General features: G+C 38.1%; 2 protein-coding genes across 3 annotated transcripts; both read left to right on the top strand.

Moving 5' to 3' along the window:
- The first annotated feature begins 15,965 nt into the window (after positions 1–15,965).
- On the top strand, positions 15,966–17,796 carry SMIM30 (small integral membrane protein 30). Of its 2 annotated transcripts, none has more exons than XM_070369566.1 (3): positions 15,966–16,012; positions 16,378–16,462; positions 16,924–17,796. In XM_070369566.1, the coding sequence occupies exon 3, from the start codon at positions 16,952–16,954 to the stop codon at positions 17,129–17,131; it is 180 nt and encodes a 59-aa protein (XP_070225667.1). In that variant the 5' UTR covers positions 15,966–16,012; positions 16,378–16,462; positions 16,924–16,951; the 3' UTR covers positions 17,132–17,796. The 2 variants fall into 2 exon arrangements, with proteins under 2 accessions (XP_070225667.1, XP_070225668.1); XM_070369567.1 differs by having other exon boundaries at positions 15,991–16,012; positions 16,381–16,462.
- A 27,446-nt stretch (positions 17,797–45,242) lies between these two features.
- GPR85 (G protein-coupled receptor 85) lies at positions 45,243–49,406 on the top strand. Its single transcript, XM_005887435.2, has 2 exons — positions 45,243–45,360; positions 46,471–49,406. Exon 2 carries the CDS (start codon positions 46,641–46,643, stop codon positions 47,751–47,753), a length of 1,113 nt encoding a protein of 370 aa, XP_005887497.1. The 5' UTR covers positions 45,243–45,360; positions 46,471–46,640; the 3' UTR covers positions 47,754–49,406.
- The last annotated feature ends 22,683 nt before the right edge of the window (positions 49,407–72,089 follow it).

Raw genomic sequence — 72,089 nt, 5'->3', positions numbered from 1 at the left:
CTTTCACTCCACTTTGTTGTTGCTCAGTTGTTAGACGAATCTGACTCTTTGTAGCCTCACGGACTGCAGCATGCCAGGCTTCCCTGTCCTTCACTATCTCCTGGAATTTGCTCACATTTACGTTCATTGAGTTGGTGATGCTCTCTAACCATCTCATTCTCTGTCGCCCCCTTCTCTTCCTGCCCTCAATCTTTCCCAGCATCAGGATCTTTTCCAAAGAGTTGGCTCTTCACATCAGGCGGCCAAAGTGTTGAAGCTTCAGCATCAGTCCTTCCAATGAATATTCAGGATTGATTTCCTTTAGGATTGACTGGTTTGATCTCCTTTCAGTCCAAGGGACTCTCAAGAGTCTTCTCTACCACCACAATTGGAAAGCATCAGTTCTTCGGCTATCAGCCTTCTTTATGATCCAACTCTCACATCTGTACATGACTACTGGAAAAATCATAGCTTTGGCTGTAGGGGCCTTTGTCAGCATAGTGATGTGTCTGCTTTTTAATATGCTGTCAAGTTTGTTATGAATTTCTTTCCAAGGAGCAAGCATCTTTTAATTTCGTGGCTGCAATCACCATCCACAGTGATTTTGCAGCCCAAGAAAAGAAAATCTGTCACTGCTCCCACTTTTTCCCCTTCTATTTGCCATGAAGTGGTGGGACTGGATGCCATAATCCTAGTTTTCTGAATGTTGAGTTTCAAGACAACTTTTTCACTCTTTCACCCTCATCAAGAGGCTTTCTAGTTCCTCTTTGCTTTCACCATTAGAGTGGTATCATCCTCATATCCACATCCAGTTGTTGATATTTCTCCCAGCAATCTTGATTCCAGCTTGTGATTCATCCAGCCCTGTATTTCACAGGATGTACTCTGCACAGAACTTAAATAAGCAGGGTGCCAATATACAGCCTTGTTGTACTCCTTTCCCAGTTTTGAACTAGTCAGTTGTTCCATATATGGTACTAATTGTTGCTTCCTAACTCATATATAGGTTTGGAGAAACAGGTAAGGTGGTCTGGTACTCCCGTATCTTTATAAGCATTTTCCACAGTTAGTTGTGATCCACAGAGTCAAAGGCTTTTGAATAGTCAATGAAACAGAAGTAGATGTTTTTCTGGAATTCCTTTGCTTTCTCCATGATCCAACAAATGTTGGTAATTTCACCTCTGGCTCCTTTGCCTTTTCTAAACCCTGTTTTGTACATCTGGAAGTTCTCAGTTCATGTACTGCTAAAGCCTAGAAATCTGCATCTTTACATTTGTTTACATTTCTCTCCACTGCAAATGGTGCCATATATGGTCTGTAAGTGTATGTGTAATTTTTTATAAATTTTAAATCTTTATAATAGATTTGTGTATATTTTATGGTATTAAATGATAAAAGAGACTTGTATCTACATGTATTCTATGCATTCATTACATTTTTCTCTTAATTTTTTCTATATTTCTGGGCCATACAGTTCCTCTGAGTTTCATCAGATTGTTGAAAATCTCCACAAAATTTTCCAATATATTTATCGAGACGAATTCAAGTGGACCCCCACAGTTCAAACCCATATTGCTCAAGGGTTAACTGTACTTTGATATCCAGTGTTTAAGGGATTTACTCACTCAGAAACTAAATCAAAACAGTTAATTTCCCAGGAAAGCACAATTTGAAATTTAGAATAAAAAGAAATATGAAAACTTACTTTGGTCCAAGATTTAATCATCCAGCAAAATACAAATGTACAGTAAAATGACTTGTTAGTCACAAATCTGTTGAGAACATCTGACTAATGGCAGGAAGCATTTTGTAGGTATTCCACAGTAAATCTATTTTTAAGACATATCACATTCAAAAAAGCTTGATTAAGCTTTTATCCTAATCTTCAGATTATAAACTTTTGCTGGTCTACATAAAATATACAGAATCTTCCATTCATCTGTTCACTTTAGCATTACGTATGAAATAGTATCAGTCGAACAAAGCTAGTGGAGGTGATGGAATTCCAGTTGAGCTATTTCAAATCCTGAAAGATGATGCTGTGAAAGTGCTGCCCTCAATATGCTAGCAAATTTGTAAAACTCAGCAGTGGCCACAGGACTGGAAAAGGTCAGTTTTCATTCCAATCCCAAAGAAAGGCAATGCCAAAGAATGCTCAAACTACCGCACAATTGCACTCATCTCACAGGCTAGTAAAGTAATGCTCAAAATTCTCCAAGCCAGGCTTCAGCAATATGTAAACCATGAACTTCCAGATGTTCAAGCTGGTTTTAGAAAAGGCAGAGGAACCAGAGATCAAATTGCCAACATCTGCTGGATCATCAAAAAAGCAAAAGAGTTCCAGAAAAACATCTATTTCTGCTTTATTGACTATGCCAAAGCCTTTGACTATGTGGATCACAATCAACTGTGGAAAATTCTGAAAGAGATGGGAATACCAGACCACCTGACCTGCCTCTTGAGAAACCTGTATGCAGGTCAGGAAGCAACAGTTAGAACTGGACATGGAACAACAGATTGGTTCCAAATAGGAAAAGGAGTACGTCAAGGCTGTATATTGTCACCCTGCTTATTTAACTTCTATGCAGAGTACATCATGAGAAACACTAGACTGGAAGAAACACAAGCTGGAATCAAGATTTCTGGGAGAAATATCAATAACCTCAGATATGCAGATGACACCACCCTTATGGCAGAAAGTGAAGAGGAACTCAAAAGCCTCTTGATGAAAGTGAAAGAGGAGAGTGAAAAAGTTGGCTTAAAGCTCAACATTCAGAAAACTAAGATCATGGCATCCAGTCCCATCACTTCATGGGAAATAGATGGGGAAACAGTGGAAACAGTGTCAGACTTTATTTTGGGGGGCTCCAAAATCACTGCAGATGGTGACTGCAGCCATGAAATTAAAAGACGCTTACTCCTTGGAAGGAAAGTTATGACCAACCTAGGTAGCATATTCAAAAGCAGAGACATTACTTTGCCAACAAAGGTCCATCTAGTCAAGGCTATGGTTTTTCCTGTGGTCATGTATGGATGTGAGAATTGGACCGTGAAGAAGGCTGAGTGCCCAAGAATTGATGCTTTTGAACTGTGGTGTTGGAGAAGACTCTTGAGAGTCCCTTGGACTGCAAGGAGATCCAACCAGTCCATTCTGAAGGAGATCAGCCCTGGGATTTCTTTGGAAGGAATGATGCTAAAGCTGAAACTCCAGTACTTCGGCCACCTTATACAAAGAGTTGACTCATTGGAAAAGACTCTGATGCTGGGAGGGATTGGAGGCAGGAGGAGAAGGGGACGACAGAGGATGAGATGGCTGGATGCCATCACTGACTCGATGGACGTGAGTCTGGGTGAACTCCGGGAGTTGGTGATGGACAGGGAGGCCTGGCATGCTGCAATTCATGGGGTCGCAAAGAGTCGGACACGACTGAGCGACTGAACTGACTGAACTAACACTTACTGGTGATAAAATATAAGTAATAAATAATATATCATATTCTTATGTATTTACAAATATTGAGAAATCATTAACAAAGTTTTCTCTTCAGAAATAGAAGTCCAGTTTGCTCCCAACTTTAAATAAAGAAATACTAAAAATAAAGCCTTTGAAAAGATAAATAGCAGGGTCTCGGAGATTTCTTAAACAAACTCTTGTATTGAGCACTAGACAACTAGCATAAGACTTGGGGGTGGTAGGAGGAGATAAGAGAACAAGAGAATGTCAGGTTCATATGGAACCTTCAAGGACATCGAAGCTGATCATCCTTTTGAAGCATGGATTCTTTCTGTAACACCATGCAAAGTGTTCATTAAGCCAACCTACTGACTGATCAAGCGTTCACTGCTCACCAACGCAGCCACTTCTCTCTTAAAACATGAGAAAGCTTTCCATACATGAAAAGCTAATGAGCTAATACATGCCTCTCTCTCTCTGTCACCCACAGGCATCCAGAACAACTCCAACTCCTTCCCTCTAGGACCTCTCCTAAGGGATAGCTATCAAAAATACTAGTTAGTCTCAACGAATCTTTTTATTTACATTCCATTATTTTTCAACTACATTTTTCAATTAAAAATTGTAGTCTTATCATATCACACTATTAGTTAATATCCAGTTTATTAATGTTTCTCTGAAAGTGTGAAAATGCTCAGTTTCTCAGTCGTGTCCAACTCTTTGTGACACCTGGACTGTAGCCCACCAGGTTCCTCTGTCCATGGAATTTTCCAGGTAAGAATAATGGAGTGGATTGCCATTTTCTACTCCAGGGGAATCTTTCCAACCCAGGGATTGAATCTGCTGCATCAGCTGCATTGGCAGTCAGATTATTTACCATTGAGCCACCTGTGGGACCTATAAAAGAATACTATATTGCTAGACATGCCCCAAATTGGAAAGAGCAAAGTAATACTTACCCTCTCCATTCTAGATACTACACATCTATTCTTGAAGCCCAAGATTATACTCACTGTTTCCATGGCTATGTCACATATATTGATTCAAACTGAGCTTTATGCTGACTAAAACTTTAGCCTTATTTTGTCAACTAAAAATTGTCACTCATCATCTGCCTCTACAAGGATGAAGTCACTAGCCACTGCAGTTGCTGACCTCCAACATGCCCTGAAAGGAGTTTAGGGTGGAAATCAGGTATGAGGCATTCTGTGATCTGGGAAAACTGGCAGAACAGGCCTTCAGATAAAAGATTTTATGAGCCCAATTTCTTGCATCTTCTCATATCCAGAAAAGCACTAAAATCATTAAAAGAGACACCTGATCTTCATAACTAGCAGCCACCTTCTTCCAAATGTGTGATTGGTTACTTCTATCCCTCTTCACCAGAATCACATATATATTGATGTCCCCTCCTCCACTTCTATGGAGCAGTTCTGAAAGGCCACATCCCAGGCTATAGTCATAATTTTGCTCCAAATAACTCTTAACTCACAATTCTCACATAGTGCATTTTTTTAAGTCGACAAATTATTCATTTACTCAACAAATATTTATGTAATGCTCAGAGGTAAAGAATCTGCCTGCAATGCAGGAGACCTGGGTTTGATTGCTGGGTGGGGAAGATCCCCTGGAGAAGGAGATGGCAACCCACTCCAGTGTTCTTGCCTGGAAAATCCCATGGACAGAGTTGCCTGGCAGACTTCAGTCCATGGGGTCACAAAAGAGTCAGACTCCACTTAGCAACTAAATAATAAAAAAACTGCTACTAAAAGTATATTACAATACTAGGAACAGTATGAAAAATCAGTGAGCTATAACTGAAAGAGGTTAAGACCTGGGCCCAAGCCCCACTTTATCCAGCTATACCTGGGAGAGAACACTTGTTCAGTTCACTTCAGTTGCTCAGTCGTGTCCGACTCTTTGTGACCCCATGAATTGCAGCACGCCAGGCCTCCCTGTCTATCACCAACTCCCGGAGTTCACCCAAACCCATGTCCATCGAGTCAGTGATGCCATCCAGCCATCTCATCCTCTGTCGTCCCCTTCTCCTCCTGCCCCCAATCCCTCCAAGCATCAGAGTCTTTTCCAATGAGTCAGCTCTTTGTATAAGGTGGCCAAAGTACTGGAGTTTCAGCTTTAGCATCAGTCCTTTAGCATTAGTCCTTTAGCATCAGTCCAATGAACACCCAGGACTGATCTCCTTTAGAATTGACTGGTTGGATCTCCTTGCAGTCCAAGGGACTCTCAAGACTCTTCTCCAACACCATAGTCCAAAAGCATCAATTCTTCAGCACTCAGCTTTCTTCACAGTCTTTGTTAGAGCTACTCAATTTTCATAACAGGATAACTATCTTGCTACATCCTGGTCAGAGTTCCAAAACATATGACTAGGCCTTCAGCCAGAAATTTAGAATACCAGCACTCCAGGTTATCCAGTTCCCTTCCAAATACCTACTGAGAGAAGAAACGTTTAAAGAAGATAGGTCCAAGGCTTTAAAAAGTCAATCCTTGGTTAATGTTGAATTACCAGAAAGCTACATGTTAGGAACCAACCACATACCATTCTGATCATCTTCAGTGAGTTGCATTTAATACTTTGTCCTAACCTTTAACAGATTATTGTAAGAAGTACTATGTGAAAGTCACAACTGCATTATGTTTTAAAGCTGCTAATACTATCCATTTTGCTAATGAGTTCCTTTTACTGATAGAAAAGGTTTTGTTTCTCTGAGGAATGAGATGTTTCTACAGTTCTAACAATGAAAATCATCAGCATGTTTTATACATTTTTTTTAAATAAGTTTTAGAGAGATAAAAGTAAGTTTATAAGAAATAATGAGAAAAAAATGCCATTTAATACATGAACAAATATCAAGAAATATTTGTATTTCCTGCTTCATCAGCAACCGGAAAAGGGTACATGAGAGCAGGATGGATAATTCAAATTGGGTCTTATTAAATTTATTATTAATTAAGTGAAAGATCATTATTCAGTTTCCTCTATATTTCCTCTTTCCAAATAATCAGGCCCAATAACTTACTTTCCCCAATGACAAAGGTTCTAAGATCTCATGAACCTAAGAACTATCTAGAGAATTTCTTTAAGAAATTTACATTTTTAAATAAACTCCCCACGTCATTTGGGAAGCAAGTGAGCCACATAATACATTTTGAGAACCCTCTTCCAGGACTAACTTTCGGATCACTTGAATCAACTCTTGTCCCTCATCTCTGGGCTCTCTGTTGTCTCTCTTGGTCCCTCTAAAAACCTGGTGACCAATGGTATAATGAGTATTCTTATGAAGGGTCCTACTAAAGCAGAGAATATAAAAGGATTACGTCCCTACTCCTATGCACCACAACCACATTCGCTTTAATACATCCTAGTGTTGATAGGCATGTTCACAAAGGCAATGCTTCACTTTGACTGTCTGATAGAGGTCACTTACTTTGACTCTCTTGAGAAATGGGAGCTAAAAATGAATTAAAGTAGGTCCAAATCACAATCAAATGAAACTGTGAAGAGCATTGTATCGGACCTTTTTCTCAATTAAACCAGTTGCAATCTTTTTTTAAAATATAATCTATTCTACTTTTAAAATTAAGAATTTTGCTTTGAACAGAAAATCTGGCAACCTCCTTGAGTAAAATTATTCTTCCTGAAAGTAACACCTTTTTGTTATAATTTTTTAATTATTTATGATGATTTTAAATTCAAACAATACCACTTTAAGAATATCTACAGGCAAGTAACCTGTTGTCATAAAGGACTCAGGGAATAGATTTATAAACAATCAAAACATTACAGGCAAGAGTAAAGAAACTTTATTGTTGCTCTCCAGCTCACCATTTCATGGATGAACAAATCATTCCATGACAGAAACTGATGTTATACCATAAAGTTCTCTACCTGGACCATCTATATGATTTATCAAAAGAAACATTTGAAAAACTAAACATGACAAATCGCTTACAGTATGCCAACTGAAAATTCACAGTAAATGTCTACATAAAAGGTTCAGGTACTCATTTAAGTTACCAAGATCAATCTAAAAGTTAATGCTTTCAAGCTATTTCTTACTTATAAAAACTCTAACCCTACACACATTCTATCATGACTAAATTAACTTTAGATAAAAAACATTTTCAAAGAACAAGTTGAGATATCCAAAGCACAAACTCAGAGTCTGAAAAATGAGTGATTTTACTCAGAAAATGACCAGATAGAAATTCTTTAAGTCTTTAGATTTGAGAGAAATCAAGCTAAGACCAGTTGGGGCATGATTCACTCTCCTATGCTACTTGCATTTTCTACCTGGTATGTTTTTAATTTTATAAATTTCATGCTGTCTCCATGGTTACCAGTGCTTAATCATAACAAGCACCTGGTCTATACACAGGAATTAATATTTCCCTATGAACTGCACATACTAACTTGCGCAAAACCTCTCTACACTTTCTCAATGACTAAGTTTTTCACTTCTAAGCAAAGATTTTCAAAAGGTTCTTTTTATTTTCTTTTTTTCCTTTTTAAATTTTGCACATTATATGGAATTCAGTAATTTCATGATAATTAAGATTTGCCAACACATCACAATCTGTTATTTTACATATGATGTCAGTACCCATCAGTAGGTACTCTTCTGAGATTAAGTCAGACATACCTTAATTTTTAAAAACTATATTTTGTATATACTTATAAAAGTCAAAATCAATTAACAAATTAGGTGAATACCGGTATTCATTCATTCACCAGACAAGAGCCTAGAGGGAAGTATATAAACACCAACAACTCCTCAGTGACTCACCACAGTTATGTTTCCTAAGCAACACTGGAACACTTTATTTCTAAGAAAATTAAAATGCAGTTTGATGTTGTGGACATTTTCCACATGAAAGCATGTGGGCAATGATTAAGAGGTAGACTTTGTCAAACTTCCTAGGTTCATATCCTAACTCACTCATGTGACCTTAGACAAATTATTTAACCATGCCTCAGTTTCCGCATCTGTATCAGGGGATAATAATAGTATCTGCCTCAGAAGATTATTTTAGGGACTAAAGGGATCTACATTGATTAATGTGTAGAATAGCTCCTGACACACATTAGTTACTATATAAGCATTTATTAAATATAAATCAATCAAAGTCTTACCCCATGTATCATGAAAACATGCTTTCTAAGAAAATCTTTTTTTTCCATGAGAAATATTTTTTTTACCCTCCCATAAGGCAAGATAGTCCTGACTTTAAATTTTCTTATGCAATACTTAAATGTTATCTGATCAGCTAATCCCATATCTATGAGAGTTCTAGACACTGACCATATGGAGCATTTTATATATCACCTCATTTAATCAACAATGGAAATCCTACAAAAGACTGGTGATTTCCCTATTACAAATGAGAAAACTCAGGTTTAATGAAGTTAGATTAATTTGCACAAATTCACTGAGTTGGTAAGTGGCAGAGATGGGTCAGCAGATGACATCTCCAAAGTCAATGTTTTTAATCAGTCCATTACCATCAACAAAATACTACATTAAAAGATAATTTCACAGGACTTGCCTGGTGGTACAGTGGCTAAGATTTCACACTCTCAATGCTGGGGGCCCCAGTTCAATCTCTGGTCAGGGACTTAGATTCCACATGTCACAGCTAAGAGCATGGTGCAACAAAGACCAAAGATCCTGTATGCTGCAACTAAGATCCAGCACAGCCAAACAAAATTTTTTTTAAAAGAGAGAATGTCACAACTCTTCAAAACTATAAATTTGTTCCATCCAGGTATTCTTAGCCTGCTCCTGGAACCCCAGCAATGTAAAATTTGAATTTGTCAGTGCCTGCGGGCGTGGTTCCTCTGCTTCCTGAACACCACAGACTTGTGTATGTGATTGATTCTCACAGATTACTAAGGTTCTTTGGTGGAAATCAAGCCTACATTGGCAGCAGGCTCTAGATGGTGCCTGGAACCATATGAAAAATGATCTTTTGCAGCTTGCCCATACATGTCTGTAAAATTCTGGCACTGGAGCGTTCAGACGCAGCAGGAGTTTTTTCTGAAGCCACTGAACAGCTTTGAAAAGTGCAGTTTATCTCATCCTGTTAGCCTAATGATTAGTCAGTTCTAATGCAGCAGTCTCAGTGATGAATGTCCTATTACTGATGGGAAATACTGACTAACTCTGGGATGGCCTTTTTTAATTCTGAAGCTCCAATAAAATGTCTCCACTCACTTGGCTGGGCTCAATCACTAATGAGGAAGTCTGGGTTTTATGAACTTCCTGATACACACCAGTCACTGCAATATCTTGATGTCAGCCTATCCTGCCTTCCCTGATGGATCCCAGAAGCCCCTTCCTTCAGGGACTACCAATGACCCACTTCGAACAGTTAAAATAAGCAGAAGCAACTTCTTCAATCATCACTGAAACCACTTCTCAGTAACAACTGACGTGACATTTTGCCCTCTACCACTCAGATGTGCGTCTAAAGTAATGTTCTTGGTCTCTGAGTATCATTACCTAGCAGTGACCTCCTCTGTTTCAGTGAAGGATGGTATAAGCTTAGGTTCTCCTAAACTGAAAGACTAAATTCTGGATCTGATAACACTAGATATTTAATGCCAAAAGAGGAACTATATAGAAGCCTGCAGGAGCATTCAGACAACTTGGGCAGGAGGTGGGGGTATGGAATATGGCACTGCTTCAGAAGAGCTGTGGTTCATGTTGCTACCAGAGATGTTCACAAGCAGAACCTGTAGCTAGCAGATGCTTGGCACAGAAGAAGCTGCTCATCTCTGTAGCACTGCTAAGGAAATGCTCATCTGTTTTAGAAGAGGGAACTACATATGTACAACATAGCACTCATTGTCCTTGTCAGTGATCTAGACAAAACATCTAAATCTGAGTTACAGTTAGGAAATAATAGTTCGTTAAGATAGTTTACAGGCACATCAGAAATTTAAAAAAAACAACTTCAGGTCAAAGGAATAGAGGGGATCATTATACTCACTGTATCTCAGAAATTAATCCCTGTCTCTACATCACTTGGGGGCTTCCCTGGTGGCTCAGAGGGTAAAAGCGTCTGCTTGCATTGAAGGAGACCTGGGTTCGATCCCTGGGTTGGGAAGATCCCTTGAAGAAGGAAATGGCAACCCCACTCTAGTATTCTTGCCTGGAAAATCCCATGGACGGAGAAGCCTGGTAGGCTTCAATCCATGGGGTCGCAGAGTCGGACATGACTGAGAGACTTCACTTTCACTACATCACTTAATACTAGCAAATCCTGAGTTGACATTTCCAATTACAGTATACATTATAAACTAATAAAAACCACATGTATGACCTTTGACTTAACAAGTCAAACTTTAAAGAGAAACAAACATGATTTTTAAAGCTATTTGGCAAAATAGAGTTCCCTCATCCATGAAGATAAGCAAATTAGTTGTAAATAGGCGTTGTAAGAATAATGCTTATCCTATTCAAACAGTGGACCTTACAGAAGCAAAGGAGGTAAGATAAAAATCTTGGTACCATGTTCAACACTGTGTTGAGTGCCATCTCTCAGGAGTAAGACAGAAATATTTCCTTCTGTCCTGCAAGCTCTGCAATTAATTATATCATTAACAATCCATCAAGAGTAATATGTTTCTGGGCTTCCCTGGTGTCTCAGGGGTAAAGAATCTGCCTGCCCATGCAGGTGGATACAAGGTTCCATCCCCAGTCCAGGAAGAACCCACAGGCCATGGAGCAACTATGCCCATGCACAATAACTAGTGAACCCACACTCTAGAGCCTGTGTTCCACAAAGAAGTGTAGCCTCCGCTCCCCAGAACCAGAGAAAACCCTTTCACAACAACAAAGACCTAGCACAGTCAAAAATAAATAAATACATAAAAATTTTTTAGAGGGAGGGGATATATGTATACCTATGACTGATTGATGTTGAGGTTTGACAGAAAACAACAAAATTCTGTAAAACAATTATCCTTTGATTAAAAAATAAATTTTAAAAAAAGAAAGAATAATACATTTCTCTGAGCCCACAGTCTCAATTATTATATTTCCTTTTAGCAAAGCTTCTAACGCTGCCATTTTCTTTGCTGAAATTTATAGAAAAAGCAATGCAGAGTTATAGATTAGCTGCTGTAATTAGAAATAGAATTCAAAAGTGTTTGTTGGGTTTTCTTCAGGTAGCCATAGAGTTCATTCCAGGTGAATGATTTCTTGGAGCTATTCACCCATATCTAGACCCTATTACCTATATTTTCAAAACCCTTTTGATCCAGTATGATGAATCAATGATGTGACAATCACTGAATAGAGAATATATTTTAAAGATAAATGTAACCACCAGTGGCTATGAAATAAATATTAAAATCCCATCAAAGGAACAAACAGACAGCCTTTGCCTAATAGGGGAATGTTTTCCAGTCAGCTCTGAAGCCAAAGCCTGAGTGTATGCGTGTTAAGTTGCTTCATTCATATCTGACTCTTTGCAACCCTGGGGGACTACAGCCCCCCAGGCTCCTCTGTTCACGGGATTCTCTAAGGAAGAATACTGGAGTGGGTTGCCATACCTAAAATGCCTCTGTATCAGGGGAGTTCCACAGACATTTTTTATTTACCATGTTTGTCTGCAGAAGAGCATATTCACAATGGAGAGAAGGCACATCTTGAAGACCCCAAATTTCATGGATTTTATTAACAGCTGCTGTTGCTGCATGCTAAGTCGCTTCAGTTGTGTCTGACTCTGTGCGACCCCATAGACGGCAGCCCACCAGGCTTCTCTGTCCCTGGGATTCTCCAGGCAGGAACACTGAAGTGGGTTGCCATTTCCTTCTCCAATGCATGCATGAATGCTAAGTCGCTTCAGTCGTGTCCAACTCTGTGTGACCCCATGGACAGCAGCCCACCAGGCTCCTCTGTCCACGGAAGTCTCCAGGCAAGAATATTAGCAGCATAAAGTAACAATAGTTAATATTTAATGAGGGCCCACTATATACCAGCCACTAATTCCAGAAATTAACTCATTTAATCCTCATAATATACATATGAAGTAGGTACTACTGTATCCCGTTGTATAGAAGGACAAGCTGAGTTTTACAAATGCTTACATACATTTAACAAGCAGCAGAGCCAGAATTCTAACCAAGTGGCCTAATCCCAGAGACCCTAACTCTCAACCAGTAACTAGGGGAACAGAAATACAAATAAGAGAGAATTGGTACGTACTGAGCTCTGGCATCTTTTTGGTCACATTAGAAACATTTCACTTAATTCTCACAAAGCATATTTTATAAAAGTAAAGTAAGTTTCAGAGAGATTAAGTAACTACTCAAATCCATGACATCAGCCAGAGGAAAAGCTAATATTCCATATACTACATCACAGCACCTCTCCACAGCTTAAAGACTAAGTGACAGAAACAGAAGCAGAAATCTCACCTCAATTTGCTTATCAGTGCTTTTATAAGACAGTGATCAAGGAAACCTATCTGGAAAAGATGCTGGTAGGACCCAAAGGAAATCAATAGATAACAACAAAATCAGCATAACCAAGGGAGAAAGGATCTAAAACCTTAGAGCACTGCAGTGTTGGGGGGTGTGGTGTATGTGTGTGTGTGTGTAAACTGTTTCATTCTGTTTTCAACTACTCCTTTTATTTTCTTGATGAAAACTTGAGTAGTTCTCAACTAGGAACAGTATCTCATCAAAGACTGTCTGGCAATAGTGAGGAGAATTGATTCTCTTCATGATTGGGCAATTTTATTTTCATTGAGCAGGCACAGGCTAGAGATGCTAAACATCCTGCAATATAATGTCAGCACAACAAAGCACTAAATCACCAAAAATGCCAATACTGCTCATCTAGCAATAAAAAGTACTTAAAAGAAACCATTCAGGTATCACTAAGGAAAAAAAAAAAATACAGCATCCAGGTGGACTTACCAATTGTGCACCAAATGGACAGAGGAATAAATAGGGACCATTATAGACAGGTTCCTAACAAAGTATGCTTCTGTTTTAGAAATGCTTTAGAAAAAGCATTTTACCATCCTGTGTCTTATATACATGTAGACATAAAGTTTTGCTATTAATATGATAGAGAAAATATGTAATACCTAAATTTTGAGTGAAGACTCAAAATAATCTCTAAACACCTTCACAGTTTAGCCCAAAAGTAGACTTCTTACTTATAAGGTAGTTTCTACTATGAATAGTATAAAAGTGGCTAAACATTAATGAACAAAATTTGATTCAATAAAAATTTGAATCAATAAAACCACAAAATTGGCATGTTTAAGAAACAGCAAAAAGATGAGTGTGATTCGATCGGAATAAGCATGAAAGAATGAGCGACTGGTAGGCTGATGTTAGAAAGGCAGGCAGAGGCCAAAATGTGTAGGGCATATTGTGGAGTCTTAATAAGGAGTGTGGACTTATGCTTGTTGTGATGGAACTGGAGAACTTTAAGCAAGGAATAAATGATCTGATTTATTTTTAAACCTCTAGTCAGGGGAGTAAGAAAAGAAAACTGAGAACTAGGATACCATTCTACTTGGAAATTAGGGTTGTGATAAGGTAGACAAAAGCATATATAGCAACACCTTTGTTAAATTGCCTGATTAGGGGAGATGCTGGTTAAAAAAGTTAACCAATTTTATTTTGAAACTACACGGGTCCAAAACATCCCTGCACAAACTTCTGCCACTCTTTTTCAGATAGGCCAAGTGATCTCTTAACATAATTTAAAGAAAAAGCATTTTACCACCTACAGACTCTTCAAAGTTAAAATTAGTCCATTATTTTCAATGCTGACACACCTAGAAACAAGTCTGCAATAATACTAAATTTGTTGTGGTCTCTGCTGACTTCAGATAACTGAATAAACATATATGGAAAAATTAAATCCCCAAATTGTTCACACTAGAATACTAGAGAATATTTTAAAATAGCTCCTATTTCAAATATAACTGATTAGAAAAGTACAAAACTAGGGGCTCAAGGAAAATAAATCAAAGACAGAATTTGTTAAAATAGTCAAGTTTTAAAAAAAATAATCAAGTTTAGAGAAGCAATGCTGACTTTATTGCGTAATTATCCACAGACTTCCAATTCGCAAGACACCTTGCTTTGGTTTATTTGACACTGCTTTGTCTCTCATGGAATCCAGATGGCACATTTATTTATTCAAATAATTGTTATCAACCAACATTTCTGAGCACCTGCTGTGTGTGTGTTAGAAGCTAGCAATATAAAGCATTGCTGTCAGTCCACAGATAAGTAAAGTGTAAGAAAAAAAGATGACCAATAGTAAAAAAAAAAAAATTACATGCCAATTACAGGCACCGAACTGAAATATACCTTCTGTGTCTGAGAGACTGAATCAGAGGGACTAAGCCACATCATTAATAACTGATAATTTCCTGGGTGCCAAATAAATTTTCTAGTCAGTAAATGAGGGGAGAAGGCAATGGCAACCCACTCCAGTACTCTTGCCTGGAAAATCCCATGGACGGAGGCGCCTGGTAGGCTGCAGTCCATAGGGTCGCTAGGAGTCGGACACGACTGAGCGACTTCACTTTCACTTTTCACTTTCATGCATTGGAGAAGGAAATGCAACCGACTCCAGTGTTCTTGCCTGGAGAATCCCAGGGACGGGGGAGCCTGGTGGGCTGCCGTCTATGGGGTAACAGAGAGTCAGACACGACTGAAGTGACTTAGCAGCAGTCAGTAAATGAGAGTTCAGAAGACTGGATGACTAGAAAGTTTCCGTAAGGATTTCATAGATTAGATTGCAAGAAAGCCTTTCAGGAAGGGTTCTTATGCAAATAATTTATCCTTATGACTTAAAAGTAATAATTTACAACTTTCCATATTTGGGGATATTTAGGGTGGGTATCACAAACACATGAGTAAGAAGTCTCTAAAGTGTACCATACACTGCACTCCGGAATGAGGAAACTCAGAACTCTAGAACCTGAATCCGAGATCTAAAGAATGTTAACTTGTTTTTCCTTAAACTTCCTGTTTTTCCCTACAAACGTATTAAACACTTTCCAAAACGTCTTATTAATCATATTTTCCCCCACTGCTTAAAAAGAATTAACAAATGTCATAAGACATTTAAAAGATGGTGTCAAAGGATTCCCTCCTTCAAAAATGTTAGAAGCTGCTAGTTTAAATGTATCTGAGAGATTTTCCGCTTTGTTCCAATGATCTCTTCAGACTGAGGTGCATGCATTTCAGTCAAAGGACAAAAATTCTTGTGTGTCTTGAAACCTTTAACAGCATTAAAAAATAAAAGAAAAACACTTGCTGTCATTTTTTGACCTTTTTTTTCAGTGAGCTTCCGTACAAATACACACCACTTTACCAGTAACAGGCTTGGCCACGTGAGGAAACCCTGGAGCTCGCCCCTTCGCGTCACCGGTACAGCCGGACCGTCATCCCACAGCCAGTTACATGGAAGCGCGCCGGAGAACCCTGGGAGTTGTGGGCACCGGGGATTGTGGGAAATGTAGTTTGGAGACATCGCCCTGCTCACCAATTCTGTAATGGCTGCTTCCTTGAAGGTAATGTACGAGCTTGTCTCCGAAGGCTCCTTAGCTTGCCCAGTGTATTTGTCAAACGGGGCAAATTTGCACCTTGCCGGGCCAAAGCAGGGATTGTTTTTAAAGTCTTACTTTCAAGTCCTGGGACGAACTTGGTTTTCGGTTGACTTTTTTTTTTTTTTTTTTTTTTTTAGCTTTTTCTTTATAGGCGAACTAACGAACTTTTAAATCTAGTTCCCGTTTGAACAAACTGTTTGTCTTTAGTTTTTACCCATTCTTCTCCCTTCCATACAACCTCCCCGCTCTGCGCTGACTCTAGATGCCTCTTTAAAATAATAATAATTAATAATGTGTAATTTTTAAATCCTGCTACGCCCCTCTGATAGTAGGCGCTGTCACGTGGAATCTCTTAGCCTCTGCATCCGGAGCTGCTGGAAGGGACTCAGATAGAATTCAGTACCGCTTTCTTTGGTAAGTCTTACTATTTCCCCACGACTTCACAGCTATATGTTGTTTGACTTTGCTAGATTTGTCTGCATTTCCTGGATGGGAGAGGTCCTAAGAAAATATAATTTTCACTCTCTAGGACAGTTTCCAAGTTACTGTCTTGTGCATCATCATCTATCTTTCTTATGTTCTACTGTTCAATTTCTGTTTTGTTGATACCCATAGTGTTGGCCTTATACCGTGTGGAAAAATCGCTGGAGTCAGGAAATTATCATGAGAAAGGGAGATGAGCCTCAAATGACTATCTTTAATTACCATTTACTTCCCAAAGGTTCTTTCACCATAAAATGAGATGAGTCTGAATATAATTTATAGGCCCTAATTGAAAAGGTTGCATGAACTGTTACTTATCATGTATTCATATTGTCATGTGAAAAGGTTGGAATTTTTAATGATTCCTTTTTTTTCCATGTTTTAATTTATAGAGATCATCCTTCAAGAACCAGCCACATCATGATCTCAGTTTCAACACAGTTGTTCCTAGTCCTCTTTTCATTGCTTTTGGTGCTGCCTGTTGTTGAAGCAGTAGAAGCCGGAGATGCAATTGCTCTCTTGTTAGGTGTGATTCTCAGTATTACAGGCATTTGTGCTTGTTTGGGGGTGTATGCACGAAAAAGAAATGGACAGATATGACTTTGAAGGGCCTCCTGAATCAAACCTTCCTCTGAAAACCTTTGTGCTATTGAGTTTCAGAACTGAGCTTTGGTGTCTGAAAGTTCCCAAAAAACAGTTAATAGAGAAGTTTCAATTTATTGGGTATTTTCCTATAAAAAGGAACAAATTGATATACTGTATTAAAGGTAAAACAACATGTTTTTGTCACAACAGATAATGCACTGGAAAATGCCATCTGTAATTTGCATTTGCTGAAATTTGCATAAGTAATATTTCATAGTTTCAGAATTCTCAGTAGGAAGAAAGAAACTCTTGCCCAGAATCCTAGGAAATTGCCACTGTTCAGTTATAATCACTGCCTCCTGCATCATTGAGGAATTTTTCTCCATATTTTTATTGGATTTTTGTTTTGTTATCTCCAAGTTAGTACTGTACCTAGACATTAAATACAGTTGGTCAGAAATTAAAACTTATCTCTGTGTGGGAAAAAGTTCAGAAAATGTATTCAATGTATCTAACATTGAAATGGAGAGAAGATTTAATGTAAAAAAAATACTTTATATTGACATTGAAATGGAGAAGAGATTTATTGTTTAACAAAAACAAAAAATGTTTATATTAATTAAGTAACATCTCCATGGTGAGAAATACTATGTTAAGTATAAACCTATTATGTAAGTTAATTTGTGGTGTCCATTTCTGTTTATTTCAGACTGTTTTTATCTCTGTGAAGTTTTTATGAACTAAGTGGAGACGAGTAGATGCCTTATCTTAACTGATGACTCCAGCTTTTAGAGATATAATCAGTGAAAAATGAGAAATGGGCAGCATCAAGGTAGGGAAGAGGCCCCTGGTAGAGAATCCACAGATGCAGAAGGCAAATGTTATTATGGCATGTACTGATTTACGCACAAGCCACATGAGGCACACTCTTCCTTGCTACTTAAAGTATCCTCGGCAGCAGCAGTATCACCTTAGGACTTGTTAAAACTGCAGTCTTAGGCCCCCTCCACCCCACCCCCAACCAATTGAATCAGAATCTGCTTTTGTTTCAAGAACCCAGCATAACTTTATACACATTCAAGTTTAAGAAGATTGCTTTAACTTGTTTGAATGCAAGGATCAAACAAGTTGATAAAAACCGTTAGATTCCCAGGTTCCTCTCCTGGTTGCATTGTAGGTTGCGGTATGGAATTCTTTGTTTAACAAGGGACCACAGTGATTCCTTTGACTGTAAATACAGCCAACATAGAATTGTATGAGTAAATCAAACTGCTCTGGGGTCTTAATGAAAGGTGGTCACATTTTTTTCCTAAACTAATGCATTATCCAATCTCTAGCTCTCCAGGTAACATTGGGAGCCTTAATTTTGATCAGAAAACAGGCAATAGCAATCTAAAATCCTTTGTATGCATTTCTCCAGGTATGAGCTGACCTGGCTTGCATGAAGGATTTGGTGGGGGATACAAAGAATGAGGGACAGCCACACACTGAAGACAGAAACCACATGGATCTGTTTTTGTCATAGCTGTTTTGTTTTTCCCACCAAAGAAAACAGTCTTTTATCTGATAAATTGGCTGTTATACATTGAGTAATAGAAATTTTTTTTAATTTTTATTGGAGTTCAGTTGATTTACAACAGAACTTTTTTGCATGTCTTTTTTTTTTTTTAAGATGGAAAAAGAAATGCAGCTTGTGGGACAGTTTGTCCTATCTCTTATATACCAGCCTACTGGTACTGAGGTAAAGAGGCTGTTGCTGTATCCTTGTATGTCTGCACTTTTCCATTGTCATTGGAAGAAATCCTACCCAAAGTACAGGAAAGCCTGTTTTTATCTTTAGTAGAGGCTCAAGTGGCATAAGACAGTTCATAAAACAGCTTTAAAGGTAGAGGAAACCTAATGCTTGCTTGTGTGCATGCTCAGTCATATCTGAGTCTGCGACCCCGTGGACTATAGCCCGCCAGGCTGGGTTTCCCTGGTGGCTCAGCGGTAAAGAATCCATCTGCTAGTGCAGGAGACTCAGGTTTGATCCTTGGGTCAGAAAGATCCCCTGGAGAAAGAAATGACAACCCACCCTAGTATTCTTGCCTGGGAAATCCCATGAACAGAGGAGCCTCAGGGGCTATAGTCCCTGGGGTGGCAAAGAATCAGACATGACTTAGCATTGGACAGAGACCATCAGTCATGCCCTACTCTGACCCCATGCACTGTTGCCCTCCAGGCTCCTCTGTCCATGGGATTCTCCAGACAAGAACACTGGAGTAGGTTGTCATTTTCTCTTCCAGGAGGATCTTCCCAACCCAGGAATCGAATCCATGTCTCCTGCGTTGGCAAGTGTATTCTTTACCACTGAGCCACCTGGAAAGTCTTAAAATACATTTTAAATCACAGTGCATTGGTTATTTAGTCACCAACAGATAGTATTTTTTTAATGTTCAAAATAAGGTTATAGGCAAACATTCTTTAATGAGCCTGTGTTTCTACAAGCGCCTAACAGGAATTAGAAACTGCCATTTTTCTATTTTCTCCTTAATAATAGAGAATTGTGAGGCGACTTTCAGTAATTCTGATGTATATGATGAGAAATACCTTCTCTAGTTCTTTCTATCTAGGTTGGAGTATATGATTTTTCTTGAAAAGAGCAGAAACTCTTATGGTCTCTAAAGGTTTTGTGAGCCACCAGCTGTCTTAAGAATCTGATGAAAGCCATGGTCGTTTCCCTAGAAAAATGCATATACATGCTGGCATCTTTTGATTAATTTCAGGGAGTTCACAGAGCTGAAGCTCATCTAGAAATCCCAAATTACAAAATTTGCTGTTTCCTTTTTTTTTTTTCTAGTTTCCTTATAATTCTGAGATTCTTTCACTTGCTCTGAGGGTAATACCTGCTGTGGAGCAATTACAGGAAGAATGGGATTAGCAGATGTCCCCTGGGTGCCCAGCATAATTTGTAGACATCTAGTAAATGCTCTGTACATATTAGCTTGGTTGAGTCAAGTTAAAAAGACTAATAGCTAAAATCAGCAAGAAATGCTGGTTGCCGACCCATTCATCCAATGCCAAAAATCAGTGCCTCTCCTGTATCATTTCTCTCTGGTGCTTTCAAATTGTTTTTTTCTCCTTTCGTAGTTTTTAAAAGGTGATGTATATGTCTTGGCATAAATATCTTTGGGTTTATCCTGTTTGAGATTCACTCAACTTGAACCTACAGATTTGTGTCTTTTACCCAAATTTAGGTGATTTTTAGCCATTATTTTTTCAAATGCTCTGTCAACCATATCTACTTCTTTCCTTCTGGGATTCTGCCTTATAACTGCCAGACAGAGGTAAAAGTCCTAGGGGAACCTCTTTACTGTTCCTTGCTTGCCATCCACTGACCCTGCAGATAGGGTACCTTGTGCTTACTAGGAGGGAGAAGAAGTTCAGGCTCCCTGCATAGTCTCCAGTGGCCCATGGCCATGTCTAAGCACGTGACATTTCTGGGTCACCAGCTTTTCCAGTCCTACTCAGAGATCTATGAGACAAAAAGAAAATCTAGAGAATTCATACCATATTTTCTGTTCCTGAGGTCGCTAGTTAGTCTGCCTTCTTCCAAATTTTATATACATTTTATAAATAATATCTGAGATTTTTAGCTATATTTAGCAGTAGAAATGGAGAAGGCAATGGCACCCTACTCCAGTACTCTTGCCTGGAAACTCCTATGGATGGAGGAGCCTGGTAGGCTGCAGTCCATGGGGTCACTAAGAGTTGGACACGACTGAGTGACTTCCCTTTCACTTTTCACTTTCATGCATTGGAGAAGGAAATGGCAACCCACTCCAGTGTTCTTGCCTGGAGAATCCCAGGGACGGGGGAGCCTGGTGGGCTGCCGTCTATGGGATCGCATAGAGTCAGACACGAATGAAGTGACTTAGCAGCAGCAGCAGCAGTAGAAATAGGAAAAAAGAGGCCTAGTGCATCTTCCTGGAAGTCCAAGTCTCCTCGGTGCATATTTAAAGAGTGAGGGATAAAAGCACCCGGTAAACCATCGATTCAAGGAATTTTTACTCAGAGACCTTGGTCCTGTGATCGCTCACATTTACCCTCCCCTTTTCACCCATCAAATAATATATTATTACTTTTACCCGATAAGCTCAGTCAAGAATGCAGGAGTACAGATGAAGTTTACAAAATGATCTGTATCCATGCTTTGTCTCAGCATTGCCAGTGCAAATGGCAACTTTTTAAAAAAACTGTACCAAATATACCAACTGTGAAGGAACCAACTAGGCCTAGGAAATCTCAGTAGCTACATGTCACATGCACCTTCACCCTCTTAGTCTTTCTAAGCTCTGCAGAAGTTTGTCAAATGCCATGTCCAACTTTGAGTGTAAGAAAAGTGTAGCTATATTAGCCTGTGGCACATAATGAAGGGAGAATTCTCTGAATAGGAGCAAATCTCCAAACCAATCTCTCCCCAGAAACACATATCAGCCTCTTTGGTGGTATCACAATAGGGATTAAGAGCCCAAGCTCTGGAATCCAGTCGATCTCAATAGATAGCCAGATTCCATCACTTAAAATGTGATCTTGGACAAGTCAATTTCTTTTAAATTTCTGCCTCCCTATCTGGTTAAATGAGGAAAAATATTACTTCCCTCATAGATAGGTGAGGAATACATGAAATAAGGACTATTAAAGACCTGGCATGCTGGATGTTGTTATAATTGATATTTGGGGACAGTTTCTAGACACAAGGTGAGGGTGGGAAACTACTAGCCTCAATTTTGTGCTTATATATAAAGAGGGTATCTTTAGGAAGTTATAGAAACAACCCTTATTAAACAGTTCATTTATATTTTAATTTTGACATTTTCTTTGAGTCCGTTTTCTTTATTATAGTTTCTCCCTCATCATTATAAGCTTACAAATTGCTAAAACTCAAAGATATCTATAAAGAAAAGAAAATTTGGCTTCTCTAAAGTTTCCTCGGGCCATCTTATCTGTACCTGAGTCTCTTGAGAAAAAGAAAAAGGAAAAAAAGAAAATTGAATCCACTTTAGTAATTCCTAACATGCTCAACCATGGGTCTTTTCTAAGTGATATAATGAAAGCTTAGCAACTGCCCAGATCATTTAAGGAGATGCAAGAAATTTGCCTCTGTCTTTCAGGAAAATAGAAAATCTAGTCCATATTCCATCAAGAAAAATATTCTTAACATATCTCATTAGAAGTCATAAATATATAAGCACCATAAAATGTGTTTAATGTTTGTTTCCTACATGGGGAGTGTGGAGGAAGCTCTTATTTTAACTTATGAACCCCAAAGAGAATTTTTATTCCTAGGTGAGAATACGCCCAAATCAATAAATATGTGTACAGAATAGCACATTTAAGATTTTATTTTTCCTAATTTTTAGTAACATCATTTTTCTGAATTGCTTCTGTGATTAACTAATATACATTTAACATCTAAAAACAAAAGGCAGACCAGAAAAATATGACTGCTATAAAATGCTAAAATGTGATTTGTAGTATGAAAGCCACAATACCCCTTTCACAAATATTTGCACTGAATCTACTGTATATGGGTGAGTAAAATTTTGGAAATATTGGCACCTGATAATGTGAAATAAAATTATGAAATTTTATACAAGAGAATTTATTTTTAAAGGGCTAATCATGAAGTACTTTGTTAAACATGGGAATTATAAATACCATATTTCTCAATGTTAATCAAGATAATTATGCTCTGGATAAATGTATGTAGATCACTTAACAAAATAATTTAGAAGCAAACATGATGGCCAAGACCAGAAACTATAACATTCCATTTCAGATGATTTGTCAGAACAGCTCTTTCATTTTGCCACAGAAATTACCAGGGCATTGTGATAACCTACATAAAACAATTTTATGGGTCCTATGATGACATGTGCCCACTTTCACTTGTTTAGTCAACATTTTTTTAAGACATCATCAGTACAATGTAGAAAGAAATAAATCAACTACCAGGCAATTGACCTTGAGCCAATAACTTAATCACAATTTTTTCATCTATAAAATTAGCCATCAGTAATCTCTAAAAGGCTTCCTAATGATAGAAATGTGTTGCTCCATATAAAGAGTTTTCCTAATTTCAAAAACAACAAGGTCTAATGAGTTAAAAATACTGTAATTACCCATTTTCATATGGCAGCATGAGGAGGAGTTCCTCTTCAAATTCCTCAGTGAAAACTAGTCTAGTCATTTGGTACATTTTTGGATTTCAATTTAGTGAAGCGGGGGCAGTTCATTTTCTGAACTGAACGAGTATGATTAGGGATTGTCTCAAGAAGGAAGAATAAAAACAAACGGTAGCCCTGCCACTCCCACTCACAGCAAACAGCACACACACTAACTGAAGTCAACTAGGCAGGATCCAGGAACAAGCAACCTTGAAATTTCATGTTCTCAGTCCCTATGGCACTGCTGGGGAGACTCAGCTATTAGACACATCTTCCCAGTGGCCAAGACACATCCAAGAGGGTGTGTGGCCCCTTCCTCTCCCTCACACCCCACATCCAGTCCATCTCTTAAGTCTTACGGAGCCCACCTCCAAACTCTGCCTAGAATCACCCACTTCTCTCCATCCTCAAGGCTCCTACCCAAGTTCAGACCACCATCATGATATGGATGAGATCCACAGCAACCTCTTGTCTTCTGACCTCCCATTTTAACCCTCTGCAATCTTTTCTAAACACAACAACCATGGTAAACTTCTTAAAACACAGATCTGATCCTGTTACATACCAACTCAAAGCTCATTAGCAGATTTCTTAGTTTTATGAAATCCTTAATGAATCTTGGCTTCCCTTGTAGCTCAGTCAGTAAAGAATCTGCCTGCAGTGCAGGAGTCCCGGGTTCGATCCCTGGGTTGGGAAGATCCCCTGGAGAAGGAAATAGCAACCCACTCCAGTATCCTTGCTTGGAAAATCTCATGGACACAGGAGCCTGATGGGCTGTAGTCCATGGGGTCACAAAGAGTCGGGCACAACTGAGCGACCAGCACTTAACACTTACTGAAACCTCAGCACTATTAATGTACCCTATTTTCTCCCCTATTTTCCCAGTCTCCTCTAGGACCATGACCCTCAGTCTATTTTACATTCTAGCTTTCAGCCACATTAAAGCTTTTCCCTTCCCAGAAAGCACCATGTATGTTCCTCTCCTCTCTCTCTTTCTACCCACCTTTACCACTATTCTCTTTGTCTGCATATTCCTTACTCTGCCTGGCCTAGTTTTCCCGGTTCATCTGCTTTATTCCTAATGTCTTAGACTTAAGCAGCACTTCTTTAGGATGTCTTCCCTGATCCATCCTCTCCAAACTATGCAGCCCACTGTATGCTCACACAGCATTCTTTACATATCCATCAGGCACTCTGTATTTGAATCTCTACTTATCTCAACCAAACTCAACCCCATCAGGACAGGGACTATATCATTAATTTACTGTTGTATTCCTATTTTCAAGTACAATGCCTGTCAAATATTAATTGCTGCTCACTTAATCAATGTATTTATGATACTGAGCTAATATATTAAAGGGATGCCCCAGCCAAGAATACACAGTGGACCATGGCATCCTCTCACTTGCGTGTGCCCTTACTGTCCTCAGTACAGTGCTACCAGCCTTTCAGATTTTGCCCAGGACGGCTCTGGGAGTCATTGCAAGGTCTTAACATTTTCTTGAACATCTAAATTATAATTACAGAACATAATTTTAATAAGTTTTAATATGTAGTGTAGTTAGTTGACCTGAATGACTGGAAACATTATAAAATCTTGCATGTGTGTACATGTTTAATGACATGTCTAATTTAGTTTAGAAAGAATCCACTATTTTGAAACACAAGGTGATCTCCTCTGTTTCCTTCTCAATTCCTTTATTCATACTGCTGAAATTACCATAGTCAAATGCCTTGCCATGCCTCCATGCTTACATTTCATTTGCTTTATAAGTGTCCTCTTCTCCATGAAGTCTTTCCCAAAAGGAGTTAATATCTGTCTTCCAGAGTCCATAGTTCAGTGCTCATACCTGTACTACTGCACTTCTTGTAGTCTTGTTTTATGATTATTTAGATACTTATTGTCCCTTTTGTACCTACCACCAGCCCCACCAACCCCTCCCATTCACATCCATCCCTGCCCTTGTCACCTTTATCTTAAATTTCTTGAAATCAAGATTGTGTCTTTTATCATTGTAAATACTAACATATCTTGTCTATGCTATTAGAAGTTTCAGTAAGTACTTATTATTTGTGCATTGAATTTATTTCCTAAGTAATCCTGAAGAAGAAATTAAATGGTAGCACTGAATAAACAAGCCTATATGCTAATAAAGGTATGATATTGAAACTAATGTTACTGCTTTTTAATAATATTGCAGGTTGGGAGTTTTTACACACAAATGTGTGAACTCTATCTGAAAGCAGTTCATGTTTACTCTAAATGTCATCCATTGAAAAACATCCACTGTGAAGTAATCACAAGACAGTTGTAAACACATTAGTTCTTAGGTTAGGCTACCATAGGTGATATCAAAGCCTACATTTCATTTTCATTTGGATGAGAAGCCTTTATCGACAAAAATTTAAAAAGAGAAAAAATACCTGAAGCCCAAAATCCTTCTATGTTTCCAAAGATAACTCTCAAATAAAGTCCCAAATAGGGTTCTACTTTTCACCCTTAGTCATGGCAAGTGGATCAGGTAACTCCTCTATTTTTCACCTTGCTGTTGTGTTGGAACTTTGACTTGAGCCCTGTGACTTTCCACTTCTAAAGAGTAAATCAATTCAGTGCTCAGGTATCACTAAAGGTACAAAGAAGCAATGAAAGTCATTTTAAAAAATATCAACAATATCATTGGCAGCTGAGCACTGTGAATAAGGTCGTGAGTGCTCAGTTGCTCAGTTGTGTCTGACTTTTTGCAACCCCATGGGCTATAGCCTGCCAGGCTCCTCTGTCCATGGGATTATCCAGGCAAGAATACTACAGTAGGTTGCCATTCCAGAAATAGAAACAACAACCACTTGGGGAGCTAACTTTTTAATTGTCTGAGAGCTCTGTACTCTCATATTTTATAGATGAAGACACTAACGCTTGGAGAGAGAAGTTACTTGGAGAAGTAAAGTTACACAGTTTGATATAATGAATGACAAGTGACTTCAAAGTAACAAATAATTTTTTCCTATAACTTCTAAGCCAAATTAACTGGTTGTTACACTTTGTCATGTTTTACTTTTTTAACTAAAAAAATTACAAAACAGCATGAAATAATGATATGGTATAGTAACAAAATGATCCATACCAGCTGTCCTTGGTAAAACCATTCTCACTTTTCCATGCCACTTTTCACAAGTTTAACAAAACTGTGATAGAGCATACCTACCATTTTGTTTTCCAGCATTTGTTTAACATTTAAGTGCTTAATGGATATTTTAACAACCAAATAATATTCCATCCCATACATTTGCCATCATTTATTCAAAAACAAATGTTTAAATAATGCTGGGCATGTCAGTGCTATCCAACATCTTGCCATTTTTTGATAACACTATACTGCAATAAGAAAAAGGCAGTTCTTATCAGCTGCCAAATAGATATTCATATCCTTTGAACCAGCCTGGAATTAACCTCCCTGGTGGCTCAGTTGGTAAAGAATCCACCTGCAATGTGGGAGACCTGGGTTGGGAAGATCCCCTGGAGAAGGGAATGGCTACCCACTCCAGTATTCTAGCCTGGAGAATTCCATGGACAGAGGTGCTTGGACAAAGGAGCTGGCAGGCTATAGTCCATGCAGTCACAAAGAGTCAGACACGACTGAGTGACTTTCACACACACACATAGTTGATTTACAATAGTATATTAGTTTCAGGTATATAATACAGTGATTCAACATTTTTATATATTATACTCCATTTAAAGTTATATTAGCTGTATATCCTTGTAGCTTATTTATTTCATATATAGTAGTTTGTACCTCTTAAAATCCCCTACCACTATCTTGTCCCTCTGCCCTTCCCTCTCTCCACTGGTAACCATTAGTTTGCGCTTTGTATCTGTCTTTTTCTGTTTTCTTATATTCATTCGTTTTAGTTTTTAGATTTTATGTTTAAGTGATAACATACAATATCTGTTTTTCTCTGACTTATTTCACTAAGCAAAATACCCTTCAGATCTATCCATGTTTTTGCAAATGGCAAATTTTCATTATTTTTTTATGACTGAGCAGTATTCCATTGTGTTGTTCAGTGACTTAAGTTGTGTCCAGTTCTTTGCTACTCCATAGACTGCAACACACCAGGCTTCCCTGTCCTTTACTATCTCCTGGAGTTTGCTCAAATTCATGTGCATTGAGTTGGTGATGCTATCTAACCATCTCATCCTCTGCTGCCTCCTTCTCCTCCTGCCCTCAATCTTTCCCAGCATCAGGGTCTTTTCCAATGAGTCGGCGATTCACATCAGGCAGCCAAAGTGTTGGAGCTTCAACTTTAGCATCCATCCTTCCAATGAACATTCAGGGTTGATTTCCTTTAGTACTGACTGGTTTGATCTCCTTGCTGTACAAAGGATTCTCAAGAGTCTTCTTCAGCATCACAGTTCCAAAGTATCAATTCTTCAGTGTTCAGCCTTCTTTATGGTCCAACTCTCACATCTGTACATGACTCCTGGAAAAACTATATGTGTATGTATGAGTAAATATATACACTGTATCTTCTCTATCCATTCATCTGTTGATGGACATTTCAGTTGCTTCTGTATCTTGGCAATTATAAATGATGCAGCTATTAACATTGGGGTACAGGTATCTTCAAATTAATGTCTTCATTTTCTTCAGATATATACCCAGGAGTGGAATTGCTGGACCATATGGGAATTCTATTTTTAATTGTTTGAGGAATGTCCATACTGTTGTCCATAGTGGGTACACCAGTTTACATTCCCACCAACAGTGTACAAAGGTTCCCTTTCCTGCACATCAGCACCACCATTTGTTATTTGTGGTCTTTTTGATGATAATCATGCTAAGAGGTGTGAAGTAGAAGTTGATTTTTAAATATTAATTTTTAGATAATTCAATAGAAATGTGTACACAAATATATTTATAATAAATCTGTTATCTTGAGTCTCTAAAGAAGCCATATTTTCAAAAATGGAGGATTGGAGAATTCCCTGTGGTCCAGTGGTTAGAACTCTGTGCTTCCAATGCAGGGGGCACAGATTCAATCCCTGGTTGGGGAACAAAGATCCTGCATGGTGCACAGTGTGGCCAAAAACAAAGGAGGATGGTTGAAATTACTGTATATAGTTACTGTATAGTTCCATTAGTGCTCAAGGTCTAGTTTTATAAAAGATTGTTTGAGACTTCCCTGGTGGCTCAGATGGTAAAGCGTCTGTCTACAATGCGGGAAACCTGGGTTCAATCCCTGGGTTGGGAAGATTCCCTGGAGAAGGAAACAGCAACCCACTCTAGTACTCTTGCCTAGAAAGTCCCATGGACGGAGGAGCTTGATGCAGGCTACTGTCCATGGGGTCGCAAAGAGTCAGGCACGACCGAGCGACTTCACTTCACTTCACTTCACTTGAGATCTAAATGTAGAAGGAAAGGTTTCTACCCAGGAAGAGAAGATAGCAAATCTCTTATTAGAGAAGAGGCCCAGAGTCATTGTGTACTTTTATAATAAGCAATCTATAATTGGGAGCACATGAAGTGAAAAGAAAAATAATTATATGTTCTTGAATATTCATTTTCAAGATTATTTTTTTGTTTTCATAATTGAAATTAAGCATTACTTGTCCAGTGATCCCTACATTTATTAATTGTTAGTGGTCAATAGTAATGATAGCTAACAAGAAAGCATATTAATTTGATCACTATCTGTGTGTGCTCAGTCATGTCCAACTCTTTGTGACCACATAGACTGTAGCCTGCCAGTCTTCTCTGTCCATGGAATTTTCCAGGCAAGAATACTGGAATGGGTTGCCATTTCCTTCTCCAGAGGATCTTCCCAGCCCAGGGATCAAATCCTCATCTCACGTATTGGTAGGCAGATTCTTTACCACTGTGCCACTTAGGAAGCCCAATTTGATCATTATTAAAATAATAAACAGCAAACCATACAGTGAAGTGTTTCTTTCCTCAGTGTCATTGCTATGTGATAGAAATTTATGGCTAAGAAAGGCCATGTGATATAATGAAAAGAGCACCAAGTGAGGAGTCAAGGAGATAAGGATCCCAGTTCTGGCTGTAATGCAAACAGACTAGAGGTCACTGGGCAGGTCACTTACAAGTTAAGGTGGGTCTCATTTTGTTAATGTGTAAAAGGAAAATATAATCATCCTGAAACCATCCCACCTGTCCTTGGTCCATGGAAAAATTGTCTTCCATGAAACCAGTCCCTGGTGCCAAAAAGGTTGGGGGAACCACTGGCTTAAATGACAAAATAAAGGATTTCATAGTAAATAAGAAATATGATCTATTGTATTTGGTAGCCTGGAAAAAATTCAAGTAGAATCAAAATAAAATTCAAATTAGTAGCATTACCATAAAAATATAGAATCAAAATAAGGAAGGAGCACTTCATGATTTTATATTATGTTCGCAGTTGCTAATCTGTATATGTGTTTTATCTTTCTAAATAAATTGGCATAAAATAGTTTCTATAGTGGTTTTTTATGTGAATGAAAGCACTCTAAGTTCCCCTCCTATCCTTGGGCCTAATAAAGGTTGCCTACATCTCATTGTACTCAAATGACAGAATTCAAAAATAAAAGAAGGCAGGAAGGAAAAAAAAGAGAAAAGAAGAAAGGCAGCTATTCTATTTAAGAGAATGCATTGTCTTTTTAAAAATCTTTTACTATAATGAGTAATTGTATGGATAAAATAAATTTTCACTTATGTTTTCATTTGCTATGAAAGCGGAAAAAAAAAAAAAAAAAAGATAAGATACTTGATCCAATTACAAGGCTGTTACAGTGGCTTTAGGGAGAGGCTGGTGGTTTTGTCAAGGGAGCCTCAAGGAGGAACTGATAACCGTTAGACTGTTTTCCTCATACGTCTCTGCTACTCATTTTCTATCTTCTTAATTTTTTTCTTGCTCTTCTGATGCCTTAATGTTCATTTATTCTTGAAGTCTCAGACTTTGGCCTTCTTGTCTGTCTTTCTTAGAAAATTCCTTTCTCCATTTTACTCCCCTCAGAGGATGGCCCCGGGGCTTGCATTTTGGGCAGGCAACTCCAGATGGCTGACCCTGACTCCACACTCCAGTTCAAGACAGAGTAGCATTTATAAATGATGTTATGTGAATGGCTGGCTGTTACTTCATGCTCCTTTGCTAAAATTAAACTTATCTGCCTGTCAAAACTGGATGCTTTGTCTGATCTCTGTCTCTCCCTATGTGTGTCTGTGTGTCTGTATATGTGTCTGTACCCATCAATCTACTACCAGCCAAGTTTAAACTTGTTCTACTCTCATATCCAGGCAATAATTCTGACCTATCTTGGTTCTTTCTCATTACAATTCTTTCTGTTGACTGCTCTATCACTCTAGAACTCACACCTGGACCATTTTTCACAAAATCAAATATGAGGGGGTTGTATGGACTAAAGCAGTGTTTTTCACTGTGCTAATTAGACATCTAGGCCCACAGAGCTGACTCGGCAGCTGCCCAATCAAACAGTAAAAGACCAACAGAATATGAGTCCAGCCCCAATTCCACTTTACTCTGAGCTCCACCATTATCTGTTTTATGTGCAAATTCCAAGTATGATCTTATCTGAAAAAACCTGTGCTATTACCTTAAGGAAGAAAAGTTCCAAAACCACTGTTTTGTGACTTTTTAAGGCCCTTCTTACCTCTAAAATTCAAGTCCTGTGAAATACAGTAATACAATTATTAAGACAGAATTTTTAAAATTCCTAGTTAAACTTCTTCTTATTAATGTACATCTTTAGATCAATTCTGGCTCTTGTAATTTAAAAGGTTTGAATAAATTTAAGGTAAAAATACAGAAGTTATTCTGGATTTACTAACAGTCAACAGGGGGAGAGTGTAATAATCCTCCAAGAGTCCATAGCATCTATGAAGAAGTAGGGAAATATCTCTAAGACAGCACATACCCTGAAGTGCATAGGATTTTAGCCTTGTTCCCAAATGGAAGCACATTGTGATAATATGCTTTCCATAGCCCATCTGTATTGAAACAATGACTGAATCTATGAAAAGAGAGTTTCCAGCCTCCTATATTCCATGGCAATTTGAACTTTTGGGGACTTTTTCTTTCTGCTTCATGCAACTTTGCAATAGCAAATAAATAGCAAGTGTCCCTCTGGAGAGTGAAACCAGCTTGTATGGCCTTCAAGGTGTGGAAGATGGAATGTAGTACAGTGAGTTCTTGGTATTTAGGTCCGAAGATTAGATGCTGAGAGAAGCCAGGCAGGAGGGGAACCTCGAAGCCATACCTCACAGTAGGGCCACAGAGGCTTTATGGGGCTTCAAGTCTTGGCAACTGATTTTTCTCTTCAAGTCTGGTTACCAACATAATGTTTATGTACCTGATTAACTCTCAGTATGGGAATTCACTTCTCCAAGCTTTTTATTCTATTAATATATGTACTGTATATGTAAAAATGGGGCTTCCCAGGTGGCTCAGTGTTAAAGAATCCACCTGCCAATGTAGGAAACTCAGGTTTGATCCCTGGTCGAGGAAGATTCCCTGGAGAAAGAAATGGCAACCCACTCCAATTTTCTTGCCTGGAAAAACCCCTTGGACAGAGGAGCCTTGTGGGCTAGAGCTCATGGAGACACAAAGAGTCGGACACAGAGACTGATCAACAACAACAATATGTAAAGACTTTAGGCTTGATGACTCAGAGCTGGTTTCACACTGGAAATGTGGCAGGTCTGAACTAAGATGCCCTAAAAATGCTGCCCTAAAAGTGCTGCCCTAAAAGATGCCCTAAAATACATATTGGACTTTGGAGACTTCAGTTCAGTCACTCAGTCGTGTCCGACTCTTTGCGACCCCATGAATTGCAGCACACTAGGCCTCCCTGTCCAACACCAACTCCCAGAGTTCACCTAAACCCACGTCCATCGAGTCAGTGATGCCATCCAGCCATCTCATCCTCTGTTGTCCCCTTCTCCTCCTGCCCCCAATCCCTCCCAGCATCAGAGACTTTTCCAATGAGTCAACTCTTTGCATGAGGTGGCCAAAGTACTGGAGTTTCAGCTTTAGTATCATTCCTTCCAAAGAACACCCAGGACTGATTTCCTTTAGAATGGACTGGTTGGATCTCCTTGCAGTCCAAGGGACCCTCAAGAGTCTTCTCCAACACCACAGTTCAAAAGCATCAATTCTTCAGCACTCAGCTTTCTTCACAGTCCATCTCTCACATCCATACATGACTACTGGAAAAACCATAGCCTTGACTAGAAAAAAATACATGAAATATCTCTTTAATACTTTTGGATTATTATATATTGACTTAATATTCTGGATATATTGGTTTAAACAATATGTATTGCTAAAATTAGTTTTTCTTGCTCCATTTTACATTTTAATTTTGGCTACTAGGAAATTTAAAATTTTGTATATGGCTCACATTAAATCTCTCTCGACTGGTTTAGATGCTAGAGTCAGACTTAGTATAAGAAAAACTTCAATCAAGTTTCTGGTTTTTACCACTTTTTAATCTCACCTTTTCCATTGACCTAGGTTCTTATATAATTCTGTGCTTCAAGTTTCCTCACCAGTAAAGTGAATCATGCAATCTACTTTATTAGGTTTTGTGGAAATCAAGTAAGTGAATAATGCAAAGAATTACACCTGCCACATTATAAGCACCATGTAACTATTCATTAGTCCTATCTCCAAACTTTTTTATATTAAAAGGAGAATAATACTTCATAGGATGAGGTTGGAATTCAATAGAATAATGTATCATAGATTAATTTATAAATTATAAAAACTAGGTAAATATTGGTGACTGTTCATCTCCAAAAGCTAATAAATCTGTGCAATCCTGGTGGTCATTTCAAAGTTTCAGTCTTCCAGGATAAACATGAGTTCAGCTCTTATAGTCCTTCACCCCAGGGTATCAGAATATTGGCCTACTGTACATATTTTTTGTATTCTATTGAAGGCTATGTTCAGAATGAGTTTAATAAACAGTCAAAAAAACTCAGGATTCTCAAAGTTGTGTATTTACACATATACTGGACATTGAAGTTGTTCTCTTGCTAATTTTAATACTGCCTAGTTTTTAAGTTGACTTTGGGCTTTCTAGAACATGTTATACTTTAAAATTATTTGAACATATTATATGCAAAAGTGTTTGGCCACAATATATAGTATGACTCCTGAGGGGAAGGACGAGACTATTCTTTAATTGATTTTCGAAACTACCACTTGGAGATTTAGTAGGAGAAATAGATATAAAAGAAAAAGCATTTAATTCTTAGTTATGATGATGCTTTTAATGGAACTATTTACTCCACTAATAATTACTAATGCCTATTATATGGCAACCGACTGCAGTATTCTTGCCTGGGAAATTCCATGGACAGAGGTGCCTGGTGGGCTACATCCATGGGGTCGCAAAGTCGGACACTACAGAGCACAGCACACACACAGTCCTGAATTATATTTTACCTAAAAGGAACCCTTTGGCTAAAACCTGTATTTCTATTACTTGAAAATTAATGCAATTATTTTAGGCTTCCCTGGTGACTCAAACAGTAAAGAATCTGCCTGCAATGCAGGAGACATGCAGGGTTTGCTCCTTGGGTTGAAAAGATCCCCTGAAGAAGAGAATGGCTACCCACTCCAGTATTCTTGCTAGGAAACCCCATGGACAGTGGAGTCTGGTGGGCTACAATCTATGGGGTCACAAAGAGTCAGACACAGCTGAGCAACTAACACACACTATATGCCAGGTACTATTCTAGCCACCAGGGACACAAAGATAATCAACAGAATTCTGCCTTCATGGAGCTATGCAGTATTAAAAATATTGAGAGAGAAATTTAAATATCAAGCATATTGTATATGCCCAAGATAAAGGGTGATGGCATCAATACTGTGTTTTTTTTTACTTTTTAGTAAAACATCCTTCTGAACATAGTCTGTAAGTGGAATTAAACCTTTAGCCCTTCTCTTCACCAAATGTCAATGTATGTATGGTCTTCTTGAAACCCCAGCAGAAATCTCACCAATTCAATGCCAGATGGCACAAAAACAAACCATTTATAGAAAGGATTACAAGTAGGCTATATACAAAAGTGCTGTCTCTGCATGAGTCCTAGTTTTTCAACTAAGTGCCAAGGATTTATGTGCTTAATTCCCATTAGAATTTATGAGAATTAACAGTGCATGGATGGAGAGAAAGAATCTTTAACTGGAAGGTGAAATCTTGAAGAGCCCCAAGATAAAAGTGCACATTTTACATATGTTGTTGATAAGGGCCTTTTAAAGTTAAATTTTAGAACTGTTTATGTTGTAAGTGGGGGAGCAGATTAAGCATGTGCTGACTTGACTTAACAGAGGCTGAATGCATGATGCAGTGGAAAACATTTCCTGGGCTGGATATTTACAGACAAACTTTGTTGTTTTTTTTCTGGACTCAAGAACTTACAAGCTTTGTTTGGGTGTAGAAGGACCAATGAATGTGAAAATGTTTTATATGCTATGCTATGCTAAGTCACTTCAGTCGTGTCCGACTCTGTGCGACCCCATAGACGGCAGCCCACCAGGCTCCCCCGTCCCTGGGATTCTCCAGGCAAGAACACTGGAGTGGGTTGCCATTTCCTTCTCCAATGCATGAAAGTGAAAAGTGAAAGGGAAGTCCCTCAGTCGTGTCCGACTCTTAGAGACCCCATGGACTGCAGCCTAACAGGCTCCTCCGTCCATGGGATTTTCCAAGCAAGAGTACTGGAGTGGAGTGCCATTGCCTTCTCCGGTTTTATATAATGCTAATCAATAAATACAGCTAGACCTGCATACAGTGTGTGTGCTGTGTGCTAAGTCCCTTCAGTAATGTCTGACTCATTGCTACACTATGGACTGTAGCCGGTCAGGCTCCTCTGTCCATGGGATTCTCCAGGCAAGAAACTGGAGTGGGTTACCATACCCTCCTCAGGGGGATCTTCCTTACCCAGGGATCAAACTTGCATCTCTTATGTCTCCTGCATTGGCAGGCTGGTTCTTTACCACTAGTGCCATCTGGGAACCCCCTTGCACACAGTATATATACCTGAACCAGTGAATAACTAATGAATAGAAAATTTTAGATTTTAAATGATGGGTTTGTTGTTTTTAATTAACCAACAAGATTTGTTATAAAAAGAAATGCAAGGGATCCATAGTTCCATTGGAAGAAACCTGATAGTAAAGACCTGGAAGCTTTAAAATACTTCTCATTGTTAAAGGATTTAATACAAGTAGAATAAAATGACAGCAGCCCTGGAGCTATGTGCCACAATCCCATAGTGACCAGAGGAGACACTACACCAACTAAAACTGTCAGAAATTTCTACATTCAGAATTCTCGAATTCCTTAAAAAACTGGAAATAGAGCTGCCATATGACCCAGCAGTCCCACTGCTGGGCATACACACTGAGGAAACCAGAATTGAAAGAGACACCCAGAATTGAAAGTGTACCCCAATGTTCATCGCAACACTGTTTACAATAGCCAGGACATGGAAGCAACCTAGATGTCCATCGGCAGATGAATGGATAAGAAAGCTATGGTGCATGTACAAAATGGAATATTACTCGACCATTAAAAAGAATGCATTTGAATCAGTTCTAATGAGGTGGATGAAACTGGAGCCTATTATACAGAGTGAAGTAAATCAGAAAGAAAAACACCAATATAGTATACTAACGTGTATGTATGGAATTTAGAAAGATGGTAATGATGACCCTATATGCAAGACAGCAAAAGAGACACTGATGTAAAGAACAGTCTTTGGACTCTATGGGAGAAGGTAAGGGTGGGATGATTTGAGAGAATAGCATTGAAACAGGTATATTATCATATGTGAAATAGATTGCCAGTCCAGGTTTGATGCATGAGACAGGGTGCTCAGGGCTGGTGCACTGGGATTACCCCGAGGGATGGGTGGGGAGGAATGTAGGAGGGGGGTTCAGGATGGGGAACACGTATACAACCATGGCTGATTCATATCAATGTATGGCAAAAACCACTACAATATTGTAATTAGCCTCCAATTAAAATAAATTAAAAAAAAAAGAATTCTCAAGAAGGACAAATTTTTTACCTGGACCTAACATTGATCTGTATCTCTTACTTAAATTCCTTGGTCAACCAACCAGCAAGTACAATCATTGCTCTACTCTACAGTTTTAATTGGGATTCAGTTCAGTTCAGTCACTCAGTCATGTCTGACTCTTTGCAACCCCACGAATTGCAGCACGCCAGGCCTTCCTGTCCATCACCAGCTCCTGGAGTTCACTCAAACTCACATCCATCGAGTCGGTGATGCCATCCAGCCATCTCATCCTCTGTCGTCCCCTTCTCCTCCTGCCCCCAATCCCTCCCAGCATCAGAGTCTTTTCCAATGAGTCAACTCTTCACATGAGGTGGCCAAAGTACTGGAGTTTCAGCTTTAGCATCATTCCTTCCAAAAAACACCCAGGACTGATCTCCTTTAGAATAGTGACATGAAATCCATAGTCAAAAAATATTTCAAATATTAGAACTCTTGGCATGGAACCATTTCCATCTCCACATTGTAAGCCTGTTTACCGGCCCACTTCTATACATCACAGTGACATTCAAGAAGATTGTGAGTAACAGCTAGTCATAATGATTACAGAGTTTTTAGGTTTAAGACATTTGGTATTTTGAATCTCTATAAACAAGACTCACAGTTTCATAATTTATGCAAGAAATATTATTCCTCATACCCCATGGAAATGATTAATGACCCATTAACAATAGCTGTCCCAGAAAAAACTGCTAAGAATCACATACCAACTGCTAATACAGGATGCCATGATTCTAGATCAGATAAAGGAGATAGGTAATCTCAACCATATTATATACAGTGAAATTGTATACACCAACTCCCAGGTCATTACCACCTACTGAAAGTGAGCTACCATCCTGTTTCAAGTTGCTGGAAGCAATATTCTATCCACTCCTTGTTCCAGATGTTGCAAACCCTATCATCAGTTCTGGCCTTAGTTCAAGCTAAGAGGACTTACAGGGTGATTTAGCTTTTTTATTGTATTCAATTAGTAAGATGAATCAGCACTACTGTATAGAAAAAACTCTCATATTCAATTCTAATTTATGCCTGGTAAAGGAGGGAAATGAATATCTTCTTAAAAAAAAAAAAAAAGACAAAGTGCAAGAAAAGATAACCCTGATTTTTAACTAAGAGTAATATTATCCATGTGAAGTCTTTTCTAAGTATCTAAATGGCCAGTTTCTGTTTTGACTCTTTTCCTGTCTATTCTACACATAATTATGAAAATCCATTTGCAAAACCAAGTAAAGAGTACTCACGATTAAAATTTTCTTTTTATATTATCAAGTTTTCACTTCTGAATTGATAAACCAGATTTAAATTTGTTTTCATGATACACCACCATTATGGCTGTTAAAAAATTAGTGATTGTAAGTCTGAAGTCAGATAACAGCTAAGATATTTTGTCATATATTTGAGTACCAGATTAAGAGCTCAAAGCATAAATTTTTGCTCTTGGCTTATACTGCATGAGAGACATTGTTATTAAAAACCAGTTTGAAATTACTAAGAAGTAAGACAAATAAGAATCATGTAAATGCTAATGTAATACAGCTAAGAAGCAAACAAAATTTCCCCAAACCCAGAGTAAATCCTTGGCCAAGAAAACTTTCTGCCCATAATACAAATAATTATCCCAGCCTTATTAAATTAAGGAAACATAGAGTTCAGCTGCGCCTGTGTCACTGGGTTTTGTTTTTGTTTTCTCTTCTTTTCTTTTATGTCCTCCCCACAGTGCCTAGCAGAGCACCCTTCTCGTTATTGTTCTTCAGTTGCTAAGTCATGTCTGACGGTCTGCAACTCCATGGACTGCAGCACGCCAGGCTTCCCTGTCCTTCACTATCTCCGAGTCTACTCAAACAGATGTCCAATGAGATTGTGATGCCATCCAACTATCTCAATCCTCTGTAGCCCCCTTCTCTTCCACCCTTAACCTTTCCCAGCAGTCAGGGTCTTTTCCAGTGAATCAGCTCTTCTCATCAGGTGACCAAAGTGTTTGAGATTCAGCTTCAGCATCAATCCTTCCAATATTCAGGGTTGATTTCCTTTAGGATTGACTGGTTTGATCTTGCCATCCAAGTGACTCTCAAGAGTCTTCTCCAGCACCACAATTCAACATCCACAATTCATAATCACCCATTCAACCAAAAGTATGGAATGCCCTCTATGTGCCAGATGTGGTCACCAGAGAAAAACAGGGCAAAACAAGATAATGTCTGAACTCTCATATACTGATGGAGACTGACGTTTACAGAAGGAATGAAGCAGTGTTGTGCCAGGACTTATTCTTATGTCCTTTTTAATGTAAAATTAGGTAGATACCACACACTTTTACCAAATGTTAACCAAGTTAAAGTAGTAAACATGTTTATGAAGTATGGGAATTTTGGTTTTGTCTTTGTTTTATAAAATTATTACTCTGTATAGAGAAAATTACAAGGTGTAAAAAATTAGGAGAAATGAAAGTGAAAGGGCTAGCCAGAAAATCATAATGCAGGACTGGAGGGTTAATATCAGAAGCTCTTAAATTAGAGTCTAAGGTAACATTATTTTCAGCCATGCTTTAATGATGCCCATTTATCAAAAAGCTAAACACCACAAAAGCTTAAATAATGATAATCTGCTCATACCTATCATATAACTGGTGCTTATAATAATGGCCTTAATGCACTGTATCATTGAGGTAACCTCTGAGTAATCAAAGAAAAGAATGCCTTAGACTTCTTGAGTTTTTTAAATTATATTGCATTTTTATTCTGTGAAAATTTATAATCCATGTAAGATATGTATGACTCTTCATTAACCTGAATATTAAATTACACTTCCCAATTCTTAATTATTTTATGAGCACTCACTTTGCTTTCCTACCTTCCTCCAACACACACACACACACACACACACCACACTTATTCTCATGCTATACCCACATAGGTCACTTTTCTCTTTTACATGGTTGAAACTAACTCCATTTAAAAAAAAAAAAAAAAGACAAAGAGACAATTTAAAATATTTTAATAGACCATGGACCTTTGATCAAATCTCTAAAGTTTTACCAGACATGGTAGGGAAACTTGCATTTTCTTTCATTCACAGGATTACATTTAAATAATGTGTAGTAGAAGAAGAGTTTTAAAGACTTCCAGAAGAAAAAGGCATGCTATGCTTATTTAAATAACATTCTGTTCACAAAACATCAAGAGAATTCATTAAAACCTTTATCACTAACAGTACTGTCATTAATAGCAAAATAATTTCTGAGTCTGATCCTATAAACCACTAAACCTGTGCCCCTCACTTGTTAATCCCTTTCAATCTGACTTGCTTTTCTGAAACTGCTCTCTCCAAGGTTGCTAATGATTTCCTTACCACCAGATCCAATAATATCTTCTAGCCCCTCATCCTTTTAAAACCTCCTAGATATAATTTATACTGATGACCACTCCCTCCTTGAAATTCTTTTCTCCCTCGGGGTCTGTAGCACTGGTGCTTCTTCCTTTCATTTTCTTCTAGCTCTGGTTCTTCCATGTTCCTTCTTGTTTCCTAAACGTAGGCATTCTTTTTGCTTTTTAGTTTGTTCACAAAGAGAAGAATGGGCATGTTTGTTTACTTATTTAACCTCAACTTTATCTATCAATGGGCTTCCCTGGGGGCTCAGACAGTAAAGAATCTGCCTGCAATGCAGAGACCCAGGTTTGATCCCTGGTTTGGGAAGATCCCCTGGAGAAGGAAATGGCTACCCACTCCAGTATTCTTACCTGGAGAATTCCATGGACAGAGGAACCTGGCACACAGGGTCACAAAGAGCTGGACACAACTGATCAACACTTTATCTCTCAAGAGTCTCACTTGGCAATGTTATTCAACAGTTAACCTACTTCCACCATCACCTACCTATAAGTGCTTCCTGAATCTGCAGTCTTCATTTCCAATTGCATATATGACATCAGCATTTAAATGTTCCACCAGCATTTCACATTCAATCTGTCTAAAATTAACTCATTATCTTCCTTACCAAACCAGGCCCCTCTTTTTTAACTTCAGCTCCCCCATGTTAGGGCTTCCCTGATGTTTCAGTGGGTAAAGAAACCACCTGAAAGTCAGGAGACCTGGGTTCGATCCCTGAGTTGGAAAGATCCCCTGGAGAAGGGAATGGCAACCCACTCCAGTATTCTTGCCTGGAGAATCCCATGGACAGAGGAGCCTGCGGGGGGCTACAGTAGTCCATGGGTTGCTGAGTCAGCAGGACTGAGCCACTAACACTTTCACTTTCCCCCTAGTTAATGGCATCTCCTGAAGCTGAAACTCCAGTACTTTGGCCACCTCATGCGAAGAGTTGATTCATTGGAAAAGACTCTCATGCTGGGAGGGATTGGGGGCAGGAGGAGAAGGGGACGACAGAGGATGAGATGGCTGGATGGCATCACCGACTCCCGACTCGATGGACGTGAGTTTGAGTGAACTCCGGGAGTTGGTGATGACAGGGAGGCCTGGTGTGCTGCGATTCATGGGGTCTCAAAGAGTCGAACACGACTGAGTGACTGGCCTGAACTGAACTGAACTGAACTGAACCTCTCAGTTATCCAAGCTCCAAACCTTAGAGTCAATTCTTATTCCTCAATTTCCTTTGCTTACCTACCTAATCATTTGATTTTAAAAAAGAAAAATACAGCTTCTACCTCCTCTTACCCCGGATCTATCCCTTTGTCTCTGTTCATTCTACCTCCTCTACTTCTAACCAGTTCAGGCTTCCCCTACATTGATGCAACTGCTGTACATCAATCCTATCTCTTAATGTTTCATTTCTTGCAAGATCTAGCATAGTGATTTCTACAGAGTAACCTCAACAAATGTTTGTTAAATGAATTAAATAAAGGAAAAAGTTTTCAGAGAGCATGAAACTGTGAACAATAAAGATCAGAAAAGGTAAACTGCTAAGTTTTAAAGCCTGGATATTAAATTGGGAAGAAAGGTCTTAGAGATGATAACTTTAAATTTTTAAATATATTAACACTTTGTAGCCTGTTTTGTGACAGAGTAAAGAGAAAAATCTGACAAATGAATTTCTTTTATCATTTTGAAAAGAAACACGACATAGTCTTAATCCTTTAAAATTCCTTTAAATTCTAAAGAAATTTCACTGAGGTATTCACAATTATGATTATTCGAAATTCCAGAGGTATGATTTTTAAAATCTAGTGGCAATCTTTTCGGTATATTCTTTCATAATTTTGTTCCTCAAGCAGAATTCCCAAAGCCCTAACTTTCAGTAACTTAGATGTCAGTATGAAAAAGGTCATTTTTTTTGCCACAGATTAGGAGGTGAAAACCATTTTTAAAATAGAAATGCATACTCTCCCTTTCTGTTGGTCACTTGTTCTAGGTTAGTGACTTTTTTAAAATAATCTATTAAAAAATCCTTTGTACAAAAATCCATAGTGAGAGTCATTCTTATCAAGATAACTTCCAGAAATTTTATGGAAGCTTCTTTTTCATACATAGCTTTAGATTTTAGTAACAGTTGGGGCTGTTATATACACATTTTTAAATGTTTAGTGACAGCTTTAGAATGGAGAGAGAGTGCTTTAAATGAATGACTGCAAAATCTTTAGAAATTTATCCTAGCCTATTATTCTCTGCATTTGGGAAGGATTGTTTACTTCCTGACACACATTTTCACATAATGCATAGAATGAAAATTCTGCATTTGTCTATCATGAGATTGTGCATTTGGCAAAAATCTGAAATGTCTGATTAATTTTTAAAAGAAGATAATTGCTACTTGAAATAAAATTATATATATTTATTATAAGAACCAAATTAAACAGATTGCATCAGTCTTCCTAATCCACTGATCAATATAGTAAATATAATATGCCAGAGCTTGAAAATTTCTACATTTCTTCAAACTTTTAGAGTCCTTCAAGTGCAATGTACATAGTATTTTGCTGTTTGCTTTGTCTCTTTACTCTTAACCTGACAACCAATTTTTCTAAGTTTGGTGATATAAGGAATCAAAAAGAAATTAGCTATGAACAAATAATGTTTTGATCTGAACAACTGAAGTGATAATTTTATATCTGAGAATTTATAGATGATATAAAGCTTTTGACTATTACTGTATTAAACATACTTTAAAAAAAACCCTGTTGGTGGAAGATTCAGACTTCAATGTTTTCTCCAGTGGGGTTAATGAACTAAATGGAAAATATCTCATTAATTTCTTAAACCCCCCTTGTGAGGCAAGAAAATGACATGCTCGTCTAACAGCTGGAAAAACCGAACTAGTAGATGGAACTGCACTCAACTGCAAAGGAAAATAGTAGCTTTAATATACCCTGAGTTGTGGATATGAAAGAATACTGCATACATGCAGTATTCCCTCCCTTATTTTTAAGGAATCAATACCTGCTTCTTACAATTTAAGGAAAGTTAAACTCTTGGAACTTGGCCGTATACCTTTTTGCAAAGTAAATTATTGTTTCAAAGCCAGGCTGTGCAGTTACCCTTTAAATTTACTTTTAAAAAGTTTTTCCCTAATCCATACAACCTAAGATTGTACATATCATAGATTTTCAGCAAACTTATTTGTCACTTATCCTATAGCTTTTTTAAAACTGTAAAAATTCAGGAAATAATAACTCTTTTGCAATGTACATTGGGACAGTAATTGGGAAGTAACAACAAATTGAATTGATTTGTAGTTCTGCAGAAATGAATTTGACATTTCACTTACAAGTTGCAAACCAATGTATAGTTTTAAACACTTCTGAATTTCCTTGTTTTGCGAAAAAGTAGAATGTTTCACTAGAATGGAAATGCCCTCAAGTTATTTCCAGTACTGCTGTAGAATTGATTTTTCTAGTTTAAGGGAATGCCAAAGTTAGGACATATATATATATATATATATATATATATATATATATATATACACACACATATATATACACACACATATACACACACACACACACACATATATATACATACATATATATTAATCATTATCTATTTTTTTTCTTAACTGGGTTTAGGACATGGCAAAACAAATCAGGAAACTATAACTTTGTTTCAATATTACCAACATAGGGCTTTGTGTAATGACTGTGACATCATGACAGTGAAGTATTCAATTTTAAGCTTTAAACCAGAGAAAGCTTTACCTTGGTATGTCCAATAGAAATACAATATGCAAATTAACCCATATTATCTGTATGCTGATTGGCTTGAGTTCCCCCGAATGTCACAATCTCACCACCCAGCAATGAGGTATTTTACTGCTGTCTGGAGATCAAATTATTGCTGTACAGAAGATCTTTATTTTTTCTGTTTCATTAACAGATTATTATAAAGCAATAAGCATGCAGGAGGAGAAGCAGACCTTTTACCTTGGGAATTAATGAAAGCATTTCTGATCATTTTTTTGGAGGTGGGGAATTGTTTAAAATCTTATACCACCCCCACAAATTCTTCTGAAATGGTAAAATAAGGAAATGCATGATTCCAGAGACACGCTTAACTACCAGGTGTCAGGCTATGTGCTGTCTTGTGATATCATCGGACCTTTTGAACGGGTGTAAGTTTTATGAATCGTTATATTCCTAGTATTTTTCTTCCGTAAAACAAAGGGGAGAAGGAAACTCACACACAACTGCTTTAACATTACCAATCTATTGGTCAGTCGTACTTGCAAGAAAATAAAAGAAAGGCTGTTGCTTGGTGGGGTGGAATGCGAGGAATGGTCATTTAAAATTTGTGTATGCCTGATTCTACAGTCATTTTCGTCAAGGTAGAATGGATATAAATCATTTTGCAGTTTTCCTCTGAACTTAGCTTCTCCCTACTTACCGCGCATCTGCGTGCACTGGAGAACAGATGACTAACAAAGAAAGGGCTACCCTAACCTGGTTTCCCTTCTTCCCCATTGACAAGAATTTTCCTGACTGAGCTTTTTTTCTTTTAAAAAAATTTCTTTTCTTTCTTCTTTCTCTCCTCCTTCACCCCTTCCCTCCCTACCCCACCACCAGCCCCACCCCCACCCTCCCACCCCCAGCTAACCTGCAAATGCAGTCAGCTGGAGAGATCATTAAAGAAGAAAGCTAAAAGCTGCTGCCAATGCTTTGGACCACCCTAAAAGAGCATGGGAAAAAAATGTTTGGGGAGAGCAGGGTTTCAGGAAGCTGAGGGCTGGGCAGGCACCCCCCAGCACCGGGATGCGCTGCCCTAAGGGAAGAGGGTGGGACTGAGGTTCTGAACTAGCCTTTCCAAATCCCCACGTCCAATGCAGGGAGGGAAAAGTTCAGAAGCAGCTACAGGGGACAAAAGCCCATTTTTACCAGTTCAACAGGACAGGACATTCAATAAACCCAGCCCGCTCTGGAAACGGGTCGGGGCTCCAGTTGGCTCCACAGAGGCAGAAGTAGCCCCTGCCGCCGCCCTCGCCACGGCAGCCGCCGCCGCCGCGGCCCCTGCGTTACTGGGGGAGACGGTGCCGCTGCGACAGGGGAGGACGCGGCTGGAGCTCAAGGAGGCTCCATCGCGCAGGCGCCGCCGAGCCCTGCCTGGATGCTCAGTCAAGGCACTAAGGCAAAAAAAAAATCAGCAATTTATAGAAAGAAGAAGCTATAGTCTGTCGGGATATCCAACACCAACAGGTAGGAGGATATACTCTCGGTTAAGTTTGGGGGGAGGGGGCGCACAGTGCTGATGAAACTGCAGGTTCACAGGGAAAGAGCCCTCCTTGAGTTTTTTTGTGTGTGGGTTTTGTGTGTGTGTGTTTTACAATAAACTGCATAATGGAAGTACATTCAGACAATGCATCTTCAGTAGGGCTTATTGAGAGCTCCATTTCTGGAAAGCGTTGCAAGACTGAGGAATATCGGACTGCGAATCACCGGGAACAGTTCCCTTACAGCACAGAAGCAATCTCTCTCCCCATCTTCGCGTATGTAATGCATGTCTCTCTCCCCCTCCCCCTCCTCCACCCCCCCATTATAAATCCAGGGGTGGCGGATTTCAGGTTTCATAATGTTGCATGATGCGATCGGTATTTACCCGGGGATGTACCGGTGAGGAAATTAAAATCATCCAACGCAGTTTTGCCTGGGCTTCTATCAGCATATTCCAGGCAAGTGAGAAGTGGCAAAGGAAACATGCTTCGTGGGAATAACAGAGGAAACCGATTTCCCTGGTGGGGTTCCCAAACACCTAGGAGACAATGTGCATTTTGTTTTAAAATGAAGCTACTTGCGATTTGCAACGAAGATTGTCAGTATAAATGGTAAAAGCTTAATTCCCCGAGAAATACAGGTTCATGTTAAATTCATTTGAAACCAGGCAGCCAAGGTTTACAAATGAAAGTGCATTATTCCTCTGGGTGTTTCCCTGACGAGTATTTACATTAACCATTTCTAATAATCATGTGGGTTTAAAAGAGAAAAGATTTGCCAGAAATGGGGGATGGGAAGGGAAGGGAAAGACAAAAGATTAAATCAAATCAAATCCTGGGACAAGTTCCTATGAATTTAGAAGTCTAATGTTGAAATTATGCTTTAAGATGAATCAACAAATATTCTTCTTATAACATGCAGCATGAAAAGTGGCTCTAGAGTTAAAAGATGTATTCTGCAAGGGTTCACTGGATCCATATCAGCAGAGAAGCTGCCGGGAAAACACTGACAGATACTAACAGACCTCAAATAAATGTGGGCAGTCTCCTGTCTCCTGGTAGCGATCTTGTAGATTCCATTGCAACACTAGTGATTAATTCCTAGACTGGCATATTTTATGCTTGGGGAACATTTTATTCCTTCTCTCCTAAAGGTGCCCAATCAAATGTATGTTCTTTTAAATAGGGACATTTTAAAATTCATCTAGCTCAGAAAACTAAACAAGTCAATTCTCTGAAATCTCAAGCACAAATACTAAAGCAAATAATATTATTCAAAATTAAAACTTTATTTGCTTCCCCATAAATGAACAACTCTATATTAGCACTGCCTGACATCATTGCTTGTTAACTTAAAAACTGATAGCTTTTTTTGTTTGTTTTCAGATATTCTGATGGCAAATCAAGTGAAAGAAAAGAGGAAGCATGACTGCAGATCAGATCCGTTCTCTTTGTGGATTACATTTTCAGTAAAATGTATGGATCTATCTTTTCCTTGTTCTTATATCTAGATCATGAGACTTGACTGAGGCTGTATCTTTATCCTCCATCCATCTATGGCGAACTATAGCCATGCAGCTGACAACATTTTGCAAAATCTCTCTCCTCTAACAGCCTTTCTGAAACTGACTTCCTTGGGTTTCATAATAGGAGTCAGCGTGGTGGGCAACCTTCTGATCTCCATTTTGCTCGTGAAAGATAAGACCTTGCATAGAGCACCTTACTACTTCCTGTTGGATCTTTGCTGTTCAGATATCCTCAGATCTGCAATTTGTTTCCCATTTGTATTCAACTCTGTCAAAAATGGCTCTACTTGGACTTATGGGACTCTGACTTGCAAAGTGATTGCCTTTCTGGGGGTTTTGTCCTGTTTTCACACTGCTTTCATGCTCTTCTGTATCAGTGTCACCAGATACTTAGCTATCGCCCATCATCGCTTCTATACAAAGAGGCTGACCTTTTGGACGTGTCTGGCTGTGATCTGCATGGTGTGGACTCTGTCTGTGGCCATGGCATTTCCCCCAGTTTTAGATGTGGGCACTTACTCATTCATTAGGGAAGAAGATCAATGTACCTTCCAACACCGCTCCTTCAGGGCTAATGATTCCTTAGGATTTATGCTGCTCCTTGCCCTCATCCTCCTAGCTACACAGCTTGTCTACCTCAAGCTGATATTTTTTGTCCACGACCGAAGGAAAATGAAGCCAGTCCAGTTTGTAGCAGCAGTCAGCCAGAACTGGACTTTTCATGGTCCTGGAGCCAGTGGCCAGGCAGCTGCCAATTGGCTAGCAGGATTTGGAAGGGGTCCCACACCACCCACCTTGCTGGGCATCAGGCAAAATGCAAACACCACGAGCAGAAGAAGGCTATTGGTCTTAGATGAATTCAAAATGGAGAAAAGAATCAGCAGAATGTTCTATATAATGACTTTTCTCTTCTTAACCTTGTGGGGCCCCTACCTGGTGGCCTGTTATTGGAGAGTTTTTGCAAGAGGGCCTGTAGTACCAGGGGGATTTCTAACAGCTGCTGTCTGGATGAGTTTTGCCCAAGCAGGAATCAATCCTTTTGTCTGCATTTTCTCCAACAGGGAGCTGAGGCGCTGTTTCAGCACAACCCTTCTTTACTGCAGAAAATCCAGGTTACCAAGGGAACCTTACTGTGTTATATGAAGGAGCATCTGTAAATCTTTAGCCTTGTGAAACACTAACCTTCTCTGCTAAGCAATTGTGGCCTGTAGCCATTTCTTGAGAAGAAAATCAAGAATGGGATCAGCAGTTATAAGGATTTGGGCAACATTCTGCAGTCTTTGCAATAGTTCACCTATAATCCTATTTTAAATCTCAGAGTGATCCTGCTGACTGCCAGCGAAGGTTTGTAATTAAGAAAGGACTGAACCACTGCCCTGAGTTTCTTTATGTGGTTGAAAACTAGATAATGAAAGTAGCAGGTGCTAAGTATCAGTGCTAAATGCTGTGTATATGACTACTTATGAAAAAACATCAAAAAAAAACCAATTAGCATTGGACATCTTAATAAATTAAGTTGACATGAGGTAAATGTGTTGATAAAAAACTAATTTTAGAAGTTTGAAGACTAAAACATTTCATACTATTATTGTTTTGCAAGGACTAAAATATTTGGGGACTTAAAGTACTGTAATTCACTAAAGACATGCCATGAATTAATTGGATTATCACTTTTAAAAAATCACCTTGTAAGTTTTGGGGAGCATTCCAAAGCAGTATATTGGTTCCAATTATAGTTTACTTTTTTGTATTAATACATTACTATTTCTAAATACCGCTTTCCTTATCTACTAGTGAAATTGCTAGCATCGAACTATGTGGTTTTTGTTGATTTGGTATAAAGTTTTTTCTAATTCATCTATATTTTATGAATACTAGATATTGGTCTGGGAGGCAACATTAAAGGTACCAACCAGTCACAATTGAACAGTTCTAATAATGCAGAATAAACACATGTTGCCTTAAAGGGTTATCTAGTATCTTTCATCTTATTTAGTATTGGAGCAAATTGGAGTCAGGGGAAACTGAATCAGTAACTGGTCATGGTCATGCATCTGGAAGTGCATGGACGATCATTTAACACTCTTTTTCCTTTTTCCTCACATGATTTCAAAATTAAGGTGCACATCACTGGAATAATGAAATTTTCTTCTGAGGTGTGCTACCCATTCTAGTGTGTTCTAAGAAGCAGGCAGTTGATGTGTGTTTATATTTTAAGTCGGCTGTTAAGGGGAGACCACAGCCTTAGTATGACATCTTGCACAATTTGTGAAGCGTTTATTCTACCGAAGGCACAGTCTTGTTTATACTTTCTGCACATTCAGTGTATTGGTCGTTTAAATTATTTCAGTTTTAACTTGTGAAAGCTTATAATATAATTTCTGGTATTTTAGAAATACATTAGAGTCTGTGAGTCTCATTCTTTAAGATTCAGATGTGTGAATTTCAATATAAAGTTGCATTTGCCAAAATTTACTTGTGTAGCCTGTTACTTTTCTTGAAATAAATTTTACATTTTTGGCACTTAATTTTTCTTACCAGGGAGGCAAGCACAAAATAGCAAGACTAGCTCTATTATAGTTTTGTTTTGTTTTTTATTTTTGTAGCTACTTTATATTGTGGAACTGGAAATGCATGAATGAAAGGGAGTATAAAGCTGACAAATAATAATGTCTGCAAAAGCATTATTTGGTAGCTTATCATACTTATTTATTCTTACAAGCCAGAATATTTAAAGATGTAAACCTGCTTAGCTGGTTGGTTCAGAATTTTAATATAGACATCACATTTTAATTTGGGCCATGGTGGAAATCTTGGATTCTAAATATATAACTTGTAAAAAAAATGGTTTATAATTACATTATGACAAAAACAGAAAAGTTGTTATTGCTTTTGTTTGTTTGGGGTTTTTATTTTGTTTTTTTTATTGGTGCCTGAAAAATAAGATTAGGAATCTAGTGAAACAGAATTATTTATTGCTACAGTGTTTCTGTAAAGAACATCAATATAAATATAAGTAAGGAAAAAGAAATAATTGAAATACTCAATGATATATGCAGTTTAGCTCATATAAGGGCCACTCAAGCCATGATTTAATAAGCACTTTGTTTGAACTCATTTTTACTTTATACTGGACCTGAGACAAAATTTAATATACAACAGTGAATTGAATCTAGCAATAAAGACCCCTTTTTAGTACTAAATTATTATCTAAAATACAATAAAGGAAATGTTATTTAAAGATATTCTGATAACATTATGTTTCCAATTCAAAAAGTTTACAGTGGAGATATAACTACCACAAGTGTATTTATAAAGAACTTTGCTGAGAGGTTCAAATATCACCAGCAATCAGGAGAAAATTCAGCAATGATTTTGAGGCCAGAGAGACCCGGTTTTCTGAACACTGGCCTCTGTTATATGAGAAAAAAATCTGAGGCATGGATTAAGAATAGGGAACTGAGGAGTCAACAGCAACAAGCAAGTGGGGTTGCCTGATTCTACCTAGCTATCTGGAATAACACATTCCAACAGCTTAGGTAAGTGATCAGCCCCAGTGACCAGTGAATAATACTGAACTGTAGTGACTCTCATTTAAGCTTACTCTTGACTAGCTTGGTATTTCAAGTCAAGGGGCAAGCAGTGGGTGAGATACATCCCCAGTTAATCATACTATTTATAAGTCAATGAGTAATGGTAGCAATCATATAAAATAAAAGTCTGCTTCAGTGTCTTAATGACCAAATCACATTATCTATTTTGGTACTTATTCTAATATTCAATATTTTGAAACAGTTGTAACTAATTCAATTTGGAAATGTTACTAATCTGCAACCCATAAAAATACATTCCCACTGGGGAGTTCAACTTCCTTGTGAGAAAAACCTATTATCAATAATAATGTGTCCCTCTAGGACTAATTATATCTGAGTTGAACAGGCTTTAAATTGTTTTCCTTAATAGTGGTAATGTGTTTGCATGGATGTGTCTACACTATCTCATCTGGTTCCTTTTGTACACAGTGGGTTTAATTGTGAGATACCTGGCTGGAGCTAGGCTTTCAGTTTATAACTGTGAAATCCTATGTAGATATTAACTGAGGCAGAAGGAGGTGAGTAACTTGTTCAGTTTCTCATATTGGCTCCATTTAAATAATACAAAATTAATCACAGTAATGTGTCATAGCAACAAGTTACAAGTGTTACAATAGTAAATGTTTCTAAGATAGACTTGGTAATAATAACTGTAAATGGACTGTTTTCCATTTTTCCTTCAGTGCCTTATCACTTGTCTTTTCCCAGTATTCCCTGGGGTCTTTTATACATCAACTCCCTCAACTCAGAGGGAAGCCTCCCTATTCTGCTCACTGTTTCATGTATATGAATCACTGTGCTGTGTTTTGGAACCCTGAGATTGCAGTTATTAGTGCTATATACAAAGTAACAGCAAACCCTGAGTGTTAAAAGTTCTCCCATGTCCTGACTCTCCACTTCCACTTAAGAGACATTTCAATTCCTTCAAGAGAGAGGGAGGTGGTATTCTTCCATACTTGCACCTTCCTGCAACTTAGCATGAGAATGCCTGGGTAAAGTGCAATCAAAAGAAAGCACTAAAATGCCAACTCCCATGGTGCTCAAGCAAAAATAGGAATAACCCGTGAAACAGGTTACATGTCTTTCATTATGAGGGCATGCTACTCCTTCAATGTTTTTCTTATTCCTTACTGTAGATACAATAAAACTCCCTACCTCACCCTCATCAGCTGAAAAGTTTATTTGGCCTCCAAAATTTACTTCTATTGCAAATACAATGAAATGTACAATTAGAGATATATCCTTTTCAGCTAAGTCATACAATAGTGAGTTGTGTTGCAATGGGAATTACTGTAGGAGAGCTGTAAACAGAACCAAAACCCTTCCTTTCTGCGTATTCACATTAAATATATTTACTTTGTTCTATTCTTTATTCCACATATAGCATAAACTATATTGTTACTAAAGCAGAACAAAAACTCTAGCTTATATTAACTATATGAAAAAGAAAATTTAAAAGATGACAAATGGCAGTGTTTCAAATACTGGCTAAACACAAGGTGAATGGTTCCCAGAATTATGGGTTATTTAAGATTCTAAAATCATGTGAGTTTATTTTTCTATGCAAAAATGAATCACTTTCATGTTTGTTAATATTCTCTTTTAAATGCTTTTAATGGAAATTGCAGGGTCTACTAAAACAATTGTCTGTTGCTGACTTTTTTTGCTGTTGTTCTTGATTCTAAGCATGCTAGTGTTCTATGACTTTCCTAATTTTCTCACAAGCTTTTTTTAATACTAAAGTGATGGAATTGCTCAATTTTGAGGCACAAGTTCAAAATTAGTCTATACAGTGGTTCAAACTAAGGTAGCATTTGGAAATGGCTGGATTATTTTTTATCATCAGTCGAAGCAGTCATAAAAGCTAAAGGGCTATTGAGAACTGGAGTGATGAAGAAAAGATTGTTTGGCTAACTCATTTTGCCATTTACTGCACTGTAACAAGCTCTAAAAAATATATTTAAACCAAGAGGCTTTAAATTTATAAAAGGATTATATAAACATGATCTTGTTTTTAAAAATAGAGAAACAAATTTTTCTATCATCCCCTTTTGCTAAGGGGATGATGTCCATTACTGCTCAAAAAGCTATTAAAGCCAGTTTTCCTCCCACCAAATTAGGCAGTTAATACAGGGGCTGGAGCGCTTAAGGCCCCAGAGGAAAGTAAAGAGTGTGTTTCCCTCTGAGTGACTGTGAAAAAAAAAAGGCCTTAAAGGAGTCACAGGTAGTTTGGGGCTTGAAATTATTCACACCCGGCATTCTTTCTGGTACCTCATCATCCTCAGAAAGACACAGGGTCTTGGCTTAGAGGCAGAAAACAGTTCTTTTTTTAATCTGTGTGTTTGGAAACTTATAGATTCTTGATACAAGTATTAAAATTGACATTGTAATGCATGTCCTGAATTACTGGGTTTTGAATAGACAATAAAATATCATTTAACTTATATGGATGTTCAAGATCATGTTAATAATGATCATTGGGAAGTAAATCATTTACTATATCATGGGGGAAAGTTATTATATTATTTTAAAAACTTTAAAGCTGAACTGATAATTGAGTTTCAACTAGCTAAAGGTAATTGGTTGTTTCTTTTCATAGCTTTAAGAAAGGAAAAATTGAACTAGATGAAAGAGAAGTTTATTTTTTCTCCTCTATCCAAAATGATGTTGAATTGAGAGATTTCATTTTCTTCAGGAGAAAAAAGGAAATTTTTGATCATTTTTAGTAAGCATTTTTACTTAGATATAATTCAATTCAGCAATCATTTATTGTGTGCCTATTGCATTTATGATCTTGGGCAACTTATTTAATCTTTCTATGTCTCCTCAAGGGAAAAGGGATAACAGAACATACATCCTGGGGTTATGGAAAGGATTCAACGAGGGCATCCTTATGAAGCCCTTAGAAGGAAGTCTGGCATCTTAAATAAATTTTAATTTTTACTGATTCATAGTTCACCATCTACCAGCAGAGAACAAATTATGAAACAATGTGATAAGTGCTGTAAGAGAGATATGTGAGATAAGTGTAAGAGAAACACAGACAAGCAATTAACTCTGTGAAGATGGGAGAAGGAAGGTGAGATAGAAGAGGTAGCAGCTGAACTCAGTCTTGAAGGATAATTTTAAATTTATCTACTTGACAAAGTTAGGAAAGCCATTTCAGAGACAGGAAATAATAAAATGAGCAAACTGTAGATCAACATAAGGATGCACTATTAATCAGAAAAGTTTAATGTGGTGTGGCTGAGCCTTTGGTGCCTGGAAGAGGAGGACCACAATAGCAAGGAGATTAAAAAGCATAAGATTTGGAAGTTCAAGTCCTTATTCTATATCCCTTACTATCTTTATGATCTTAAAAACAGTTTATTAAACTCTTTGAGTCTCAATTTGCTCACCTGTAAATGGAATAAGTAGCAGCAATCACAATATTTTTGAAGATTGTGCTTTGAAGATCAAAAATGAGATGATAATAATAATTAAGTACTTTGTGCTGAAGACAGTTTTAAACACTTTTCATATATGAATTCACTTGATTATCACAATAAGCAGATGCCGTTATAATCTGTACTTTACAAATGAAGAAACTGAAGCACAGAGAGCTTAAGTAACTTGCATAAAGTAGTAATAGGAAAAAAATGGATGTAAAGTACTGAGAACAGCATGCAGCCAGGATTGACCATTCCGTAAATACTGGCTATTATTATTGCTGTTGCTTCTGTTATTGCTATTGCTATTGTTCATTTTAACAAAATAACTGTAAAAGGTTAAAGACTAATGGGAGCTGAAGTAACTGAGCAGAAACAGAGTTCCAGCCCTCAGACGTCACCTCCACTTTGCTATTCACCTTCTTATTCCACTAAGGGAAGCAAAGAAGAGTAGACAGTAACTAAGCCCTCTCCACTCTCACATAGGATCGTATTACCAAAGAAACAAGAGAATCCATCTAATCTGTCATGACTGTTTAGAATAACACTGCTCATATGGCAACCCACTCCAGTGTTCTTGCCTGGAGAATCCCAGGGACAGGGGAGCCTGGTGGGCTGCCGTCTCTGGGGTCGCACAGAATCGGACACAACTGAAGTGACTTAGCAGCAGCAGCTCATATTATATCACTCAAATTTTGAAAGTGGGCTACACAACTCTTACCATATGCAGAGTTTTACCTACATCTAGCTCATATTCTTCAGTCTTAAATCAGTTATGTCACATTTTATATAAAGTTGAGATTTTAAAAGGATGGTTATTCTGGCTGGGTAAAATCTTTTTGTGAAGTCCATTATCTAGTCTCCCTTTAAAGGCCAACTTTCAGGATCACCATTCCCATGTCTCAACTATTTACACTTACTTTCCTGAAATCTCTCCAAAGCCTTCTGTAACTAGCATTCATAACTATACATAGTAAAGGAATGATTAATGGAGAATATAATGGCAGAATTAAGAGTCCTGCCCACTTGGCATTCGTGCATCCACATGGTCCTCACACTGTTATAAACTATTGACTCATAGTTCTGTATTTACATACCTGGCCATCCTTCACTGAATTTTCTAAAGCTCTTGTTTTGTTCATTTGAGCCCCCCGACATCCATCCCAATTCAACTTCATTCTTTATATTTGATCTCTTACTTAGGTGATTTCATCTTCTAAAGTGACAGCCACTGCCATACCGCCACTCCTGTTTGTTCATGTGTGTGGTCTCAGTAAACACAGTTTCTATTTAATTATCCTGTACCATGTAGAAAAGGGTGCCGGCCTGGGTGTCAAGAACTGAGTTGCTGAGTAGCTGTAGACCATGGTCTATTCACTTGACCTCTTAGTTCCCTCAATTGTATAGCAAAGTCATTGATCTCTAAAATTCTTCCAGCTTGAACAAATCTATGGTTTATCCATTTGGGTCACCTGTGTCCCCAGGAGATTAACGGCATGGTTATTTCAAATATAGCTTCCCACCGCTGACACTGGTCCACTGACAGTCATTCCTTACATACAGTATTTCAACTAACTAGATTCCTATCTAAGCAGTTATAGGCCCAAACTGATCCCAGCTTGTCGATATCAATGCTGGAGAATATCTATAGCATATTAAAATTCTCTTTTACCAGGCTTCTGCTTTATTCATGTGCTAACTTCGTAACAGCACTTTTAATTTTAATCAGACAGGCTTGATGTCCTGCTTCCATTTCAAATGACCAAATTATGGATATTTGTGCCCTGTTATTCCTTTTTAAGTTCTATTCTCAACTATAAATAATTCATAAATTTATTTTAGAGGGCACTGCATTTTGTTTCAAGTTCCTGTTTCAAATATATGAAACAAAATTGAGGAAGATAACTTAGTTTTCCTCCACAGTTTGTGATTACAGAATGATCTATCATTGAACAGTTACTTAATAAGCACCTATTGTGAACAACTAGTTGTACTGTGTGCTTTAAAAATCTTATAATTGAATCTAATATGGCTGAGGTTGTAGTCTTAAAGACTTGTGAAATGAACACAAATCTGGTGTGTTTTTTTTTTTTTTTGTAGTTGTTTTTGCTATGTTTTACATGCATGAAAACACTGGCTTTTAATTTCAACCCACTACAGAAGTGTTTTGCTATTATTTTAATCACATCCTAGGCTTAAGTTTAAATGGCTATAATCAACAATGCATTTTAAATTTACAATTTCTGATTTTTAGCAACAAAATTACTTAGTTATACATCCAGTTTTATATCTTTTGAGTCTATAGGGTTGTTGACTTGTAAGAGAATAAACTAGAAAGAGATATTATTCTTACCTTTGTAGAAAATTTTTAGCTACTAATAAAGAATTTGGTAGTAGCATGAGAAAATATTCATGAGTGCTAGAATTCATAACTCAGAGAAACAAATGTTCCTATTTTTACATGCTCCTGAAACACACAACTTGCACTGGGATTCTGTACAATTATTGCATCAGTGCTTTTAGATATGATGCCACTCTGTTCCCTGATGCAGAAAGAACCTGTGTTCTTCTCTGGTGCTATTATTTGTTATGCCTGGAAGGTCTTGAGCATTTTCTGCAGTGCCAGAGCTCCAGTGCTCTGTATTTCCATCCTGGGCATAAAAAACTATCATTTTTAGGAGAAAAATAGCAAGAGAGAAAGACATTTCTTATTATATTGAGCTTTGCTGAGGAATATTTGTTCTCTGTTATTTTTTTAAGACCAGCTTAAATTGTATATACGTAATAAAATAAATCCTCATACATATTCAACCAAGAACTACTCTATTTTCAGTCAACTAAATCTGTATTTATATTGATAAATACAGTTTCACTGTTAGTAGCAGAAGCCAAGAGGTAGCAGGACACGTGTACCTAATCACCAGAAAGAAGCCACATCAAAAATGAGAGAGAATGGTAAAGTTGTTCCAGTGACATGTACCAGTGACACTGGGGGAAAACATCATCTGTAGGAGTGAGAAAACTTGAAAGTAATAGGAAAGAAGGATAGCACTAATATTTTAAGCAGTTTAGAATTTGACTTTATTTTAAAGAACGTTCAATATCTCTCTAAATAGTGTTCATAAGATCAAGTTCCAAACCCATTATAAGACATTTTAAGATGTAGCACTGTGCTCATTTATCCATATTGTTCTCTCATTATTTTCTTGTTTTCCATATCATATAAACACACACATACCACATGCACACACACACACGCACACACACGTCCCCCAACATACAGACACACACTTCTCTTTCTTCCCCAGGCTATGCAATCCAGTCCATAGCCCCACTCCAGTCCCATCCTTGATCAGTTTAACCCAAGTTAAGTTCTCCACATGCCTAGGTTATATGTGATCTGTGTGTGATTTTATATGATAGGATGCTGTTCTTTAATTGCTTCAGATTTCTCTAGCAAGATTCTAAGCCCATGGGTCTTGCCATCTGCCTATTTACCACCCCCACTAAGTACCCTAGGAGGCCCCTCTGTCCATGGCAAGAATACTGGAGTGGGTTGCCATTACCTTCTCCAGGGGATTTTCCCAACCCAGGAATCGAACCCGGGTCTCCTGCATTGTAGGCAGATTCTTTACCGACTGAGCTATGAGGGAAGCCCTACTATTAAGGGATAAATGGATGCTTAAAAAGTGAAGTGAAAGTCACTCATTCATGTCTGACTCTTTGCTACCCCATGGACTATACAGTCCATGGAATTCTCCAGGCCTGAATACTGGAGTGGGTAGCTGTTTCCTTTTCCAGGGGATCTTCTCAACCCACGGATTGAACCCAGATCTCCCATGTTGCAGGTGGATTCTTTACCAGCTGAGCCACAAGGGAAGCCCCAAAAGTAGAAATATTATTTGCATACAAGGACAGAAGAGCAAAAATAGTAATTTTAGAAATGTTTAAATTAAAAATATATTTTTGCCTTGTCCCAGTTGAGATATTAACCTAAATATTATTCCTAAAACAGGGAGAGAGAAAGAGAATCTGTAATCTAGATAATCCTGCCCTCTCCTTTATTAATAAATATGCTACTAATGCTACTTTTTAATGGCAAAGGAACTTTAAAGTTTTCTTTAGTGGTGACAAATTTTGAACTATCATGTTTTCTCATTTGACTTCCTTGTGATGAGTTTCAAACAAATGTCCTACATAATCAGAAAGACTATGTGAGTTTTATTTATAATAGCTCTGTAAGTTTAACATTAATATACTAAGCAATATTGAAGCTATATGTTTAAATTTTTAAAGACTTTTTATATTGGAACATTCTTCACATTGGACAATAGTTTAGAGGTAGGCACATTGTGTTAATCAAGGATATCTCAATCCATTCTTCAGTAAGGACTTAGACTTGAATACATCACATCATGACTTCAAAAATAGCATCATTTAGAAATCGATTTGGAGAAGGAAATGGCAACCCACTCCAGTACTCTTGCCTGGAAAAAACCATGGACAGAGGAGCCTGGTAGCTATGGTCCATGGGGTTTCAAAGAGTTGGACACAACTGAACGACTTCACTTTCTTTCTTTCTAGAAATCAGTTAGGCTATAGTGTAATAAAGTATACAGATGCATTTTTATATCACTAAGAACAATTTCAAGACTAAGAGGGCTTATCAAGCATAAATAAATATTGTTTTAATATCAGCATCAGTTCAGTTCAGTTCCTTAGTCATGTCTAACTCTTTGTGACCCCATGGACTGCAGCACACCAGGCTTCCCTGTCCATCACCAACTCCCGGAGTTTACTCAAACTCATGTCCATTGAGTCGCTGATGCCATCCAACCATCTCATCCTCTGTCGTCCCCTTCTCCTCCTGCCTTCAATCTTTCCCAGCATCAGAGTCTTTTCCAAGGAGTCAGTTCTTAGCATCAGATGGCCAAAGTATTGGAGTTTCAGCTTCAGCATCAGTACTTCCAATGAATATTCAGGTCTGATTTCCTTTAGGATGGACTGGTTGGATCTCCTTGCAGTCCAAGGGACTCTCAAGAGTCTTCTCCAACACCACAGTTCAAAAGCATTAATTCTTTGGTGCTCAGCTTTCTTTATAATCCAACACTCACATCCATACCTGACTACTGAAAAAACCATAGCTTTGACTAGATGGACCTTTGTTGGCAAAGTAATGTCTTTGCTTTTTAATATGCTGTCTAGCTTGGTCATAACTTTTCTTCCAAGGAGCAAGCATCTTTTAATTTCATTTAATTTTAAATATCAGCATATTTCCCCAGTAATTAAAATAAATTATAAAATATATTCTAGAGTAACCCAGTTTTTACCAGATGTTTCAAATCCATGTTTGAAAAACCCCCTTAAAATGCCATTAAGAATATAACCCTGTAATTTTATATTCCATTTTTTATTGGCTTAGGATATTAACCTTCTAATAGCAACTGAATTTTTAATGTATATTCAAGTACACTTTAGAATAATTTGTTTCATTTCAGATATAAACTGTTAAAAACAACATAAATGATGTTGGGTTTTGTATATGTGTTGTACTCATTATTTTATTAAATTATTTTTATCATGATCATAGTTATTTTAAGTCAAAATAAATGGGAACAATTTGGGTGTCAGTTGGACGTAAGAGTAAGTGAGTCTTGAAACTTCATTAATTTGTTAGAGAAATGAGCACTCTGGATATTAATCGGTGATAAATAAAACTGGATGGTTGGATTTCTTGATTTTACAACTATTTAAAAGAAAAGGGGAAGTGGGCATATTCCTGTAAACCCATTCCTATAGCTAATACTTTTTTAAAAAACAAAAAACTAAAACTTTCAGTTCAAAGGCTCTCCTGAGAGTTAAATAATTGTAAGGATCAGGGACAAATAATTATAAGCCTTTATTTTATTAACCCAGAAAAACTATAAGTAATAATTTTCTCTATTCATCTAACTAAACTGGGCTTGTGGTTTATTTCTGAAGGAGAGATCATAAAAAAGATTGTTTAACGATTGTAAATTAATGTTCAAGAGAATTCAGTTATTCATTCAACAAACATTTATGCACCACCTATTATGTTCCCCTTTATACATGGAACAAATTAGCAAAGCAAATGTTTCATCCCATCAAAAAGGATTGAATTCTGGGTAACAAGTTCAGGAAAAGATCAATTATATCATAAAACTGCACTTCACAGGTGTCAGACATTGCTGAAGGAATGAGATTATTAGCTTCTAAGCTTATAGTAGTTGCCAATAGGTGGGTATATGGTTTTGTGCAGTGATTCAGTAAATCAGTGGCCAGCTCCCCAGGCCTCCTGATAAAGTCATGTTTCACCAACACAACAACAATATTCATCAACCAGGGCTGTATGATTTGGTATTTTCTACACTTAGTAGGAAGGAAATGAATTATTATTGATTTGATTAACGTTTGCTTTTAAATTGCAAGGGAAAGTGTCAAATATGAAGGACAGCACAGATTTCTTTTTTTACTTAGAAATATCTACCTGAAACTACCTTTTTCATAAATTCAGGCAGTGCCGGACAAGCTTAGCAGAACAGGCTAGAATGAATTCACAGAAAATAGTATTATGATAAAAAGTATGTACCTGGGAGAACTGAGAGCCACACACTGGTAACTTCAGTCCTATTTGGTAGTCAAGTAAGTTTTACTTTTTGAAACTTGAAAAAGCCAGCACTAAAGTAAGTGTAACATGAGGGAGAAACTGGATTCTTTGGAAAGAGAAATTTACATCCCCTATTACTTCTCTTGGAGAAGGCAATGGCACCCCACTCCAGTACTCACCTGGAAAATCCCATGGATGGAGGAGCCTGGGAGGCTGCAGTCCATGGGGTTGCGAAGAGTCAGACACGACTGAGCGACTTCTCTTTCACTTTTCACTTTCATGCATTGGAGAAGGAAATGGCAACCCACTCCAGTGTCCTTGCCTGGAGAATCCCAGGGACAGCAGAGCCTGGTGGGCTGCCACCTATGGGGTCGCACAGAGTCGGACATGACTGAAGCGACTTAGCAGCAGCCACAGCAGCATTACTTCTCTGGGCTTCCCAGGTGGTACAGTGATAATGAGTCCACCTGCCAATACAGGAGACACAGGTTCAACCTCTGGCTCAGGAAGATCCCCTGGAGTAGGAAATAACAACCCACTTGAGTATTCTTGCCTGGAAAATTCCATGGCAGAAGAGCCTGGTGGGCTACAGTCCATGGGGTCACAAAGAGTCAGACATGACTGAGTGACTGAACACATATTCACAATATTTCTCTAGGGCCAGCTCTACCTCTCCCACTCCACAATTCACCTGCCATCCTTCATAAAATGGCTAAAGGCTAATACCAGCCTAACTCCATCATGTCAATGTCAAACACATCAGCAATAATAGGAAATGCTTTTTGGGGTCAAGAGATTCAAATAATTGTTTTGAGTGATCACAACTGATACAGAAATTTCTCTATTGAATTTGCTTTTTTTAAAATATATGCTTCTGTTTTGTACAAATTAGTATTGCTTTCACTTTGATTTCTACACTATTTCAAAACTTTTAGTAAGCATTATTTTTGAGAAATTCAGATATAATTACAGTGCATTCACTTTAAAAGAATGCAAATGAAAAAAAAAATTTCCTATTTCTCTTCCCTCATCATCAATGCACAGACTTGAAATTGCTAGATGTTTCCTCTTTCTAAGGGATATAGATTTTCAGGGTTATTGTGATATAAGGGATTTAAACAAATTCACGTGTCAATGGACACTGAAGGGCAAATCAAAGGCCAAAAACCAAGGCTGCCCACTCCACATCGTCCTCAGGATCCCAATGACTCAATTTCATGAACCAACCAAAGTAACAGAGAAAACACAAAACAAAGGTTGTGATTCCTGCTGATGAAATAAATGGCATCGTTGGATGAATAATACAAACAGCTGTTTTAGGTCTGTAAAAATAAAAAAAGCATTTCTAAGGCATAAATGTCACAACAAGGATGAGTTAATGGAAAATGGAGTCTGAAAGGCTCTGAGGAGGATGGACCTAATTGTGTCTAAGTTTATAAGGCTGATGAATATTCCTAGGGAATAATATCACAACAGATTGAATTCTTATTATATATAGCATATTACATTGTTTCAATGAAATAAAAGGACTTATAAATCTTTGGACAGAATGAAATTTCAGGGGAGCAGGAAGTATTTCGTTGGCTATCTTAAAAGCCTTCTCAAAAGAAATTTACATCTTTTAGTTTCTATGTTATCAACAGTAAGTCACTGGTTTGTTTATTAGCATAGAACAAAAAAATTCAATGGAAAAATGTTTAGTTAGCTTATTCATACATATTACGTAGACAGAAATATCTTTGCATTATTTATATTTTTTATTTTTAGTAAAAATTGATTATACTGGTATATTTTAGAAATAACAAGAATTTATATCTTTCTAACTATTTTAATATGACAAAAAGTGTAGCTCTAACTAAGAGTCAGAAGACCTGAATTCAATTCTATTTCAGTGCTGCTAATAAACTACTGAGTGAACCAGCTAATGTCATCAATCTTTCTTGATTTTTGTCTCATCATTTTTAAAAGAACCTCTGAGACACACTCTTTCCACTCTGACACTTAGATTCTTCCACTGTTTAAACTATGCATTTTTATTCTAAGACTCTCATGGGACAAAATTTTAATTCATATACACTGCATTATATCTCTCAAACAGATTAAAGAATAATGGATTCATATAATAACAAAATATCCTACTTCCATAAGCACCCAAAAGAAATTAAGGAAATTCTAAATGTGTGGAAAATATCTGCTCTACACACATAAATAAACTTAAAACAATTCTATACCCTGAAAGTTATATTAGCTATAAAACAATTGAGAAAATATCTTTGATTGTAGAAAAAAATATATCATACATCATTTTGACACTTTAAAGGAGATAGCTGTGAGAATGACTGAAATAACACATTAGATGGAGGGGACATGAGACACATCCAGATTCAAACGCTATGGGTACTTGGGAAGTAGAAACTAGGTATTATTTTATTTACAATTCCAGGAACCAAATAGAGTTAGAAACCAGCAGTGCACCATGAAAACTCAAGAGAACTTCCGTGGGTACATGCTCAGTCACTTCAGTCGTGTCCAACTCTGAGACTGAGACCCTATGGACTGTGGCCTGACAAGCTCCTCTGTCCATGGGATTCTCCAGGCAAGAATACTGAAGTGGGTTGCCATGCCCTCTTCTAGGGGATCTTCCCAACCCAGGGATCAAACCCATGTCTCCTGCATCTCCTGCACTGCAGACAGGTTCTTTACCGCTGAGCCAAGGGGGAAGCCCCAGGAAAATTTAGGTAGCTTAAAAATAATTGCAGCTGTACAAGGTACTTGTGAATCTGAACTTGCTTTTTACTTCTTTTACTTGTCTTTCAGCTGACCCCTCAAAGTATCAGCTAGACACTCTCCTATCATACTCAGCACAGTCCTGGCACTTATCACAACCATTCAGAATCCCCCAATAAATGCTAGGATTCTCTAGTCTCTTTCATTCACAATTTAATCCCTAAAACCCAGCAAAGAACCCAGCACAATATTTATTTGTTGAATGAATAAATAAATGGATGCATGAATGACTGCAGATTTCCTCTATGTCTCAACCTCTAACAATCTCGTTGCTCACCTGAATCACTGCAGCTTTCTAACTAGATGGACTATTTTCAATGGCTCAGCTACCCTTCCTGACCATTCTCTGTACACTAACCAAAATGAGTTTTCTAAAACCAAACTTGATAATCTCTCTGTCCTATATAAAACCCCTCAGTGGCTCCCTAACACTCTTCAGTTCAGTTCAGTTCAGTCGCTCAGTCGTGTCCGACTCTTTGCGACCCCATGAATTGCAGTACACCAGGCCTCCTTGTCCATCACCAACTCCCGGAGTTCACCCAGACTCACGTCCATCGAGTCAGTGATGCCATCCAGCCATCTCATCCTCTGTCGTCCCCTTCTCCTCCTGCCCCCAATCCCTCCCAGCATGAGAGTCTTTTCCAATGAGTCTACTCTTCGCATGAGGTGGCCAAAGTACTGGAGTTTCAGCTTTAGCATCATTCCTTCCAAAGAAATCCCAGGGCTGATCTCCTTCAGAATGGACTTGTTGTATCTCCTTGCAGTCCAAGCAACTCTCAAGAGTGTTCTCCAACACCACAGTTCAAAAGCATCAATTCCTCAGCGCTCAGCTTTCTTCACAGTCCAACTCTCACATCCATACCTGACCACTGAAAAAACCATAGCCTTGACTAGATGGACCTTTGTTGGCAAAGTAATGTCTCTGCTTTTGAATATGCTGTCTAGGTTGGTCATAACTTTCCTTCCAAGGAGTAAGCGTCTTTTAATTTCATGGCTGCAGTCACCATCTGCAGTGATTTTGGAGCCCCCCAAAATAAAGTCTGACACTGTTTCCACTGTTTCCCCATCTATTTCCCATGAAGTGATGGGACCAGATGCCATGATCTTCGTTTTCTGAATGTTGAGCTTTAAGCCATCTTTTTCACTCTCCTCTTTCACTTTCCTCAACAGGATGTTTAGTTCCTCTTCACTTTCTGCCATAAGGGTGGTGTCATCTGCATATCTGAGGTTATTGATATTTCTCCCAGAAATCTTGATTCCAGCTTGTGCTTCTTCCTGCCCAGCGTTTCTCATGATGTACTCTGCATATAAGTTAAATAAGCAGGGTGACGACATACAGCCTTGACGTACTCCTTTTCCTATTTGGAACCAGTCTGTTGTTCCATGTCCAGTTCTAACTGTTGCTTCCTGACCTGCATACAGATTTCTCAAGAGGCAGGTCAGGTGGTCTGGTATTCCCATCTCTTTCAGAATTTTCCACAGTTGGTTGTGATCCACACAGTCAAAGGCTTTGGCATAGTCAATAAAACAGAAATAGATGTTTTTCTGGAACTCTCTTGCTTTTTCTATGTTCCAGCAGATGTTGGCAATTTGATCTCTGGTTCCTCTGCCTCTTCTAAAACCAGCTTGAACATCTGGAAGTTCACAGTTCACATATTGCTGAAGCCTGGCTTGGAGAATTTTGAGCATTATTTTACTAGAGTGTGAGATGAGTGCAATTGTGTGGTAGTTTGAGCATTCTTTGGCATTGCCTTTCTTTGGGACTGGAATGAAAACTGACCTTTTCCAGTCCTGTGGCCACTGCTGAGTTTTCCAAATTTGCTGGCATATTGAGTGCAGCACTTTCACAGCATCATCTTTCAGGATTTGAAATAGCTCAACTGGAATTCTATCACCTCTGCTAGCTTTGTTCATAGTGATACTTTCTAAGGCCGACTTGACTTCACATTCCAGGATGTCTGGCTCTAGGTGAGTGATCACACCATAGTGATTATCTTGGTCTTGAAGATCTTTTTTGTACAGTTCTTTTGTGTATTCTTGACACCCGTTCTTAATATCTTCTGCTTCTGTTAGGTCCATACCATTTCTGTCCTTTATCAAGCCCATCTTTGCATGAAATGTTCCCTTGGTATCTGTAATTTTCTTGAAGAGATCTCTAGTTTTTCCCATTCTGTTGTTTTCCTCTATTTCTTTGCATGGATAGTCTAAACTCTTTGATGTGTTTTACAAAGCCACTTTTAATCTGGACCGTGTATACCTTGATCACCTAATCTATTCTCAATCCCTGTTTACACACCATTCTCCAGCTGTACTGAATGTTTCCTGTTACCATGAACACGTCATTCCCTCTCTCTACTCAGAACTTTTATCCTTGCTTTAGCCTGGACCACTGGTTTCCAACCACCCACTTCTCTTGGTTAAGAAATTTCTCCTTGAGTTTGTTTTCTAGAAAACGAACTCATGGTTGCCAGGGGCAAGGGATAGTTAAGGACTTTGGGAAAGTCATGTACACACTGTAATATTTAAAACAGATAACCATCAAGGACCTATTATATAGCACATGGAACTCTACTCAATGTTACGTGCCAATCTGGACGGGAAGGGGGGTTGGGGGAGAATGGACACATGTATAAGTATGGCTGAGTCACTTCAATATTCACCTGAATCTATCACACTGTTAATCAGCTATACTCCAATACAACATGTTTTTGGTGTTAAAAATAAAAATAAAGAAATATTAAATCCAAGAAAAAAGACATTTCTCCTTCCAGGAAGCTATCCCTGATCGCTCAAATCTGGATTAGGTGCATATCCTAAGTGGTTTCCCTGCCATGGAAATCCTCAGCACATCATATTTTAATTATCTATTTCACCATCTTGACTGTAAGATCTGTGGATACAAGTATTGCACCCATCTAATTCACCACTGACTTCCACAATAGCTACTACACTGCCTGGCATCTGGCATCCTTAGAATATATTGGACCTAACTCTTTTCCATAAGCCCAGAATAGTTTATTAATAGTTTATCATTGTTATATTAGATAGCATGAAAACCTGGACCTGAAAGAAGAAAATAAGGGAGACATAAATCAAGGGGAGGAAAGGTTAAGTATTTAGTTTAAAGGTAAAGTATTCTGGATTAAGAGTCAATTAGGCACAAGTTGTAACGGACAAGCTCAGGACAGAGATGGGGGTGGGTGGGTGGGGCCAGTCAACAGCCACAGGATATGGCTCCAGTACCCACAGCAGTACAGGGAAGACTAAAAGTTGCTGGGGACTTAAAATTAAGCTTTTCCAGTCTAGATGGAAGACCTATCTGTCAGCTATGGAAGGAAGTTCAACACAGAGGTTAAATAAAGGACAGCAATAGCCAATAATAGATACTTGTTATATGAATAAATAAATGGATGGTTAGATGAATGCAGATTTCCTCTGATTTTCTGGGTAATGTGCTTAGGTTCTAAGAGGCTAGCAAGAGAGTAACCCAGTCTTCTGATAGAAAAGCTAACCATGACAGTGAAGAGGTCAGAGGGAGGCAGTGTAATACATAATGAACTTGACTTCTCGCATTCACTCTACAGATATACCTTAGAGTGTCAAGTAGCTTAGAGCTATTATCTCACTAAATCTTCTGCAAGGTAGGCATTATTATTCATTTTATTTTGCAAACGAGAAAATTGAGACTCTGAGGAAAAAATAACTTACTAGTGATGAGTGCAACAATATTTAAATATATGCCTTTTGCCTCCCAAGCCCAAACTCTTAACTTTCCATGCTCTTCTGCCTTATATCATAATAAACATCATCAGTTCAGTTCAGTTCAGTTCAGTCACTCAGTCATGTCTGACTCTTTGTGACCCCATGGACTGCAGCATGCCAGGCCTCCTTGTCCATCACCAACTCCTGGAGTTTACTCAAACTCATGTCCATTGAGTCGGTGATGCCATCCAACCATCTCATCCTCTGTCATCCCCTTCTCTTCCCACCTTCAATCTTCCCCAGCATCAGGGTCTTTCCCAATGAGTCAGTTCTTCGCAGGTTCAATCCCTGGGTCAGGAAGATCCCCTGGAGAAAGGAATGGCTACCCTCTCCAGTATTCTTGCCTGGAGAACTCCATGGACAATGGAGCCTGGCAAGCTACAGTCCAATGGGTTGCAAAGAGTTGGACACAGCTGAATGACTAACACAATTCAGACAATGAAGAATCTGCCTGCAATGCAGGAAACCTGGGTTTGATCCCTGGGTTGGGAAGATCCCTTGGAGAAGGAAATGGCAACCCACTCCAGTATTCTTGCCTGGAGAATTCCATGGACAGAGGAGCCTAGCAGTCTGCAGTCCACAGGGTCACAAAGAGTCAGATAGGACTGAGTGACTAACACTTACACTTTCACAACTCTCATAGTTTGAAACTGAGACTTAGAAAGGAAAAGTATTTTGTCTAATGTCAAATGGGTAACAAGAGTTGGAGCTGGATTTAAACCTAGGTCTACCTGTCTCAAAAGCTTAAATGTTCACCCTTTGCATTGTTATCTCCATGCTTAAAAATTAATCTTTACCAGAAGAGTCCTGGGTTAGGGCCACACAATGAACAAGGGTGTGTTGGGATAGAGTTTCAGCACCAAGGTGGAAAAGAAGAGATCGAATCCTTCCTACTGCCAGCCCTGGCCATGACTGATCTTAGTAGCAGCCAGTCTGGTTAGGACTGGGTCGGGGGGTGAATTGGAAAGAGAGGTTCAGGAAGAGATTAAGGAAGGGGTGCCAAGCAATCTGGACAGTTTGCCCAGAGGACCAGTGGTTCCAGGGATGCAGAGGTGAGAGCTAAGTGGACTAGATACCCAGTCAAGAATGAATGGCAGCTGATAGAAATAATAAATGGAAAAGCAAAAATGTGGAATAAGCAATATAAAACCATCTTAACCATTTAAAGTTTGGTTAGCAAAACTTCTAACTATATTTTACATATTTCTGTGCACTTATATCCTATAACTTGGTCATTCTGCAATGTTGTGATGAGATAGAATTTTCACCGCTAAAACCATTTAAAATAGACTATTTCTTTTGGTTTGTTTGGACATAGTCACATACCATACATCCCAGATGAAGCAACTGGGGAATGATCTTTTGATTAATTCCAAGAAAATATCCCCAATATGAAATGGTCTAAAAGAGATCAACAATGTGATAATTGTGAAAGAGTTTATCTCTCTCCCTCTCAGCTTGCCTTAATTGTTTTCTCCAATGTTTGCAGTGCGATTGGATTACATTAAAAATAATAATGACTATTAATTAGAAGATTTAAATTAGGCTGCAAATATTTTTCCTTTCTAATATGCTAATTGCCAAGGAAGAAGTTCTATGTGGAAACTTGAGAGAATCCACCAAATAAGGAAGAGCTGTCTCAAGGCAAATGTTCCAACAGACAGCTCATTCCTTTGTTTGATTGTTTTTTTCATTAAGTTCATCCTATAGGAAGGAAAAACCCAACAGATGATATTTTTACTCTTCTCCTTGTTAAGAGTTTAGCAATATCGTGTGATGGTAAGAGTAACAGATTCAAAGTTAGATACCTGGAATTCAATTGTGGGTATACCACTAACTAGCTATGTAACTTAGGGCAAATCTCCTTTCTGTAGGCCTCTTTTGTCACATCTGTAAAAATATCCTGCTGCTGCTGCTGCTGCTAAGTTGCTCACTTGTGTCCAACTCTGTGCGACCCCATGGACTGCAGTCTAGCAGGCTCCGCCATCCATGGGATTTTCCAGGCAAGAGTACTGGAGTGGGGTGCCACTGCCTTCTCTGGTAAAAATATCCTAATCCTTTTCAATTATGAGATACAGTGATACTAAACTGATTGATTCTAACAGCTCTAATGTGTTAAGTGTTTGAGTATTAAGATCCTGCTTGTGAGCGTACCTACCCCACAGCAGTAGTTGTGGTAGTAATTCATTTCCTAGGAATTCCCAACTGGTGACCGTTCACTCCCTTCCTTCAATATCTAATCTTTAGCTGTTTCAAAACAAGAAATAATACTAGAATGAAAATAGAAGCCAAATTTCCCCCCATGGAACCCTGAGAATAGTTCTGTAGCACCTGCTTCTCTATTTTGTTCATTATAAAAAATAAAATAAAATCTCCATGTCCATCTGGTATTATTAAAAGGTTGCCAACCTGGCACCAATCATGGATATGAAATTCACTGATTCTTATCTAAAACAAATTTTATACTTTCTGTTCATAGGCTTAGCATGAATGGAATCAGCAGATTTTGCAGTTAACTAATTAGTGACATTTATTTCCAATAAACAAACCACAAACTCCATATAACTAATTTTATCCTGTGCTCTTCAAAACAGGATACAGAAATAGCAATTTAAATTTGGGGGAAAAAATAAAACAATCCTACCAATGCTTATTTTATTTTAAAAATATATCCTGCCATCCATTTATTTTTAAATGACTACTGATATGAAATCTAATAAATGACAGATTTGAAAATAGATAAATAAACCTTCAAAAAATTGGGTGCACATGAATATATATATATATATATATACACACACACACTATCAAATCTATAAAATAATAGCCAAATAACTATTTTAATAAAATTATAACTTTGGCTATAGATACACTCTCATGAATCTTCATAATTGAAGTAATAAGGAAACAGGAAAACTACATATTCATTCCAATAAATATAGCACCATGAGTACGTATAATCAGTACAACAGAATATTGAGCAGCGTTCCCTGTGCTATACAGTAGGTCCTTGTTGGTAATCCATTTTAAATAAAACAGTATACACATGTCAATCCCAAACTCTCTAACTTCCATGTTGATGTCCAATCCTGAGTAAAACCAACACTGTGATGAGAGAAGCTACATTATTCTTTGCCCAGAGCTTCACAGCAGACATTGTTCCTGTGTATAGCACTAAAGATAGTTTTTCTCAGCAGCAATATCCTGGTGAAATAAAACACTGAAAGTACATGGAATATGGGCAAGTTATACATGAACTTCACGGAAGAGACAGTACATAGTCCCCTCCTCACTTTGCCGTGTTTCATCAAACTCAGAAGCTCATCTCTATCTTCCCAGGGAAAGTACCTTCCAAAAATAAGCTGGATTTGGAGGGCAAAGTGGTAGAGGAGGTATGGGGTAAACTTGACTCACAGCTACAAATTGTTAACATTCTAAAAAGAGAACCTAGGGCCAATGGAATGTGTAGTAATTAAATGAAATTATCACATATCTCCTTAAGTAGAAACAGAATAATACCCACCATTTATTATATGCATTCTGTGCCAGGCTCTGTGTTATGTGCTTTATGTATGCTATTTCATTTAAAACTCCAAAAAACCCTGAAAAGTCAATGTTATTATCTCCTTTTAAAAGATAAGGGGCGCCGCCCACAGCCCAGAGGCCCCAGCTCCCCTTCTTGGGCCCTTCCGAGCAAGGGCCGCGCCATGCCCAACCCCGGGCTGCGGGGCTGCCGGCCGCTCCCTCTTTCGGGCGCCGGGGTCCAGCCCCAGAAAAATAAAAAATAAAAAAATAAAAGATAAGGAAATTGAGGCTTAGAGAAGTTAAATGATTTGCTCAGTTACTGGGGATATATAGTAGAACTGGAATTTAAATTTAGGCTTAGCTAATTCAAAAGCACATGCTCTATTTACCAGTTTGTGTTGTTTCATCGCTCAGTCGTGTCCAACTCTTTGCAACCCCATGGACTATAGCCTGCCAGGCCACTCTGTCCATGGGATTTCCCAGGCAAGAATACTAGAGTGGGTTGCCATTTCCTTCTCCAGGGGATATTTCTGACCCAGGGATCGAACCCACGTCTCCTACAAGTCTCCTGCAATGCAGGAAGATTCTTTACTGCTGAGACTCCGGGGAAGTCCAACCAACAACAAAATGTCCTATCAAATCAATATATGGCTCAGAACTTTCAGAAAACAAAACGGTAAGTGTTACTCATTTGTAGGTCCTCTAGTACCATCTCTCAACTCAATTAGGCAGCAAGAATAAAAAAGTGATAGCAGAAGGATCAGAAGACAGAAGAGGAGTTAAGATTAAATTTAGAAAGGCCATACTAGTAATTCCTAGGCATACCTCAGAAAAGACAGGTTTAATTAATGAACCAAAAGATACAGTAGACATTCTGTATTAAAGGAAGAAAGAAAGAAAAGAAAAATAAATTTGGCATGAATCTCTTTTTGTGTTCCCAAATGACAGCATTTTATGCATTGTTGCTTTCTTGAGGTTACAGAACTAAGAAGTCCAGAATTAATCTGCCTGGTTTTGTATTTGCATTTCTCAGCATTATGTTAGTGTGTGTTGTGGCAGAGAAGACAGAGGCAAAGAACACCCACACTGAAAATCCTGTGGGAAATAATAGTATTCAGAGTAAATCTACAAAGTGTAGCATAGACATACACACAAAAAGGGTGCTTTTGGCTGCTTTGTACAGCTTTACTCACCTACATACAGAGAAAAAATTATCCTCACAACTTCATTTTGAATTAGGAAATAATACCTTAGAGTAAGAAAAACTAAAGCACACTGGTTATAAAAAAATTAAACCTCATGTATTAAACTCTGAGTTTTTTATTTTTTGGTTGTTTTTTTGTGTGTTTGTTTGGTTTGGTTTGGTTCCTCTTGATTTGGCTTTGGAAGATTATTGTATCATCTCAGAAAATGATGTTTCTATACTAAGATTTCCACGTTTAAAAATTTTCAGGTATCTGGATGAATAAACATGTAACTATTTAGCTATAATAATTAAACAGTTAAATTATTTCTTCAACAATACTTGTTTTTAACTATCATGTGCAAGCAACACAAGAGATAGAGTAATAAAACTGCATGTCTGACCTAAAGAAGCTTAGAATCTATTAAAATTTAAAAAAGGGGAATGCCTACGTTATAATGGTAAAATAATTACCTATAACTGGTGGACTAAATGCCATAAGAGGGGAAAGGATCAGTACCAGCTGGGTGATGAGGAATGGCTTGATGGAGAGGCTACATTTGAGTTGGCTTT

Source organism: Bos mutus, chromosome 4 (assembly GCF_027580195.1).
Source record: "Bos mutus isolate GX-2022 chromosome 4, NWIPB_WYAK_1.1, whole genome shotgun sequence".
Classification (NCBI taxonomy): domain Eukaryota; kingdom Metazoa; phylum Chordata; class Mammalia; order Artiodactyla; family Bovidae; genus Bos; species Bos mutus.
The sequence above is the reverse complement of the archived record's forward strand: the minus strand, read 5'-3'. Positions and strand labels throughout refer to the sequence as shown.

Coding starts and splice junctions, on each gene's coding strand:
- SMIM30 (XM_070369566.1), top strand. CDS start 16,952: ATGATCTCAGTTTCAACACAGTTGTTCCTAGTCCTCTTTTCATTGCTT.
- GPR85 (XM_005887435.2), top strand. CDS start 46,641: ATGGCGAACTATAGCCATGCAGCTGACAACATTTTGCAAAATCTCTCT.